The 50,710-nt window shown below is 38.3% G+C and overlaps 2 protein-coding genes and 1 long non-coding RNA gene across 3 annotated transcripts; 1 reads left to right on the forward strand and 2 right to left on the reverse strand.

Moving 5' to 3' along the window:
- Positions 1-1,956: 1,956 nt before the first annotated feature.
- On the reverse strand, positions 1,957-21,118 carry LOC140856338 (uncharacterized). Its single transcript, XM_073253446.1, has 7 exons — positions 20,476-21,118; positions 20,297-20,371; positions 19,725-19,816; positions 14,548-14,646; positions 2,743-2,768; positions 2,578-2,625; positions 1,957-2,053 (listed from the first exon to the last, which is right to left on the reverse strand). The coding sequence occupies exons 1-7, from the start codon at positions 21,116-21,118 to the stop codon at positions 1,957-1,959; spliced, it is 1,080 nt and encodes a 359-aa protein (XP_073109547.1).
- Positions 21,119-24,757: 3,639 nt separating this feature from the next.
- Positions 24,758-29,582, reverse strand: LOC105040551 (uncharacterized). Its single transcript, XR_012140158.1, has 4 exons — positions 29,543-29,582; positions 29,365-29,439; positions 26,569-29,258; positions 24,758-24,823 (listed from the first exon to the last, which is right to left on the reverse strand). It is a non-coding gene; the product is annotated as an uncharacterized lncRNA (long non-coding RNA).
- A 5,156-nt stretch (positions 29,583-34,738) lies between these two features.
- LOC105040550 (dehydration-responsive element-binding protein 3) lies at positions 34,739-36,564 on the forward strand. The gene has a single exon (XM_010917117.4). It carries the CDS (start codon positions 35,463-35,465, stop codon positions 36,207-36,209), a length of 747 nt encoding a protein of 248 aa, XP_010915419.2. The 5' UTR covers positions 34,739-35,462; the 3' UTR covers positions 36,210-36,564.
- Positions 36,565-50,710: the final 14,146 nt, after the last annotated feature.

The raw sequence follows: 50,710 nt of genomic DNA on the forward strand, positions 1-50,710 counted from the left end.
AGGTTCTGCAAGCATATGGAGAAGGGAAGAAAACTAGGGGGATTTTTTGTTTTATTAGAGGGATGCACAACAAGTCATAACTTAAATAAATGTTTAGCACGAAGTATATGAGAAAGAGAAGATAGCTTGCCCAAGGGAAGGTGAGGAAGGTGATGATACAGAAGATAAAAATATTTAAGAGTTAACCCCTACTTATGACTTGTTTCTGAATATCTATCTATCTAGTAGTTCATATTATTTCTAGTTGATTAAAGAATTTCTGGTTAATTCTCATATGGCTCAAAAATTTAAAGTAGCCACCAACAATATAGCTAAGTAGCAGAAATAGCAACTGTGAAAAGCATCAAACGTCACATATCATAAATAAATACTTACCGTGGAGGTGACTCCAACATGAGACCTTTAGTAAATTAAGAGTGCTGATACTATATTAGTTAATTAATTGATCCCAAAAGCTTAAATTGCTAAGGAAAAGGTCAAAAATGTATAATAAACTTGACAAATGCTTATAGTGTGCTGATTACGGCATTGTACCCTTCAGCCGACACATCAAATCATATCCATGGGATGAGAAGGAATGCCAAGAAGGCTGCAAATGAAAGGCTGCAATTCCAATGAAAGTCAAGATGTTTTTGTGGCTGACTACGAAGAATAAAATTCACAGGGAAATCAATTTTGCTAAAAAGAGATGAATGATCAGCACAGGACGTTCTTTTTATAATGTAAATGAAGAAACAGTCTCGCATCTCTCCTTCAAATGCCCGTTTGCAAGAAGCTTGATGAATGCTTTGAAAATTTAATTGAAAATCAGAAGATGGCCCTCTTCTTTTAATGAGCTCTGGACATCTTGAAGAAGAAAAAAATATTCTGCACCTTTGAGGAGATGCATTGACCAACTGATGGCTGCCTATTGTTAGAAGGTTTGGAAAGAAGGGAACAGCAAGATCTGCTTAAATAAACCTTCAAATATTTTCTCTGTCTTATAAAAAATTCTATCAAACTACTATTTATGGAAGAATCTATGTACCAAAGCCAATTTGACGGGGCATGAAATCTTTTGAAATTCTCTGAAAAGATTGCTATCCCGTGCTGTAGTCCTCAGAGCTGCACGTATCAGCTGAAGAGTGTCTATCAAAGTTATTACCGCAAGTGATCTCTACTATATTCTCTTTTTTTAATTTTTTATGGTTAGCTGTTGCTTTTATCATTTTACTCTGTTTTACTATTTTATGGATTTTGATTTTATTTTCTTATATTCTATTTTACTATATTCTCTCCTATGTAAAGTAATAAAAGGTGGGTGGCATATTTTTGCTTCCCTTTCACTCCAAAAAAAAAAAAAAAAAAGAGAAAGAATGCCAAGAAGAATCCTGGTGATCACTTTAGATTTAGTTGTTCTTCTCATAAGGATAAACAAGTAGCACCTTCAACTTTACATAAAAACATATAGGATGCATTTGGTTTGCGACTAAAAATTGAAATTGGAACTAGAATCCATATGAATTAGAGTAGGAGTCGGAATGGCCATATTTCTCAATGTGTTTAGCTCATAACTAGAATCAGAATTGGAATTAAAATAAAATTTGATTACCGGATGAGAGTTATGATTAGATTATGGGGTATTATGATATTTTCATTTTTCTCTGGAGTTAAAAATGAAACTCTCTCCAATCAAACAATTGAAATAAGAGTTACACATTCTTATTTCCATTCTAGAGCATAACTCCGTCCAACCAAACATGCCCAGAAATAACTTCTTAAACCAAAGCCATATTATATTCTAATACAAGTCCATTAAATATGAGAGGAAATAGACATTACTCTGCTGAGATAGCCGGACCTTAGCTAACTCCCAGACTTACAGGACCACCACATAAAACGACACACTTACATAACATACCACAACCAAACCCTTAATAAGATGTACCATTATTCCTTCCCTTTGTTACATAGATTTCATTTGCCACAGTTGCAACCAGCGCAGGTGCAGTTGGAGCTGCACTTGCAGTCAGGCTCGGTAGCTGCTGCGACCTCAATGACTTCCTCAAAGTAGCTGCAACAAAATGATGCGACTCAAAAACGTTAGGATTTGATCCAAACAAAAGCCTTTAGAACAGGTCAGGTGCATCGCTGGACACATGGCCTATTACGTTTTTTAGAATAAACTAGGTAAAAAATTTGGGTCTATTCATGAAGCCCAAGGGCTTAAGTTGGCTGTGTGTGAGTTATAGTCTTCAAACCGTTGAGCTCGGTTACACATATGCCGAATCAAATTCCTGTTATTTCTTTTTTAATGTCTGGCATGTAAACCAAGCACTGATAGGCATTGAGAGTGTGCGTGTATGGCACTGCAGGGTGCAATGTACTCGTGGTTGACATCCATCACAGGATGGATGGCTGCACACAGGTGCCAACTATTCACGCGCTGTTTAATAGCCGTCTATATTATGATGGGCACTATCCATGGGTGCACCACATCCTCCAGTGCCACATGCGCACCACAATGGATCTGTGCTCGATCATTGATGGGCATAGAGAGTCATGTGCCATTTATTTATCGATTCTGATTAATCATACCTCCTTTCAGTCTCAGTGATCACAATGCCGAAGCCATTTCCCTTCTTCCTGCAGTCACCAGATAGGTTAATTAGCTTAGTGCACTTTTCTTTTTGAGAACATCTGTAACAGAAGCTACTATCCTAGGTCAGTGGTGTTTATATGTGGGTTTATTTGCCAACGTACCAAACATTAAAGTTACGCCAGTTCCTCTGGACAAGTTAGATCAGAATGGGCAGTAAAGTCTAGTAAATTGCATAAAGGTTAAGGCATATGCAGCATAAAAATAGTATATATCAAATTCTGACATGGTCTGTGGTTTAAGATCTGTTGCATATCATTTTCAAAGAGAGCGAGGACCCTGACAGATAGAGATATGGAAGTTGTTTTCATCACTTTTACCGGCCAAATCGTTATGCTTGGCAAGAGGGCATGAGAACATCAATTAGGAGAGTTAACATGCAAAATTGAAGACTCTAGCTACTTATAAGCTAAAACTGAAAGCTTGAAACATTTGATTATTTTATGAAAAAGTCTTCTAGCTACTAAAATAGTGATGTTCAACATGCGAACATGTTCACCACAATAACCAAGAGTTCAACATGACTAGCAGTAATAAAGAGCACCAGTTCTGCAGCATGACCTCCTGCTCCTAAATATGTGTTATTAGCTAGAGCTTCAATTGTGAGAGACTACTCACGCGCACTGGCTCTTGTCAGCGCAGTCGCAGTTGCCGCAGGTCGACATGGTGAGTTGCTAAAATGGAGAGGGAGGAGAAGATGGCTGCCGACCGGAGAGAAGGTTGGATGAGCTCTGCCTGGGATGAAGGAGGCCTGGGCTCGAGCCATATTTATAGGCGTTTCAAGGATGAGTAACGCGACTTTTGGCTCTACGAATCGCTCGCACTATCGGGATTCGCGACGGGCTCACGTCTCAAGAAAACCATCCAAATGGAATCTCAAAAGGGCGGAGGTTTTCTACGAGCCTCTCATGTCCGCGTTGTTTAGCATATAAATATCCTCGCAATCACAACATACAAACCCTTGTGCAAAGAAACTTCCGTGCTGCCCCGGCTGTCAGACATAACAAAAATTATTGATTGGACCTGCCTCACAATGGACCATCAAAAATTTATTAATTAAAAAAATTAAATACATCATAATGCATTATATATATATATATATATATATGAAATAAAGAGAGAGAGAGAGAATGTATTTAATTTCTTTTCCTTCATTCCAAAAAATGCAGAATAATCAATCAGGTCCAACTAATAATTTTTTTATAAATAAATTACATAAAAAACATACATTGATCTTTTCAATATCAAATTAAACAGATATAAATAGCTATATAATCTCATGGGATGGAAATCATACTTTAACTTTTCATCCGAAAATAACCGATCCCATATGATAAAAATTATTTTTTGATTTTATTAAATATATATATTTTATATGAATTGTATTATTTTTTTGATGTAAAGATATTAATATTTTAAATTTAAAAATATTGATTTCATATCAAATGTATATAAACATGTTGTCATAATTTATGAAAATTAAATTTTTTTAAAATATCTTTTGACTATTTTTTTAAACATAAAATACATGATCACGGCACATGCTGTCACGCCCCGAACCCAACACCCGGGTCGGATACGTGATGGCCGCACACTCCTTAGAGCAAGCCCTAAAGAATATGCAAGGCCAAATTAAATCATTACAATCTCATCAACCATAATATTTAATTTCAATAATAATTCATAAAACTTTGTATAGGTACAAATTAAATTTCTTCAGTTCTCTGATCAGGTACTATAACACTCTATCTATCCATCTGCTCACCCATAAATCTAAGCCATGGCCAATCATGAACATCCTGTATCTCTGAAAGAAAAGAAAGATGAAGGGGTGTGAGCTTTACAGCCCAGTAAGAATTCCCATATCACACTGATATAGTAATATAGTCTGAAAATAAAGAATAGCAATAAAATATAAAATCTCATGTTCAATGTCCAGAATAATGCAAACATTCATAAATTTGCTGTCTTGTCAAAATAGATGCATCATCATATGTTAACAGGTGAAACACTTTTGTTCAACAATTGTTTCATATCTTATCTTTCATTTCTCCTTTCATAATCATATAATTTTAACATTTTCTTTCTGGCTCTGGACTATCCAAGTCTATACCTCAGTCATCATCCGGATCGAATCCACTTTAAAAAGTCTTTCAAGACTGTCCCAGGATGAGCTCCTGGCCGGCTGTCCCACGTACCAAAGCCCGTGAGAGGCTGTCCCAGGCATAAGCTTCTGGCGGGCTGTCCCAGGCATGAGCTCCTGGCCGGCTGATCCACCTGTAAGCCAGTGGGGGCTGTCCCAGGCATAAGCTCCTGGCGGGCTGTCCCAGGCATAAGCTCCTGGCGGGCTGTCCCAGACATAAGCTCCTGGCCCGCTGTTCCACATGACAAGGCTAGTCCATACCATATATCTCTTTCTTTTCATTTAATCATTATGTGTTGATTTCATCAATCAATTCTGTCTTGCATTATGATCAATTCAGATATGTCATATCCATATAATCATGCCATCAATCTCTGATACATATATATTGACATAACATACTCATGCTCAAAATCAAATAACAGTATCTCAGATATAATAAATTCATCGATCTCAAATCCGATAATGCAAAACCAACGATGCAAGACCAATAGTAAAATAGCATATATAATAGTGATCATGTACAGGGATTCTTACCTTTACCGGTGACTGATCCAAACACAGAAATTAATGTTCTTCTTTGATTTATGAATTTCTCTAACAAGATATTCCACTCGATATCATATGCAGACAATCATCTCTTCAAAACCCTGATCAATATAAAGATCACATATATGGAGAAAATTACCGATAATCGACCTGATAACACAAATCTAGGATCTCTCTTAGGATTAACCAAAATTAGGATTTATCTAAGTATCTGGATCCTCCACTGATCCATAAGACTTTTAGAGAGAGAAAATCCATGAAGAGAGAGAAAATTCTAAAGAGAGAAAGTAGAGAGATAAAGTGGAGAGAGAAATCTTCGTATCCTTCCGATGAGGCAATCATGGTCGAGACCATCAGAGGTCCTATCAGGGTGACTTAATATGAATCAAGTGTTACAAATTTTGAATAGGATCGAACTGGGATCAGATCTACCGCACGAATTTCGGAGCAGTCTCAAATCATCTTATTTTCATCCTCAAGTTTATTCTAGGGTTCATGATGCAATCAGAGAGGAAGAAAAGATCCTGGAGAGACAAAATCCGTAAAGAGAGAGAAAAGTCTAGAGAGAAAATATAGAGAGAGAAGATAGAGAGAGGAGAGAGAAAAAAGAGAGAAAGAAGAGAGAAAGGAGAGAGAGGAAAATTCTCTCCTTCTTCTTCTTTTTTTATTTTATTTTATTTTATTTTTATTTTTTTCTCTTTCTCTTTTTCCTTTTTTTTTCTTTTCTTTTTCTTTTTCCTTTTTCTTTTCTTTTTCTTTTTCCTTTTTCTTTTCTTTTTCTTTTCTTCTTCTTCTTCCTTTCTTCTTTTCTTCCCGCGGCCTCCCTTGGCTGAAACAGGGGAGGACCGTGAGGTCCCCCCCTCGGTGGCTCGGGCTCCGGTGGCTTGGCCGGAGATCCGACAACGGCCGACGATGGGGTTCGGCCGGCGGCGAAGAGGAGGACGGCGGCAAAAACAAAGAAAAAAAATCAGAAAACAGGGGATCCGTCCCCTTTCTTCGTGATTTCCGGCCATTGGCCGATCGCCGGCGGTCGAAATTTTCAGGGAAGGAAAAGAGGGAGATGGGGGTTCGGTCTCGGGAATGGGACGCCGCAACCGGCGGCGCCGGTGGCCGGAAAAGAGAGGGAAGAGTTCGGCCGAAACAGAGCAAAAACAGGGTCATTTTATTCATGAATTTTCCGGCGATCCTGACGGCCGGCGAGGGTGCACGAAGCCGTGGAAAAGATGGGAAGGAAGAGAGGAAAGAGGAGAAGGGCTTACCTCCGACTCCGGTGAGGTCTCCGGTGAGTATTTGAGATGAACACGATGAGGACATCCGCGGCTTCAATGAAAAAATTCGAGAAAAATAAAAGAAAAATTTGGTGCTCGTCGTGACCAACCTTAGAGGGAAGGAGAGGGGGTTTTATAGGGTGTAGGGGAGGTCGAATCCGCCTCGGATTCAACCTCTCCATCAGTGATTTGGGTGGAAGAAGACTCCCAGCGGGAGTCTTCTTCATTCTTTTTTTTTTTTTTTTTTTTTTTTTACTTTGGGCTTTTTGGGCTGATTTGGGTCGGGGTGTTACATTCTCCCCCCCTTCAAATAATTTCGTCCTCGAAATTAAGTTATATTGTTGAGATATATTTCAAGGTATACATTCTTCATATCATTCTCAAGCTTACAATAATGTCATATATATTATTAATTTCTCATGATCTTGTTATAACAAAATTATTTGAAATTTTAAACTCATCCCTTCTTATTGATTGCTCAACTTTTTTTTTTTTGAAGAACTGTAACATTTTGGACTTGTATTAATATACCACCTTATTTGTCTAATACATTCCACTCGAAATTCATAATTATCTCAGACTACTCTTGATAGAAAAATAAAGAAAAGTCGAACATTGGACACTCTTCACGACTATCGATTTCTTTCTTCACTTGATTTTCCAACAAATTTTATATATAGACTCTCATCTTAAGAAAAATCTCAATCTTCTATATCAGTTCAAGTAACAACATTAATTTAAAAAAAATATGAGATCTATGTCAGGACATTCTAAGTTTGAACTGATATCAGAACTATCAAGCTGTTAATAAACTTGAGATATCTAAGATTTCTTGACATTATCTACAATGAAGCAACCTACTAACAAAAATTATCCGACTATGATCAGATTAGATCAAAATTATAGTATCCTTTCATTATCAATAAAATCCTTCCTTATTTGCAACTAATATATTCCATCATATTATCTTTTGATTTAAAGGATCAATATTTCTAATCAATTCAGACCATCACGCTTTTGCTGCGCACTCTGATCTCAACTTACCAAATTATATAAGTCTATCAAAGATAAAGATATCCTTATATGTTAGATCAATCCAGGATAGATCTAACCTTCAAATTTCATATAAGACTTAGGGCAAAATTTTAAGTTTCTTTATCTTTACTACCTTCGGGTATAGCATATAAAAATTAAATCTTGATCCACTTTTTATGTTTGAAATCATTGCATAAGTTTCATCTTAATATCTATTGATTCGAAATCTGAATATTGAATCTTCTCTTTTATATCTATTATATTCCTCATGATTATAACCTAAGTTCAGATATCACTAGAATTATAATTCTGAATAATTATAACCTTAAACTCAAATACCACTTAAATCATATTTCCTAGTGATCATAACCTAAACTCTAATATCATTCTATCATACCTTTAATGATCAAAATCTTAAACTCCGATATTATCAATCATACTCTGGTGATTATAATCCCAAAGTTTTGATATCACTTATATGACAATCCCTAGTGACCTTAAACTAGGGCTCTAGTACTGTTCTATCATATCCTAATCACTTGTATCATTGTCTTCGAATAAACGTAACTTAAGTTCTAAGCTCAAATGCCACTCTATAATATTCTGATCACTTATATCATAATCCCTAATGATCATAACTTATGCTCTGATACCATTCTGTCACGCCCCGAACCCAACACCCGGGTCGGATACGTGATGGCCGCACACTCCTTAGAGCAAGCCCTAAAGAATATGCAAGGCCAAATTAAATCATTACAATCTCATCAACCATAATATTTAATTTCAATAATAATTCATAAAACTTTGTATAGGTACAAATTAAATTTCTTCAGTTCTCTGATCAGGTACTATAACACTCTATCTATCCATCTGCTCACCCATAAATCTAAGCCATGGCCAATCATGAACATCCTGTATCTCTGAAAAGAAAAAAAAGATGAAGGGGTGTGAGCTTTACAGCCCAGTAAAAATTCCCATATCACACTGATATAGTAATATAGTCTGAAAATAAAGAATAGCAATAAAATATAAAATCTCATGTTCAATGTCCAGAATAATGCAAACATTCATAAATTTGCTGTCTTGTCAAAATAGATGCATCATCATATGTTAACAGGTGAAACACTTTTGTTCAACAATTGTTTCATATCTTATCTTTCATTTCTCCTTTCATAATCATATGATTTTAACATTTTCTTTCTGGCTCTGGACTATCCAAGTCTATACCTCAGTCATCATCCGGATCGAATCCACTTTAAAAAGTCTTTCAAGACTGTCCCAGGATGAGCTCCTGGCCGGCTGTCCCACGTACCAAAGCCCGTGAGAGGCTGTCCCAGGCATAAGCTCCTGGCGGGCTGTCCCAGGCATGAGCTCCTGGCCGGCTGATCCACCTGTAAGCCAGTGGGGGCTGTCCCAGGCATAAGCTCCTGGCGGGCTGTCCCAGGCATAAGCTCCTGGCCGGCTGTTCCACATGACAAGGCTAGTCCATACCATATATCTCTTTCTTTTCATTTAATCATTATGTGTTGATTTCATCAATCAATTCTGTCTTGCATTATGATCAATTCAGATATGTCATATCCATATAATCATGCCATCAATCTCTGATACATATATATTGACATAACATACTCATGCTCAAAATCAAATAACAGTATCTCAGATATAATAAATTCATCGATCTCAAATCCGATAATGCAAAACCAACGATGCAAGACCAATAGTAAAATAGCATATATAATAGTGATCATGTACAGGGATTCTTACCTTTACCGGTGACTGATCCAAACACAGAAATTAATGTTCTTCTTTGATTTATGAATTTCTCTAACAAGATATTCCACTCGATATCATATGCAGACAATCATCTCTTCATAACCCTGATCAATATAAAGATCACATATATGGAGAAAATTACCGATAATCGACCTGATAACACAAATCTAGGATCTCTCTTAGGATTAACCAAAATTAGGATTTATCTAAGTATCTGGATCCTCCACTGATCCATAAGACTTTTAGAGAGAGAAAATCCATGAAGAAAGAGAAAATTCTAGAGAGAGAAAGTAGAGAGATAAAGTGGAGAGAGAAACCTTCGTATCCTTCCGATGAGGCAATCATGGTCGAGACCATCAGAGGTCCTATCAGGGTGACTTAATATGAATCAAGTGTTACAAATTTTGAATAAGATCGAACTGGGATCAGATCTACCACACGAATTTCGGAGCAATCTCAAATCATCTTATTTTCATCCTCAAGTTTATTCTAGGGTTCATGATGCAATCAGAGAGGAAGAAAAGATCCTGGAGAGACAAAATCCGTAAAGAGAGAGAAAAGTCTAGAGAGAGAAAATATAGAGAGAGAAGATAGAGAGAGGAGAGAGAAAAAAGAGAGAAAGAAGAGAGAAAGGAGAGAGAGGAAAATTCTCTCCTTCTTCTTCTTTTTTTATTTTATTTTATTTTATTTTTATTTTTTTTCTCTTTCTCTTTTTCCTTTTTTTTTCTTTTCTTTTTCTTTTTTCTTTTTCTTTTCTTTTTCTTTTTCCTTTTTCTTTTCTTTTTCTTTTCTTCTTCTTCTTCCTTTCTTCTTTTCTTCCCGCGGCCTCCCTTGGCTGAAACAGGGGAGGACCGTGAGGTCCCCCCCTCGGTGGCTCGGGCTCCGGTGGCTTGGCCGGAGATCCGACAACGGCCGACGATGGGGTTCGGCCGACGGCGAAGAGGAGGACGGCGGCAAAAACAAAGAAAAAAAATCAGAAAACAGGGGATCCGTCCTCTTTCTTCGTGATTTCCGGCCATTGGCCGATCACCGGCGGTCGAAATTTTCAGGGAAGGAAAAGAGGGAGATGGGGGTTCGGTCTCGGGAATGGGACGCCGCAACCGGCGGCGCCGGTGGCCGGAAAAGAGAGGGAAGAGTTCGGCCGAAACAGAGCAAAAACAGGGTCATTTTATTCATGAATTTTCCGGCGATCCTGACGGCCGGCGAGGGTGCACGAAGCCGTGGAAAAGATGGGAAGGAAGAGAGGAAAGAGGAGAAGGGCTTACCTCCGACTCCAGTGAGGTCTCCGGCGAGTATTTGAGATGAACACGATGAGGACATCCGCGGCTTCAATGGAAAAATTCGAGAAAAATAAAAGAAAAATTTGGTGCTCGTCGTGACCAACCTTAGAGGGAAGGAGAGGGGGTTTTATAGGATGTAGGGGAGGTCGAATCCGCCTCGGATTCAACCTCTCCATCAGTGATTTGGGTGGAAGAAGACTCCCAACGGAAGTCTTCTTCATTCTTTTTTTTTTTTTTTTTTTTTTTTTTTTTTTTTTTTTTTTTTTTTTTTTTTTTTTTTTTTACTTTGGGCTTTTTGGGCTGATTTGGGTCGGGGTGTTACACATGCCATTCTTTCATGTACGTACACAGTGATGGTGATTTATGATTTACGGCTAGATGCCCCTCGAGACCTTTTACTCTTTGCCACGCATACAGATTACTTCTGTCCTCGCTAGCCTCCAACATCCTTCTCAAAGAAGGCAAACTTTGTCTCCTTATTATTATTTTTTTATCCATGTAATCCTTCGGGTGGACCCACAACCACCTATGGTGGCCACCCGGCATTTATTCACACGCGCAGCTTTGCGTGTGCCTTTTTGTTTTGTTTTTTTTTTTTTTTAAGAAAAAGCAGGAGGAAAGGATGATTCCCCCCAGAAGTTTATCAAGATATAGAGTTTTTTTTTTTGGGGGGGGGTAAACTATGTATCTAAGAAAAAATGCGAGCCGCACTTCTCAGCGAGCGCGCCTAATGAGATGATAAAGCTCGAAGCAAGAAAGAAACGAGAAAAGGGTAATAAAAATTTTATACTTACATTCTGCTAGTAAAAATATTTTCATTAACCACATCATCTTCACCTTGAAAGATTCCTATTTGACGGCTTAAATTATAATCAAAGTTTTAGAATCTCAAAAGAACCCGCACTTCCACCAGTTGGGACTTTTTGGATTTAATTTACAAACTAGCGGTCAACTCAAAACTTCACGTAGCTGGAAAAGAAGGAATACCTGACCAGATCACTATCAGGGCTCCCTAAAATAGATGTTAGAATTAATTCAAAATAGGAAAATCTATTTGACATAAGTGTAGCCTTATATCTAATGGAAAATAGAAGTGGCTTTTACCTTCACTGCAAAGCGAACTGATGTTCAGACAAATTGCATGCATGCGGACGAAGTTGAACTACGAAAACGGATGATTTACCAGCGAGCGTCTTCAATCAAAGACAATGGTCAATGTCAGAAAGTAATTATTCTACTGATACCACAAGCATATTTTGATGGTGAAAAATCCCAAATGCTGGTTATTAATGTTGGAAATCAACTAAAAACAACTCGCGCTGCCATTCTTTGTTTTACTATTAAAAAAAAAAATGGTAGAAGAGGCCTGTAAAGGAATGGCAATAGATTGATTATGGATTGGACTGGCCAATATATGTAGTCACCCATAATTAAAAACCATATATCCATGCTCACTTCCGGTCAGTTGAGTTGAATCGTATACATGAGATGGATTGAATTGGAGTAATCCAAAATAAAAAATTAATCATATAAATATTATAAAATAATTATAATTTTGAAAGAGAAATTTAGATTAAAATTATATCAAGTTAGATTTGGAGAGGAGCATATCATTACGCATATCTAATTTGATCTCATTTTAAATATTTTATCTAGAATTCGTACACATCCTCGATTCCAAATAAAATCCATCTCAATCGAATCAAATCGAATATCCGATGAATCAGCTATAATTGCCATCTCTAACCTAAATGCATCATGCAATAGGCTACATAAAAGGATAGCCTTCCACCTTGTGTCCTCGCCTTCCAAACCCTATTGCAGACAGGTCTCAAATTCAAATATCCGCAGGCAGGCAGGTCTTCGGTACAAAATTTAACTAATGATTGGTGTTAGGATTTGACGTCTAGAGATTTGATCTACATTGAGCCCACAATAAGATCCACGATAATGAATAGAGTCCAACAAGCCTAAAATCACCTCAAACGGAGTCCGAATGAAGGAGATACGCTTGATTGAAATTGACACGAAGTTCGGAACGACGGAGGACCGACGGTGGGCTGATGGAGCAGCGGTGGCATGGCCGCATGCAGCAACGCGCTACCCGACAGAAGGAGCGCATCCCAGGCTCGGGCGTCAGCGCACGAAGTGCGGCTCAGACGTACGCACACGGGACGCGGCCCAGGCCCAAGCGCACGCGCATGAGCACGGCCCAGGCCCATGCACGCACGCGCGAGATCAGTCGCCCCTAGTATCCCGATCTATGGTGGACCAGGCAATCTACAAATGAGCGCATGGACCGCATGGACCGCATGGGCATTTTTCATGGGTTTCTCACGGTCCACTGTAGACTGAAAGACATTTCTCCTGTGTTTCTCACAGTCTACGGGTTATTCCGTGGATCGAAGGCATGATCGGACGGTGGATTGATCTCCCGATGATGATCCAATGATTGAGAGCTTTTATAATGCATTTTGGGCGTGATCCAACAGGTTGTTTTGATCATTTGATGCAGATCGGATGGCCAGAAGTCCGATCAGGAGTCTGTTTCTGATGTTCCTTGAGTTTTAAGCTTTTATAAGGCCTAGTTCACAAACAAAGAGGCTGTGTGTGCGGCTTTGTATGGGAAAAGATCCAGAGAAAAGAAGCAAAGTGCCAAGAGGAGGAGCAGAGGACTTCACGCAGATTGTTGGACAGCGGACAACGATTGCTTCAGGAATTCAGGAAGATCTTTCTAGAGAAAGTGCTTTTGTGAAGGAGAGTTTTCTGCAAAACAGAAATTGAATGTACGAAGATTAAAGGTGATCTCCTTTTATAATTTTTTCTCTTTTTTCATAGTAAAACTTGCATGCTCCATGGAGACGAGCTCTTTTTTGATTGATCCATGTATCTGATTGTTTCTATTTTATTTCTTCTTACTGCGATGCATCGTATCGAAAAGATCTTAAAAAATGGTGTCCTGATCAGATATCCATCAATGATTGGAGCCCTTGCCTGGAGTGGCTTTGAATAGCATGCTGCCCAACTAATAGCATTTAATGCCAACTTATTTTAAATGGGAAAATAAAACAGTGATATTATTTGATTAACATGGCTGGTCATTACTTAGAATTTTCTCATGCACATTCTAAGCCCATGATGCGCTGAACCCGATTATGTATGACAGGATGTGAGACTTTTTGTTTGGTTAATTTATAGGATTCCAACAACCTCAAGTTTCATTGTCTTTCCAGGCCTCAGACAACCATGATAATTGCTAAATGAGTAAAAACAGGCCTTAAAATCACAGGACACAAGGAGGTCATGGTATAATGATTTCTCATGTGAACATGTGGCATTTCACTAATCACAGAGAACATGTCGAACACCATGTTGAGCAGAATAGTACGACATGCATCATCACATATACTACATATTTGAAGCCCAGCCAGTTTTGCAGGACGTCTTGGGTTCAAATATCCTGATGGCACATATTGTCCACGGTGGTCTGTGCAGGATCAAATATGGACAGATGTAGAAGGCCATCCAGGTGTGCAGTTTGTGCCAGGAAATATGGCATGTCAGGGAGGGCTACCTCCCTTCCGTAGCCAACACTAGCCTGTGAATTGAACTATCCCAAACCAAAGTACCAAAAGGAGTAGATCGGATAGATTTATAATAATTAAACTCCGGCTAAAGCATAAAACAAAAGGGTGCAAAGAAAATTTCGAGAAAAGAAAAGTTCAAAGCATGAAAGAAGTAAGAAAAAAAAAGAAAAGACAAAAGGACCAATCATATTCGTTCCTATACACACAACTAGGTATATCTGTACATTGATATAATGTCACTCCAGATATCATAGCAATGGTTTATGTTGACCTTCCCTTTTCCAGAGCAGATAGCTTCAGAATACTGAATACCTCCTTTCTCTCCTTGGGAAGCCATTTTGACAAGTATATACAGCCTTTCCATGGAAAACTGAAACATCACACAGTGTTCAAGTATATATGATATCAACAAACAAATTGCTGATGCCACAAACTTCTGAGAGAATGTCTTTAACTATATTATGATGCATGTTTTTAAGGTGACTACCTTAGCATCAGACCATCATCCACACCATTATATTTGACAGTATAAATCAGCCCACCTTTACTAGTTGAACTCCTCGTAAGTCTAGCTGATTCTAAAAAAGAGAAATATGGGTGCAACGAAGGTTTGCTATCTTGGTACTAACCCCCTATGCTACCAATCAACAAGATACTTCTCGTACCAAGTATTAATAGAGTATGTACCTCGATGTCAACACTCAATACAAAAGGCATACCGAGTCTTGGTACCCTACCTGACAAGAGGTTCCTTGCTTGCTCTCCGAACATAGTTCTCTTCAATGGCTGATTTATTACTTCGTAAACCTGAGTTTAGGCTATTGTGTGAGTCTAAGGCAAGCATGCCAATGCGTGCTAGGAGAAGTGGTGAGCTAATGCGAATGTACTTGCTGCTATTAGAGGTGCGAAGCGGAGATGAAAGTCACAGTTGTTTGCTCGGCCGACTCATTCCTTTGGTCCTAATCTAGGCATGTGTAACCTTATTCACTCATTCCTAAGGCTTTCAAAGGACAGACGGAGGAAGAAATGACTCAAAAGAAGAAGGGGCAGCCCCAGTTTTGGTATCAGTCCTAGTCCGTCCTATCTAATTAAGTGCTTCGAGAAGGTTGTCTACGCCTTCCATCCAGTACGCACCTATCATTGACGGTCAAAATATCTTGTCTATCTTGGGGTTGTATGTGGAAGTAATGGCCTTGAGATTTGAAATTTTTCAGGTATGATGAAAGAAGTCGTAAAGCAAGGACTGCTTCATTCGCCCTGAAGGGGGTCTCGTCTGAAACAACGGGGGGCCATGTAGCTAAGCGGGCTAGGCAACAGCATACGAGTTAGTGTCTGCGGTTAGCTACTGAAAATCTTTTAACAAGCAAGTAGTGCTTATTGGTTGTTTGAAGACATACTCCGATAAGATAAAAGTGATTACCGAAATGCCTAGTCCTCTTTAAGCATGCAGATGAGTCTTTGGTCTCAACCTCGAAATCTGTTTCCGAATGATATCATTCACCAGACCTCCCGTAGGGACTAATACTCCTCTATGGATGGTAATCGGTAGATAAAAAGATCAACATTAGTCCAAGAGGAGATCACGGGATATGTGTGGAGCATCCTCGGAGTTAGGTGCGGTTCCTCCAATGATCGTAGCACCAAGTACTTCTTAACGAGCTCTAATATGAAAAGATTTATAAGTAAGCATCTCTTGTAAAATATGAGCAAGACCAAATCCCTCTAGAGCCTGTCTTAGTGTCCTAGCTAGCCCCGCCCCCACAAGGGTAGAATTCTTCTCAAACCTTTCATCCTCTTTCTTTGTATTGTTTCCTATCTATCTTTTTAGTGTTAGTGTTGTAAGCCTTGATTTTCAATCCTCTAATCAAGTATGGTACTGTATGTCCCGTACTAGGCAGCATGATCCCATTGGAAACCTTATGTGTGATAATAAAAGGTAAGGATGCATATACTCATCTATATGAATTAGAAAACTGTAAGGTGGCATTTGGTGACCCAAATTAGATCATTGATGATTCTCATCCCAAAGTAACCTAATATGCAATGATCTAAGATTACCGTATGCTATGCTATGTTCTAGTGATTAAAAATTTCTAAGTATCCATGACTAACCCATTTGGTATGCCACAAAAATTCAAGATTACTAACCATGTAATATCAAAAGTACATCTAATATATTTCATATATTTTGCAACTATTAAACTGAATTCTCAAATAAATCATCGAAAAAAAATACACATGAAGATAAATCAAATTGTCAAAACCTATAACTCTGGACCAATTCAACAAGACCAAAAATTAATCAAAACCTATCAAAGTAACTCCAAGGGATTATCAAGTCTTTCTAACTAGAAAAAATTTTGAGGCTAGCAAACTCTAGCTAGAAGAATTTCTTTCCACAAATCAGCATTTTGGAAATATTTTTTTTTTCTGCTGGATCGTGGGGTATTTTTATCCTAAAATTCAGCCCAACTCCACTGCCTTGGATGATCTTGAAAGCCTGTCCTCAAGGATGGGTTTAACATCACTAGGTTGGGTGATAGTGATTTTAATAGTTGGGGTGATTTGGATTAGTGCCATGTAGGATCATTGAGATCCAACTAAATACGGTGATCTCGTCACCTCCAACCATATCACCGTTGATCTTGGGTCATCACACAGTATCAAATGCCACCTAAAGGTTTCATTGACTGATGGGATCACATCCACCCATCATCTACTCCTTTCTCTCAATCTTGTCATGTACGTTGCACAAGCCAATGGTCTGTCTTCTTTACCGTATGATAATGCTAAAGCTTTAAGGGACCTGGACAATCGACTTCTCATCATTAGTAAATGCGAGAGTGCATTTTTAATAATCTATGTATAAATATATATTAAAGAGATCTCGAATTGGACAGAGTACAGCCCATCATCCTCATTTTCTCACGTGCATTGCACATGTTCAGTGCCCTTGTACGAGAAGGGCCAGTTTGGGTAATCATACAAGATACATGTACCACAAAGCTAAAGAGTCAGCAAGAGAACTTTCATGCTTTCGTAGATATAGATTAGTTCACCCATTAGAACCAAAACCTAAAATTCTGCACACTTGTACAACAATGGAATCATGCTGAACCACTGCATAGGATAAGGTACAAGTGTAACACCCGACCCAATTGGGCCTAGAATCAGCCCACGGTTCAAAAAAAAAAAAAAAAAAAAAAAGACTCCCGAAGGGAGTCTTCTTCTCCGATGAATTCCGATCGGAGCAGAGTTCTAAGACTCTTAAAACTCTAGGATCCTCTATGAATAAGCCTCCCCTCTCCCTCTCAAACCTCCACCGGCGATCTTCAAGCGTGATTCCTTCTTTTTTTTTTCCTTGAAAGCCACGGCACCCTCTTCTTGTGTTCGTCGGAAATCGAAGGTCGAAGAGGCCACCGGAGTTCAAGTGAGGGTTCAATCTTTCTTCCTCTCCCTCTTCTCTTTCTCTCCATGATTTTAGACTCCTCGCCGGCCGTCGAGATCGCCGAAAATTCCATGAAACAGGAAACCCCTGTTCGGCCGGAACCCTTTCCTCTCTTTTTCGGCCACCGGCGCCGCCGGTTGCGGCGTCTCATCCCCGAGATCGGACCCTCATCTCTCTATCCCTCTTCCCTGAAGGTCTTGGCCGCCGATGACCGGCCAATGACCGAAAAATAAAAAAAAAGGGGCGGATCCCCTGTTTTTCGAGAAAAAAAAAGGAAAGCTTGCCGGTCGAACTCCGTCGCCGGCCGGCTTCGCATGGTCGGCCATCGTTGCCTGACCTCCGACGAAGCCACCCACCTCGTCAGAGCCTGGGTCACTGGAGGGGGGGACCTCACGGTTTTCCCTTGTTTCAGCCCAAGGGAGGCCGCGGGAAGAAAAGGAAAAAGAAAGAAGAAGAAAGAAGAAAAAGAAAAGAAGAAGGAAAAAGAAAAAAGAAAAGAAAAGAAAAAGAAAAAGAAAAAAAAATAGAAAAAAAAGAAAAAGAGAATTTTCTCTCTCCTCTCTCCTCTCCCTCCTTTTCTCTCTTTCCTCTCTCTACCTTCTCTCTCTAATTTCTCTCTCTATTTTCTCTCTCTAGATTCTCTCTCTAGACCTTTCTCTCTTTTTATGGATTTTATCTCTCTAGAGTCTTTCTCTCTCTCTGATTTCATCATGGACCCTAGGATAAAATTGATATGAAAATAAGATGATCTGAGATTGCTCTGAAATTCGTGCGGTAGATCTGATCCCAGTCCGATCTTATTCGAAATTTGTAACACTTGATTCATATTGAGTCACCCTGATATGATCTCTGATGATCTCGACCATGATTGCCTCATCTGAAGGATACGAAGATTCTCTCGTCACTTTCTCTCTCTACTTTCTCTCTCTAAAATTTTCTCTCTCTTCATGAATTTTCTCTCTAGAAGTCTTATGGATCAGTGGAGGATCCTGATACATAGACAAGTCCTAATTTTGGTTAATCCTAAGAGAGGTCCTCGATCTATGTTATTAGGATCGATTATCGGTAATTTTCTTTATATATGATTTTTATATTTAATCAGAGTTATGAAGAGATGATTGTCTGCATATGATATCGAGTGGATAATTTTGTTAAAAAAATTCATAAATCAAAAAAGAACATTGATTTCTGTGCTTGGATCAGTCATCGGTAAAGGTAAGAATCTCTGTATATGATCATCATTATATATGTTATTTTATCGCTGGTTTTATCTCATTGATTTTGCATCGTTGGATTTGAGATCGATGAATTTGTTATATCTAAGATACTGTTATTTATTTATGTGATTTTGAGCATGAGTATGTTATATCAATACATATATATCAGCGATTGATGGCATGATTATATGGGTATGACATATTTATTACACTGCAAAATTTGAATTGATTAATGAAGTCAAATATTATAATTTCATGAAAATGAAAAGAAAGAGAAATATGCAAAGTTATTAAACCCGGCCCGGGCCTTGACCCGGATAAGGCACCGGGTTAGTGGGTCAGCAGTCTAATCGTCGGGTCAACGGTCGAACCAGCGGGTCAATGCACAAACTATAAAATCCAAAATTTAATAACCTGTTTATATCCAGAAATACAATAATAGTCCTGATAATATATATTCCAATGCTATAAGTATCAAAATACAAATGAAACAAAACTGAAATCCTATAAATACAAATAATTAGACTAAAATATTGATGAATATAAAGATTTAATGGCATAAAGTTATAAATGCATAATAACTAGTAGTTTAAAACATAACCATCCACATCTGCTAGCAAAATGAAAAGTTTTAACAAACAAGTACATAATAATGTACGACATTTCACTTCAATATCTTTTAAAAAAAAAAGTTAAAAGTGATAAACAAGTACACAACATAAAAATTCAAGCTAATGGACTGAAATTTATGTCAATATTTGCAAAAACATCTTCTTGAGTTACAATGTTCTCATCTCCTCCATCTTCTCTCCTATTCGCATCATTTCCATCATTTTCACCATCATCACCATCCAAATCTTCCAAGTTCAATATATCTACAAAATCACAAATTTAACAAAAAGTTAAAAAGAAAAATCATATGTAATAAAATTGTAATAATATTTTATTCATAAACTATATAATAAAATAATTCGCTCACCATTATTATTATTTTTTTGAATAGAACATGATGCCAATTCACGGTGAAAAGTTTCTAATTCCTCACTAGTTAACTCCGATGGCTCATCGACTAATATCCACGCATCATTATCACCAAACAATTCAAAGTCAATAGGATCATAGTTGCGACCCTTGAAATAAAATCTGTATTTAATATTTGTTAGTTTGAAAATTAAATAACAAGAAATAAATACAAGCAATTGGATATCATTCATAATAAAATTATCTTTGTTGTAGTCTCAAATTATAGTGCACAAATACTAGATCATTAAGCCTTTGATGCTCTAACATATTTCTCTTTTTAGAATGAATATGTTCGAAGATGCTCCAATTTCTCTCGCACCCGGACACACTACAAGTTTGGCTTAAAACACGAATAGCTAACTTTTGCAAATTAGGTACATAACTTCCATAGGTGACCCACCATTCATCTAGATACAAAATATTGTATTTGTTAAAATAGAATGTAATTGAAAAAACTTTATATCAATGAAACTAATGAAAGCATAAGAACATAACTAAGGAACAAGCTTACCTGGAGCCAAGCGACTTCGATCATTTATAGCCGATGAGCGTCCAAAGTCATTTTCTGCATTTCTAAATAACCTCATCTCATTAGTTAAGTTCCCCTGCAAGGTTGGATTACCAAATGAATATCTCTCTATGACATCTAAGAATCCAGAAACACTACGAGGATGTTTATCCATAAGTTCTGAGTCATATTGAAAACAGGGATTCAACCAAAACCCAGCTGCATGAAGATTTTGGTGTAATTGCAAATCCCACCGAGAATCAACTATTCTCAAATAAGGTTCAACTACAATCTTTCTCCTTCTAAATCTCTTGATCATTTCATCTCTAGCTTGATGCATAGCATGATACAAATAACCCATTGAAGGTCTATCATCACTGTCAACAATTCTCAAAACTCGAATTAAAGGCTCTATTAGTTTAACAATGATTGCACATTCATTCCAAAAAAGAGAATTAAGCACGTCATCGACGAGCTTTTTTCCTTTACTATCCTTAGCATAAGCTGAAGTTGTCCACTCTCTAGAAGTCACCATTGCTCTTAATGCATCTTTGTGGCCCAATATGCTTTGTAAAGCAATAAAATTGGTAGCAAAACATATAGGTGCCGGACGAATTATCTCCTTTCCATCAATAAATTTTCTCATCAAATATAAAGGATAACAATGAGTTATAAATATATTTTGTGATACCTGCAGCATGGGCTACGGTGTTCTTCACTGAAACTAACTTGCCAATGTCTTGCATGATGAGATTAAGACAATGAGCAGCACAAGGTAACCAAAAAAGTGTAGGAAAGTCTTGCTCCAACTTTTTACCGGCAGCAATATAGTTTGCAGCATTATCAGTCACTACATGAACCACATTTTCAAAACCAACGGACATGACAATTTTTTTGAACAACTTGTACAACATATCAATTGTCTTTGAGGTATCTGAAGCATCCACGCTTTTCAAAAATACGATCCCTCTAGGACAATAAACTAAAAAATTAATCAAAGTTCTCCTACACTGATCTGTCCATCCATCAGCCATGATTGTGCATCCTGTTTTTTTCCATGTGGCACGAAAGCTTTCAACATACTTTTTCACCTCATCAACATTTTTGGTTAATAAATAACCACGAACAGAATGAAAATTTGGAGCTTTGTAACCAGGCCACATACTAGCTATGGCATTTATCATGCACTAATAATACTTAGAGTTGACAGCATTAAATGGCACACATGCATCTATCATCCATTTTGCCACTGCAAGATCACACCTTTCAACTGCTTCTTTGTTTTGCAACAAGCTTTTTATAGTTGGTTGAGCACCAGGAATTGTTCTTGGCATGAAATAATTTCCAATTGTTCCTAGTTGTTTTTCTTTTCCACCTTCTATATTTTTACTTCTTATATTATCCGTAGACTTGTTTGATGAGGGAGGAATTTCTTGTATATCATCATCTTCACCTAATTGCCTATAATATACTTGTTCCTCATGTTCCTTATGCCTTGCACTAAAGGGATTGTAATCTTCACCCATTTCCTTTGTTCTTTTCTTCTTCTCACTAATAGCTTGAATATTTTGTATCATTTGATGGCGAATATCCGCCGGCACCTTGCGACATGGTTCGACTTCTCATTTTACTCCTGCAAGATATTGTTTGAAGCGATTGATCCCACCACCAGCAAATGACTTTCCACAATACAAGCATGCCAACTTCATCCTTTTGGTATTACCACTAAGTTCAGGAGCTTCTCTACAATGATTCCATGCAGGATCACTTTTACCTCTAACCCCAGTTATTTGAGTGGATGAAGTATTACTTGAATCATCCATGGATGGCATACTTCCCTCAACAGAGGCCATTTTGATAATCTGCAAAGAACATTAAATTAAGATATAATTTATAAGTAGAAGATAAAATAAATAAATAACAAGATCAAGTCATCGACATCTTCTTTCATTTCTATCCAAAATTTTTTTTTCCATGATCCTATAGAGTCAAACTCACGATGATCACAGATTACAGAAATAAAAAAAATAATATTTAATATTTACTGTATCAATCAGCATAGCATCATTAAAAAAAAAATTTCTTCATGTTCATGAGTGTTTACTGTACTGTGGTGTCTAGTGTTACTGTGACACTGCAGTCAGTCACACAGTATTTAAAAAAAAAAATTTCACCATGTCCGTAGACAGTCACACACTCACACTGTCACAGCATTTAAAAAAAAAAAATTTTTCGCCATGTCCGCAGTTGTATACGAAGGAGGAGGAGGCAGAAGGGGGAGGAAGGCGGACGGCCATATGGAGGAGGAGGAGGAGGAGGATGCGAAGGGGGGAGGGAGCCGAGCGGAGGAGGCAGAGGGGGGAGTGTACGGAGGAGGAGGAGGAGGCGGAGGGGGGAGGGAACGGAGCAGAGGAGGAGGCCAAGGGGGGAGGGGGTCGAGCGTATGGAGGAGGAGAAGGAGGCGGCGGAGGGGGGAGGGAGCCAAGGGAGGAGGAGGCAGAGGGGGAAGGGGGCAGAAGGGGGAGGGAGTCGAGCGTACGGAGGAAGAGGAGATGGCGGAGGGGGGAAGGAGCCGACGGAGGAGGAGGCAGAGGGGGGAGGGGGTCGAGCGGAGGAAGAGGCAGACGGCAGATTCCCGGACGGCGGAGGAGGAGGCAGAGGGGGAAGGCGGCCGAGCGGAGAAGAAAGAGGCAGAGGGAGGTCAAGAGGGGAGGGGGCGAGCAGAGGAGGGCGGTCGCGGACTCACGGTTGGAGCCTTGGAGGAAGCGGACGGAGGGGCTGATTCATGGGTCCTATTCGCTGCCGGACTCCGGAGATTTGGAAAAAAAAAAGAGTTAGATAACAGATTACTCACCGAAGACGGAGAAGACTCGGTTCTCCTCCTTCGCTGTCGCTGCTGATTTCGTCGCCGAGGGAAGATGGGCTGAGGCTGGGGTTTGAGCTCGGGAACAAAGACAGACGAAGGGACGATGGGAAGTCGAACTGTCGATCTCGAAGATCAGAAGATTTTAACTTTTAATTTTACGGCTCAACCGGGTTAGATCGGATCAGATGGTTCACGGTTCAACCGACCGGTTCATGCAGTTTTAATCGGATTTTAAGCATAAATGATTTAATTAGATAACCGCCCGAGTCTTCTGACCGGATCACCAGGTTTTCGATCCGACCGACCGGGCCGGGCCGGATTTAATAACACTGAAAATATGATTTGGACTGGCCTTATCATGTGGAATAGCTTGCCAGGAGCTTATGCCTGGGATAGCCCCCGCAGGCTTATGTGTGGAAGAATCTGATCCGAGAAAGATAATGAATGATTTGATCCGAGAAAGATCATGGCCACTTTAATCCAAGAAAGATCATGAATATTTCGATCCAAGGAAGATCACAGAAATCGATCCGAATAAAAGATCGTCGCATGATCCTGGTAGTCCAAAGCCAAAGCCAAAAAGAAAAGGATTAAAGATGATGTGATAATAGAAGAAAATGGAAAGATAAGACATGAAACAATCGTTGAATAAAATTATTTTATTTATTTAACATATGATGATGCATCTCTTTTGATAAAACAAATAATTTATAAATATTTGCAGTATTCTGAACAGTGAACATCGACTTTTATGTGTTATTGCTTATCTTTATTTTCAGATTTTATTATTATATTGGTGTGATATGAAAATTCTTACTGGACTGTAAAGCTCACACCCCTTCATCTTTCTTTTCTTCTCAGAGTTACAAGATGTCCATGGTTGGCTATAGTATGGATTTGTGAGTGAGCGGATGCATAGATAGAGTACCGTTGATACCTGATCAGAGGATTGAAGAAATGTTAATTGTAATTGTACAAGGATTTACAAATTATTGTTGAAATAAATTGTTATGGATGTTAAAGTTGTAATGATTTAATTTGGCCTTGCATATTCTTTAGGGCTTGCTCTAAGGAGTGTGCGGCCATCACGTATCCGATCCGGATATTGGATTCAGGGCGTGACAACAAGAGTCCAAGAACCTAAAATTCTGGTCTATATTCTATAAGAGTTCAAAAGAAACAGCAATATAACCTAACATCTGGATAACTAATCAGCAAGAATGCAACTTGAAAGATCTGGATGACAGATAGCATTGCTGTTATCATTTAAGATGGATTTCTGCTTAGTGCAAGAACTAGGAATGTGCTGCTAAATATATGGAAGTCCCTACAATGATGCGGTGTCAGTAATAAATTATGTCCATCCTCATGCAATTCTCACAGTCAGCGGTGCCTAGAGAGAGAGAGAGAAAGACCTACACTGTGAAATGTTTCAGCTGCAAAATCAATAGCATCTTCAGCAAACAAATTGAGCCCTTGCAACACCTGTGGAGGAAGATTATCTGGATAAATCTCACAAAGCATATAGTAGAATCAAGACTACCCATACATGAGAGATTATGGATGGGAGTATAATTTCTAATATTGAATTATTGAAACCACAAGAACAGAATATAGAAACATTAGCATGAAATTGCTAAAAATTATCCTTCCTACCATAATCCAGCATATTAACAGAATAATCTTGATGAGAAACCAATCACATCTTCTAATAACGATAAATTGTTTGACAACAAAAGAAAAGAGAATCCAACCTATAACAGCAATAAAGCCCAAAAAATCTAAAGTACCTATGCTACATACCACTTTCCCCCAAGTTTTGAAGCATGCAGAAAAAATGATGATTTTCATGCATTGGTTGAACATATACACACTGCTAGTTGAGCTCAAAGGCTTTTGGCTTCTTCTAAGAAAGTGCAGTTTTCAGGACATGTTACACAAGCTGAACTCCATGTCAGACAAAGCACCGATCTACATATATGCATACATCAGGAGACTTATAGGAACTTTATTTATTTATTATTGTAAAGTTAGTAACTTTAGTGCCCCACAATTTCAGCTAATGCAAGCTCAAAGACCGCCTTAAAAGATGGAAAAGGAAAAACAGAAAAACAATGATTGAAAAAGAGAAACAGAAACATGTCTGTGTTTTTGAGCATGCTATATTTGAATGCTTTTATGCAAGGTTCACCAAAATGATGCTAGGACCCATACTGGTCCGTGGGTGGCACATATGGTATGGGTCTGTACCATGCCATTCCGTGATATAAGTTTGAAGGATTCTCCCCATCAGAAAAATCTTTTACAACCGTCTTTTCCATTCTAATAAATGTAAATATTCTAAATGATTGAGAATGAACAGCAGCTTTGGGCAAAGGAACCTCCCCTAACATTCATTTAGAGAGGCATGTACTAGCTAGAATCTAAATAATTACTATACATGATTAGGCAGATGATGTTTTCATTTCATTCAAAAACATTTTTAGATAATGATTATAAGATGCTCTATGATATATAACAGAATGTGGGTCTGATGTTGAAGATGACAAAGAATTAAATTATCTCACATTTCAGTCATAAGGTAAAGAGGATAACTTCTATGAAGCTCTAGTACAAAGCAGAGGGATGTATACATTTAGAGATCATGTTAAAAGGCAGAGGTTTAAAATGGAACTTTTGGAAAATTCAACTCAGATTGCTAGACTGTAAAGTGTATTCATGAAGTAAGGTGGTCGGTTAGCATTTCTAGAAGATTGGACATGTGATAAATTTCAAGTGCATGATATTTCATGAAAAGGATTATCTAAAACTTCCCGGGACAAAAAATTTTGGTCATTGTAATTCATTTAGGACGATGCAGAAAAATATGCATTCTCCCCCTATCACCTCCACCACTACTATATAGCATGTGTAAAAAGAAATCTTTAAAAAAGAAGCATATCAAAAACCTAAAACTAGACCACTACTACAACAGTACACAACAGGTAGGAAAGAAACATTCTGTAGTGCTTTCTTTATTTTTTTTTTTCTTGACTAAAAATGGGTTTAATATTTAAAAAAAAGTGACTAGCTTCTTGTATAATTTGCATAATAGTTCTCCACTAGACCTACCACACAAAGACATCCATTGGATAATTATTTTAAAACATTCTGTGAAATGATTTGAAGTACAGAAAAAACTAAATAAAAACAGCACAATGAAACAGAAAACAAGTAAGAGTCACACTCACCTATAGACAAAAAACATGGGAGAGATCAGACTCCTGGGTTTGAGCAGTGGACTTTACCTTGGGACATGGATCATGAGCTTCCTGCAAAATCACAAGGTTGACCAAACTGAAGAGACTGCACCACAGAATGGCTGCAGATATTTTCTGAGAACCCAATTAGTGTCGAACAAATCAAAGAATTAAAGGTAATGAAGCATAATAGAAGAGAGATGGTGGGTGAGAGAGAGAGAGAAAGAGAGTTGTTTCTTGCCCTGGAAAGGATGGAGAAGGGTGAGATCGAGGATTTGAGAGAGGTCTGCTGTTGTTTGCAACAGGTCGATGCCAAGGAATTGAGCCCCGCAGTTTTAGACATATGATTAAGGGAAGAAAATAGAGCATGAAATAGTAAGGGTGAGGTTTGGGAACAACCACGAAAATAGTATCTTCTCAAAAATGCATCTTTATCACAGTAAAACTGCATTCCACTCCATAAGGCATCCTTTCTATTTCACTAGAGATCGAATTGTTCATCCTAAACCATGAGATGAGCGAGCAAGTCGTACCTCTTTCTTTTCTCCTCCCATCACCTCCCCAATTGAGTCACACAAAGGAGTGCATGTCAATAGTTTCACGCTTACCATTTTTTTTCCTTATCGAAGTGTGAAACAATCAACATGCAACCTGCGGTGATGGGAAGGAGAAAGAAGTAAGTTAGATGGGAAAATAACGATGGATGCAGCCATTGTACTAGCAGCTCATTGCTCCATATAGCTTGAAAGGTCCAAATTTGATTGATTCATCATTCATGTATGCTCTTTCTATAATACTGTCATGGGCAACTTCACACTGTCTATCGGCAAGAACCATTATGAAAGCATAAATCAATATTGTAATGCTGAGGGACCAATGGCTATTCACAAGACCCCTATTACTTTTATTTGCCATTGTTAACAAAAGTTTATCCAAAACCAATTTACTTTCTAAAAAAAACATAGAACTGAGAACAAAGAATAGGCAGGAAATAAGATGGGAAACAAAAAGGAGAAAAGTAGCCTTTCCCGAGTCTGAAGAAACATCAAATATGCTTACGCCACACCCCCCCAAACACAAACCCACACAAAAAAAAAAAAGCTCCAGGTAAGAATTACATATTATACTTCCTCCTTCCAGACTCTCAGGTCCTGGTCTTCTACCATCATCTCATTGACTGTAAAATAATCAAAAGGAAAAAAAAAACCTTTACCCTGTCATCATAACCAGAATGCCCCAGATCAGTAGCAGATATAAACTAAATCAAACAATACTTTGTCATGAGAACCACATGTTTTGTTACTAAATAGAAAAACTAGATAGATAGGCATATGATCCGATCAAATCCAATATGAAAATCGAGAAGCCATATAACTTCAAGCTCATGAATCTTGCTTAAATATGATACCAAATGATTTGTATTCCATGATGAGGTCGACATTTATACAGGTGTCTGGCACAACTCTCTATCTAGATGCTACAAGAATGATTTTGCATCCAATTATCTATTAACACCTACATGCATGATTTGTTCAGTATGTAATCGAAATGATTTGTTTCACAAAAAAGACATGCATATCAGTTTAGAAAAAATAAGCTAAATAAAATTTATTACTAACCATATAATAAAGTTACTGAACATACCTAAATAAATATCTTTAGAAAAAGCACAAGATGTTCCAACACTATTAGGTGAGCATTGCGGGGTGGCACTATAGGCTTAAGCACAAGATCATTGAGACAATTAAGTTAGTTCTATCAGCAATTCAGAATTTTCCGCTTTAAGTACTACATTCAACACATGAATAACATACTGCTAAGCAATTTCTTCTCCTTGATGACTTTCAGCCATGTCTTCTATAATTTTGGAGATATCTGCTGATGCCTGTGATATGGAAACACGTTAGATACACATATTTGACTCAACGATAAAGCCACACGTGCCCCACATATCGGTCTCTCATTTTTTTTAAAGCCAGACCTGAAATTCATGAATTGCTCAGTCTGAAAAATAACATTTTCAGAGGAAGAATATTCATTACCTATCACTAATTGATAGCCAAAAATTAATCTAAATGCATCTTACCAAGTAGATGAACCTTGATGCATCCAAATAGAGCATATGACACAACAAACAACAACATAACTAAGTTAAACATTAGCTACTAAAATAACAGAAAGAACCAAAGTCTTATATGAATTCAAAATTTCAAAGTGAATATTGTAACTAGTTATCAAGATGAAGCAGCTTATAAACTAGAATTTTAAGAATAAAATGTGGTTGTAAGCAACTATGACCCGGCATCTGATAAGTGCACTTGTATTGCAGCAGTACTTGACAAGGAGAAGATCAGAGGAATCTTATTTGGGCAAAAAATCTCTTTCAAAGTTGTAGAGCAAGAATCATGGCATCTAACAATATAGCAAATAGCATTTGGTCCAATCATTTAGCATTTCGATATCACAAAAGAAGGCAAGCATGCATTATAATTCATGCAGAGATTAGTACAAAGCAAAAGGAAATAAGGTAATGGAAAACTATTTTTTTTAGTATAATATAAAAGGACATAATTAGGGTGCAAACGATGAAAAACATACTTCGCCATTTCTATGACTCTTCTTCCTATAGGATTCAACTCCAACACAAGAAACGCCAGCTTAAATTATCAGGTGGGACAAATCTATATGCATGGTAAATAAGAAATAATTAGAATAATGCATGCAAATCAAGGATTCCAAAGTTAAGTAAAATAAATCAACATGTGAAGACATCAAAACTGATCAAACCTGTATGGAGATATAATGTCATTAGCAGAAGCTTATGTAATCCAACGCGGATGGGATCCAAAGCAATATGACCATCTGCAGAGTTGGAAGAAAACAGAGCTGGTAATTAAACAATTGCAACCAAATCCAAACAAATACAAGGCAACATTCAAGCAGAAGCATGTTAAATCTTATACACCTTAACATCTGAAGCTTTCCTTTACAAGCTCATATGGGCCTATAAAAAATACATATATGAAAAAAACGCTTCAAATTACTTGAAACTGAATAAAATCAAAAGGGTTTAAACAATTACTGTTCCTCATAACTCATAAGCCATTAAACCAAAGATCAGGGAAAAGAAAGAGAAGGACAGCGCAATAAATAATTCCATTCAAACACCCAACATTTTCACCAGAGACATGAATATAATGGGGCATAGAAATTTGCAAAGAACGGGAAAGAAAGAAAGAACACACAAAAAATAATTCCATTCAAGCATTCAAACATTTACATCACCAAATGCACAATCAAACAGATGATTGAATCTTTCATGTGAAATAAGAAAATTTTCAAGCACATAAAAGCACAAAAGGAAGAAAGAAATAAAGGAAACATAATACAATGGTTGTATTCAAACGTTCCAATGTCAAATTTCGTGCAACACACAAGTAAAGCAGCAGGACATCAAATCTTTCACAACAAATAAGAAATCTCTCAAACACATAAAAGAAACAAAGGAAGAAAGAAACAAAGTGACCGCAACAAAATAATTAAGCACACAGGTTAAATAGCAGACGACCAAATCTTTGATAAGAAATAAGAAAATCATCAAGTACAGAGAAGAAAGAAAGGAGGAAAGAAGCCCGAAAACACAAATTCTATATCTGTTTGAACTTTCTTTCTTCTTTCTTTTGTGCATGAAATATGTCTTCCAACAGTGAAATAGCTAAACACATCCGCGAAACAGAACAACATCCAATCTTTCACAAGAAAAAAACAATTCCAGTCAAGGTAACAAGACTGCTCATTCCAACACTGAAATCATCCAATACATATGCAAAACAGAACAAGAATATATGACTAGAACCAATAAATTTATCCGGCACGGAAAAGAAAGCTAAAGAAAGAAAGAAACTGCAACAAAATAATTTCATTCGAGCGTTCCAACATCAAAATCACCCAACAAATCGGTAAAAATAACCCAAAGACGGCATCTACCACAAGAAAAGAAAAAGAAGTATCAGCAAGAATGTCAAAGAGGGAGAACCATGAGTTCGCTCACTAATGCAAGAACGCGGCTCGATCCTGGATGCAAGAACATCCGAAAATCGCACGCGCAACTGTAGGAGAAGTTGGCGAGGCCGAGCGCCTGGTTGCGCGTGTTCACCGTGACCATCGCACCGGTCACCAACGAAAGGGACCGTACTCTAATCTCCGATCTCTCCGCCATCGGAGGTGGAGGAGGAGAAATGAGGCTAGGGTTCCGTTCAAGAAAGGGTGGAGGCGGGAAATGGGGAGAGCGGGAAAAAGAAAGTCGGTGGTGGCACGGCCGACGTTGGGCGGGTATAGAGAGAGAGACAGACAGGCAGAGAGAGAGAGAGGTTGCACAGGTGTCTTGCACGAAGGCCGCATACGAATAACGGTTTAGATAAAAGAGAGGTTAATTAATTTCCTAAAGCAAACAAAGGGTTTGGATTATGAAAATGATGGATAAGGTTAGCATCCAGGAACTGGTATTTTGATGGGTTTCATCATGCGTACACATTAAAACTACTCCAAAATAGGAAACAACTAATAAAAATTTTAGAAATTATTTCGTTCATTTATCACTTCAAGTCATCCAAAGGTTGATTTTGAAAAATTTAGCTAGCTCCCGGTGGAATCTTGACTAAATTCTGATTTTTTTTTTTTTTCCCTTTAAGTATAGTCCTACAGTTCCCTTAAAATCTATCGTAAACTCCGGAAAGCAGGCTTTTAATCTAAGTCTTTTGCCTGACTGGAAAAAATTTCTAGAAAACTGGTGGACATCTTTGATCATGAGACCCAGAACCAAATCCATGTGCGTGTGACATAATTGATAAGACTGTCTTCATTGACTTAAAATTCTATTATAACCAGTGCAATACTTAATAAATGGTTTACAAACTAATTACTCCGAAAACATCTTCTTCTATTATCATGGAACGGTATTCTTTATTTGGATGGTTGAATCGAAATCTTTTCCACTCTATATACTTGTAGACAATCCTATTTTCAACAGCATTCTCGAGTCAGTTCTTACTTTGAGATAAAAATGGAAAATAGAGATCTCTACCGGCCAGAAGCAAAAAATTTTGTCACTACATACAAATTATTAAACAAACAATCGGCAGGTGGGTACCACATCCATCCAGCCATGCTTTCTCTAAGCATGAGATGGACACAAAGAGGGAAAGTCCAGGGGAGCATAACCTCGATTGACTAACAAATTACATCAAGATCAAACTCAACATCCATATTGATTGCATCGTCAAAGAGCCCTGCACCCAAATAATTGCAGCCCACAGCCCACACTCCCTGGCCTGACTGCAATGCAAGGCTGTTTCCCAACATCTTTACTACCGTTGCACTCAGCTGAGTGCCCATGCCTGCACTCTTTCATGACCCTACCTGCGGTTTTGCATGGGAGAAATTATTTTCTACGCCACGTGGCCGCCACCAATCGCAATTGCAGCACGGAGATGTGCACTTGATGAATGGGGTCTACGAGTGGTTGTGATTGATGTTTATGCAAAGCCATGTGGTGAATGCAAGAGACCACGATACATGCTCCACATAGTCGGTGCACATTAGATGAATAAGGTCCATAGGAACATGCGGTTGTGATTGGTGTTATGTACGGTCATGCGGTGATCACAGCATTGTGCTCCACCTAGCTCCATCATGGTCGGGGCTAAGATTTTAAAGCCGATTTCGGAGGACATCTTAATGGGGACTGTTTCATCATTCATGGTTCCATTCACCAATATGTAGGCTGTGGGTAGGGTCCGCTGTATGGCAGCACGGTGCCATTCCCTGAGCCTTCTTAATTTCTGTAGCCGAGGTTAGAGAGGGGTGGGTTGGGCTCGTGCCCCTCGTGCAGCCCATAACCGGGTGTCCAGGCGCGAAGGGCGGTCCCCAGGTCTGCACCGAACTCAAGAGACCGTCCCACCTACCAATAACTCCCCACGGCAGCCTCTCTAACAACCAAATATGCCATCCCTTTCCTCCATTGACAATGCTGGGTGTGCTCTCTAACAACTCATTTGCAAACAGGAACGGCGCAATTGGTCAGTGCACAATAAATATGAATTGCCTGCCACGAATTGACCTTGATCTCAACTCCCTGCAGAGCTTATAAAACTACAAAGCTAGCGTTGTTTCAATGAAAAAGATTGAAGTTGGAATCGGCCAGTGAGCTCCAATTTTTTACCGCAGATTTCACAGGATCCTACAAGCTTCTTGTGAAGGAGATAAAGTACGTGCACTAGAGGGCATTGTTCTAGATTTGGCCTCCTCATGACTCATCGGTAGATTCAGTGGAGTGGAGGCCACTGATACTTTTGGTGAGTGGCCAAGATCACGGAAAAGCTTTCGCATTAATTCTCTCGATGTCACCAAAAAAAAAAAAAAAAAAAGAGTCCTTGTTAGGAGGATGTTGGTGGCATCGCAAGGGCCAAAACCATGACTTAGGAAGGCTTTAGGTGCGGTTGCAGTGACCTTAGGGACTGTACAATTTTAACAGGGCATGATAGTGAATCAAAAATGGTCCCCCTACTGCTTTCAGTCCGTGAAAATACACAGTTAGCTTTGTGGAACTTCATCAGGACATGACCCAATTCGCCAACGTTATGCGCATGACTTTGGCCCCCCTGAGGTCGAATCGCCATCCAAGAAGATGATTGAAGATGACCACTGTACCTTTCCCTTCATTAAAAAACAAGAATTGAATCAATGCAAAATAAGTAACCCAAGATAGTGGACTTGATTTAGCACATTGTCAAATAAAATACTTATGGGACCCTAATTATCTAGAAATGCGTAGAGAAGATCGTTCCCTCCATATGCAAAGAGTATTTGAATACTTCAACGCTAAACAAATCTTTTTTTGATGGAAATTGGAGGGAGCAAGGAGCTTCCCCCTTATTTATTAATTTAATAGGAAAGAATAATTTACATGAACGAAGGAGAGAAGGGAGTAGTAGTACAACCAAGAGAGAGAGAAGAACATTATCACAAAAGTGCATAGTAGGAGCTCAGTGGGGTGCCGGTGGCATCAAAGATTTAAGCTTGCTCCAGAGTGCAGATGGCAGTCTTTCCCTTTTCTAAAATAGAACAGCTCCAACAATTGGCAAATATGAAGAATTTTTTTGGTAAGTCATAGAAAAACTTTGATTTTTTTCAAGAATTGCCGCTCTCCAAATGACTTTATGGTGAGAGCATCTAAGCCCACCATTATTAAAAAATCCACAAAAAGAGTCGGCAAGGAAAGAACCATTTGGGATGAATTTTCATGCCGACACATCAGCAAGATGAGATGGTCTAAAGAGATCGAGGATGCCCTCCAGCTAATTTTTCTCATGCCAAGACAATGGACCTCTCTGACTTGCCAAGAAAGAGATCTCCAACGATGTCATTGGTATATTCGGCTAGAAGGTGCTAACATATGAGTCTTCAAATCCATAAATCTTCTTAAAATTGGATGTTCTTCCCACTCCCTAGCTCGAAGGCGACGTAGTTTCAGAAGGCCGGCCCCAGCTTGCTTGCTAATGCCCTTCCAACATTGCACAAGTCTTCAGTCCAAGAAGACGATTGAAGATGACAACCGTACCAAAAAACAAAAATTGAATAGATGCGAAGTCCCTAAACCAAGATAATGGACTTGTTAGCAAATCATCGCATAAAATCCTTATGGGCCCCTAATTAGCTGGAAACGTATAGACAAGATGGCTCTCTCCTTACGTAAAGAGTATTTGAATTCTCCAGCGCGGTTATATTTATTTAATTGGTACAAAGATCAGCGAAATTAGAAGGAATTAGAATATCAGAATGAACTAAGTCAGAGGAAGCCAAATGAGCTCTCTGTCTAGAAAAGACATGGGGTCCTCTATCTATCAACTTAGGTGTAGGAAGAATAAGGAAAAGGTGATGATGCTTAATCGTCCATCCCCAATCCATCATAAGGTTCGGTTCTCCAAATAATTGAGACAATTAAGTCCCCTTTGGTCTGGGTGGGTAAAGGGGTAATTGTGGGGTCAAAATATAAAGAGAGATCATGAGCATGGTTGTGGGGAGCAAAAGGTGAAAAATGCCAAAAGGTAAATTTAATGAAGAGGAAAAGGGGGCCTCATTGTACCAGGGTCCAGGGGAAGGGGTGGGCCTGGGCAAAAGCTGGTTTTATTGGGAAATGATGGGAGGACTGGCCGGTTGCGGGTCGCTTTGATGGCGCACGCTTCCACCCCTCTCGCTACTAAAACCCTCCCTCCTCTGTACCTTCTCCTCCCACCTCCACTCCTCTCCTCTTCCTGATTGCCTTTCCCTCTCTTCCTCCAGGGATTTTTCTCTTTCTCTCGTCACCAACCAGAGAAAAGCTTATATCTTACCGAAAAAGAGAGAAGCTTATAGCAACTCATGTGTGCTCCTCCCTAAAGGCAAATTGGATCCCTCATTGCCTTCTTTTTCTTCTTTTCTTTCTTTTGTGAATACAAGCTCCACTTCCTATCAGCCCAGCTGATAAATGAGCCCTTTCTGTTTCCTCCCCCCAATAAAATAAACACACCCATGTAGCCACTCTTCTTCTCTCCTCCACTGAAAGAAATTAGCATCTCTCTCTCTCTCTCTCTCACATATGCACAAGCTATCTATCCATGCACTCAAGCCTCCAATGTCCTCTACTTCCAAAACAAGAAATATCCACCAACCAAGGCAAGAAGCACCGAAGCTTTCATCTCTAAGACAAATGAATATCCTTCATTTACCTAATTGCTAGCTTCTTCCCCACCCCGTTCAACACCAACACCAAAAGGTTCCCGATTTTATCCGAACTTCTCCCACTAGATAACATACAAACCCACAAAAGAGCTCGCTTTTTGACACCAATGGCCGATCACCACAACACCTCGGAGCCCGAAAGCAGTGCCAATTCCATGTCATCCCTCTCCTCTCCTTACTCCTCCTCCTCCTCCTCCCTCTCCCACACCACTCAGAATCCACTGCCGGAGACTTTGAAGGGCATTCCCAACCCCTCTCCCGAGTCCAACAAGGGCGGTGGCGGGAAGCGCGTGCGGGACAGTAGCAGGCATCCGGTGTACCGCGGGGTCCGCATGCGTAACTGGGGGAAGTGGGTGTCCGAGATTCGGGAGCCCCGCAAGAAGTCGCGCATCTGGCTGGGGACCTTCCCGACGCCGGAAATGGCGGCGCGAGCCCACGACGTCGCCGCCCTCAGCATCAAGGGCGCTTCCGCCATCCTCAACTTCCCCGAGCTCGCCGGCTCCCTCCCCCGCCCGGCCACCCTCTCCCCGCGCGACGTCCAGGCGGCCGCAGCCAAGGCGGCCGCCATGGACCCCACCGTCATGACGGAGGAGGCGACCGAGGCCCTGGCTTCGCCGGCGACCCCCGAGGAGCTGGGGGAGATCGTGGAGCTGCCCCGCCTCGATGGTTCCTTCCTCGACTCGGCCGACTCGGGGGGCGAGTTCGTGTACCACGACTCGGTCAACTCGTGGGCCGACCCGCTCCCGTGGGCGGCGGAGGGCGCCGACGAGTATGGGTTCTCCTTGGATCAGACGTGGGGGCCGTCGGACGGATTGGTTCCGACCAGCTTTGAAGCTCTATTGTGGAATTACTAGATGGTAGAGAGCCAGCTCCAAGAGCTTTGCAATCTCTCTCTCTCTCTTCCGGCATATTATACCGTATGTTTTATGTACCATATGGCCGTACATCATACCAATCATTTCCTCTCCTTCCCATGGGCTACATTGGTGCGGTGTACAGCCACATTGGCGCACTCGGTTAGGATATAATTTCTCCGTTCTTTCCTTGCAATGACCCTTTTATTTTTAATGGGGATGAGAGGGTTTTTTATACATAATTCACTCTTCTCCTCTTTTATGTTTCTTTTTTTTTCTTTTTTTTTTGTAATTTTTCCTTTTAGTTTTTCATCTTAATCAAATTGGGCCTGATGTGGTAAATACCGCTGTCTCTCACGATTGCAATCAATTGTATAGCATCTTGCTAAGGAGTGGCATGGTAATTGAGGTATTTGATTTGTGTGATTATGCGTATTCTTCCTCTTATTTATTTTTTTTTCTTATTTAGATCTCATCATGAATTGACTCCTTCCTCTCCACCCCTTCTCTCTCTGTGGCACCGTCCTGATGCAACTTTCCAAATTCTGTCAATAATTTTAATCAATTTTGTAAATTTTAGAAAACATGTGTTCATTATTGTAGACAGCATGTGTTAAAAATATTTGCAAGAAAACAACAGCAACATCTAATCATGCTATCGAGATCATGTACACGTATTCTCATGTATCTAGCAATCCATTTTAGACAACACGAATGTACAAAGTATCAATCAAAATTTCATTTTTCTTGAAACAATGGATTTTATACTTTCAGGATTCGGCTAATCTATGTGTAATCTCAGATCCATACCTTCTCATCGTAATGAAATTCTTGTTGAAGTATCCTTTAGGACAAAATGACCATGAATTTGATTTTTATTTTAGTCTCTCCTGGCTGTGCAGGAGAGAATCTTGAGGCAGCTTTCTCATAGTTATTGAAGGAATTCTCGAGAAAGCACAAGGCCAAAATGTTTTAGACGTATCAAATGACAGTTGTTGGGTTAATAAGATAGATTAGCACGGTACAAAGCGTGGAGTGATATCAGACAACAACTCCATTGACCTTTCAAGCATAAATGCTTTATGGTATCGCTGCAATTAACTGCAATACCTTAAATACTTCATGGGTTTGTATCAACTTCAAAGGGCTTGTGGATTTTTTTTTCTTTTTTCTTTTTTGGTATAGAAGGAGGGTTAGCCCATAGAAAATTACATTCTCACAAAGCAAATCCTTTGGACATTAGCTACAAAAAAAACTACTGCAGTGACCAAAGAATTTAATCACCAGCCTGCAAGTTGACATCAAACTCCTATACATGCTTAGATATCCAATCAACCACAAGGTTAGCTTCGCGATGTATACGAGTTCCTATAAAAATGGTAAAAGTCCCTTTTTACTGCTGGGTATCCATGAGAAATTGCTTTCTTGCACATTTAGAAGAAGAAAGATTATTAATCTAGCCTATGACTTTGCTTGAAGAAAGATTATTAATCTAGCCAATGACTTTGCTTTCTTGCACATTTAGAAGAAGAAAGATTATTAATTTAGCCTATGACTTTGTTGAATCATCTTCAAGCCAAACCTGCTCTGCATGAAAATGGAGTACAGCCTCTTGAAGACCGACCTAAACCCTCACAAGCTCAGCCATTGGCACTGTGCACGCATTCAGCCTTACTCTAATTACTTTCAACAAGATACCCTATGTATCTCTCAAAATAAAAGCAAATGTGCCCTGATTGATGATTGGATAAAGAGTCATCAAAATTAACATTTATGACACATAGAGGATGAGATATCCAATGAACAAATATGGGAAATGACAATGAGAAAAACTGTTAGAAAACATACATACCTCAATTTCCTAACCATGGTAAAAGGATTGGATGTGGTAACAGTGAAAGAAGATCAGTAGAATAACATAAAATAGACCTAGCCACCTAAACCAGGCTAAGACCGTCCCGTTCAAACAACCTTTAATGCCTGCCCTTCCACATCAACTAGAGAGCATACAAGATTAATGCGTTGGTACCCCTCTCTACCATAGCATTGGTTAACAAATTAACCAGCGTCGGCAAAAGATGTAGGCACTGGTACATGTTGCAAAGATGTTGGCTTGTCGATTTTTATTGACTAACGGAAGAATACCATAATTGAAGGTACACAAAGTTCCAAGGAGACGGGATCGACATATTTTCTTTACAATTTAACTTTCTTTTTGAACTTGTTTTTCTTAGGCCTAGTTTGAAAATGAGATAGTTAATTTAGAGATAAGTTGCAAATATTCTCTATGACATATAAGTTCGAGAAGGATGAGATGGGATAATCTTTTTCCCAATAAATCATGTTGTTCTCCATTTCATGATTACATTTTCTATCATAGTACAAGTGATATAAGAAGGAGCATTGTTCCATTAAAATAAGAAAGTTCCCATCCTTCTATGGCTATTTTTTGCTAACTAGCTATTTTGGTCATTCATAATTCTACATGCATGGTATTTTAGATAACACAAGTACTGGGTTATCTTTAAATTAGCCAGTCCATCAAGGATCGGTGGTTCTAGATTATTATTACTATTATTTATTTATTTATCTTTTATATTATAATAATAAAACATAATGAGTGCCTTATTTCAAACTTTTTTTGTGTACTTTGTTGTTGTTCACTATATTTCATCTCTATACTTCCTGATCTATACCTTCTTATATAGCAGTTTTCAGTGTCCAGTGTTGTAATGAGAGTCTGGTGTATGCTTTGGGGTAATTTTGTATGCTGCTGTTATGTTATATTTAAGCAGCATCAGGGTTTCTTAGGGTTGTATTTACTTCTGTTAATTATCAATAGTGCCTATTTCTATCCCCCCCCCCCCCCCAAAAAAAAAAAAAAAAAAAAACTTGCCCTCTGCTAATTGTTGTCAAAAAGGAAAAAGATTTTAAAAAATTAAAATCTCGAGCCAATCGCTCGCCAGCCACCCATGCGAACAATTTCTATTGCAAAATGACAAAACCACCCTTGAATGGCTCCACCGCTGTGCCTCGAGCGGCTTTCAAGAGTACGGCGCTGCTGCAATCGTCAAACGAATGAGACGCGAGGGGGTATATCGGTCATTTGGCGTCGCCGGGGGCCCTGCCCACCAGCGGCAGCTTTCCCGTCGTTGTCGACTCGGTGTCCCAGGGCTCGAACGAAAAAACAAAGTGGGAGGAATTCCCCCCTCCCTCCTCTTTTTAACCCCACGGGACAAAACAACAGTTCCCTTTTATCAACACTTCAACAGTCCCCTCCTTGCCTCACGTGCCTTTGTGTTGCCACTTTGTATTGCCACTCGTGTGCAGAGCGTAAACAAATTGATGGTCAGTATTTGCATCATGACATCTGATAGCTAGTGTTCATCAATTTTGCCGTTCCAAAGATGTGAATTGTTTCTCTCATCACAAACACCTCCTGATAGAAACAAATTTGTCTCTTATTTATTCCCACATAGTCAATTATTTGGAAAAACCCAACTAATTGACATGGGTGACTGAAGAAAGATCGAACTTACGACAACATTCACCTACGATACCGTCTCATCTAATCTGGATCCATCCTGGTCCATACAAGTGGCTAATTGAACAGGATATGAATAAGGCATAACATGTACTAGAAGTAGCTGGGTCTTATGACAGTCCACGTTCCTATTTGATGGTTCACCATTATTTAATGCATCTCACCTGTATGGATGGTCGGAAAATTGCCAAGATTGTCAACAGAGATGAACATATAAAAGGAGCTGCTAAAGTGAAACAAAGGACAGCCACTCCCCTAATTTCTTTTTCCCACTATAGCAAGAGTTTAGGTTGTATCTCTCTCGTGAAAGAATGATTGATCCTACTTCACGATGTCAGCAGTTGAATCGTACTTTGTACAGTCTTCAAAGCACGACAGACTTCTTTCATCCATAGGATAAATCACAAAACTGACATCATACTTGAAAGCGATGCAAAATGCGATCTAATAATTGAGGTCACAAAAAAAAAAAACCAATCATTCTTTCTCACGAAAGATACAACCCAAACCCATCTAGCAATGCCTATACCTGCACTAGTCTGAGATAAAGGGGTTCTAATAAGCACCATGCATGGCAGTATGGGGATGGTAATGTGGCAGCTATAACCATGTATGTGTTTGTAGATGGAAGCATGATTTCTTGATTTGTTTAGTGTTTCTGGCAGGAACGAGCATGCACAGGACAAGGCTTTCTGCTATCCAGAGAATCTCTGGATCAATTTGGTTTTGTTTGCTTCCTTGTGGATGAAAGCAACAGGATGGTGCTGATGAACCATGGGTTCCACGTTTCATGATTTAGGGGACCGTAGATGTGTTTATGCATATTTTTTTGATCAAGTCACTCAAGAATCAGCCGGAAAAATAGGAAGGTCACAAAGGATTTGTCAGTTAGACAAATACAACCTGCATGATATTAAATGAATATATACTGGCCATCGCTGTACGTTAAAAATGACTTTACCATATTTAGCATGATATGTTACCTACTAATTGTGGGTTAGGCATTTCACAATGAGAACTGTGGGAAGTAAATTAGGCCTTGAAGAGTGAACTCGTCACGATATCGTTGTATGAGATATATATTTAAAACTTCATTAGGGATAAATAATTCTTTTCTATTTCATGGTAGTGATATATTCTTTTGGATTTTTCATCATTGGTCAGACCACCTCAGTACCATCGAGATTTGACGGACCAAAAATCACTTCCAATATCCGCATCCAAACCGTCAAGATCAGACATCCATCGTAATTCAAACTCAGGTCATTTGCATGGAAGCCAATTCCGCCAAACCACTCCCTCAGTGGTAGTTCGCTTCTTCTATAATATGGATCCACTAACTCCAACTAATTGATTATTTTTGTTCACATGATCCATAACATTATTTCAAATAAAAAAAAAAAACTCTTTTTCCCCGACAAATATAGTGGAAGCATTCCATGTTTCTTTGCACACCACAAATTCTAATTCAGATTCATGCATCATATGAGAAATCAAACTCTGTCGCCATCTTATAACTGCTCTACTACAAGGAAATGCACCCACCTCCAATCTTTTTATAAGTTTTTTTCCTTTCCAATAATGATCCTAGCCAACTGTTGTATAAATACTGGGCATTCGCTCAGGACGGTGTAAGATATAAAAGTTTACCCCTCAGAAGAACTGTTATATCTGATGTAGACTCCAAAGAGACTGCCCTACCAAAGTTCTGTGGAAGAAAATGAAAGCCATAAGCTCGAGTGCTATTATTTCAATGAAACGTGACATGGAAATTGATTTCCAACGTCTCAAAAACGAAAGACCAACAGAAGTACGGAATTCCAAAAGCCAATAACACGTTAGTGATGCAAACAAATATCATCTCAAGTACGTACGGGATCATAAAGTCTACTGAAATTATATAGATCCATCTCAAGTCCATTGCAACCCAAGTTAAAAAGACATGTTCATTGGTTTCAACTTTCTAGTGTCAACCTGTCATGTTAGACTACAAATCAGGGCATTTGCAAATGGTTTACGTAAGACGACCATTTTTCTTCTGAGAAAATTCTTTCTTTTGTGATGGTTTCTAAGGCGATATATCACTGTATTTTAAACTAATATTTACGTATCAGTGGTGGAAGGTCAAATCGTGGATGCCCAGTAGCAATCATTGGACACGCCTTGTCCAGTTGTTTGGCCTATCACGTACCAGCCGATCAAAATCACAGTGATGCCGGCTGGCAAAGCATTAACAATAGATATATCTGGACTGCATCAACATAGCTGGGTAGGAGTATATTTAGACAACTATATATTAGGATTGAAATGATCGAAACGTCCTTGCCCTAAATGGTCAGGAATTATTTATTTCATATCAACCTGACGTTTTAGATGTATTCGTTTCCTTATCGGCTATCTTTTAAGTTTTAATATTCTTTCAGTTATATCATGGCAATTTGAAAAGGGAATTCAACTGGATTTCTTGCATCTTCAGGAGCTACTCTCTCGGATATTGTTGTATCAGTACACAAGAGTATACGTTGTTTTGCTCCACACAGGGAAAATGAGAAAAAGTTCAAAGATATATGTCATATTATTCTAATAAATTGATTAGAGCATAAAATAGAAAAAATTATTTCCTACAGCATGTGCACCAATAACCATATGCCCATCACTTATCTTGTCTCATTTCATGGGTCCTATTTATTATATGTTCATCTCAATGATTGGACCACAAAAACAAAACGAGGTGGTTGGCATAACTGATGGTCATATGTATGCGGTGTTGCAGGATATTATGTTTCACAATCATGGATCAGGGGCTGTTACACTTCTTTTTTGGGTATGATAGAGCATTGATGCAAATTTAATATAAATATAATAAAAAAAATTAAAAAAATATATCACAAAATAGCATAGAAGAATTTACTGTATTGGTTCACAAAAATCTTCTGATATACTCCATTACATAAGAGGGCACCTAGCCCATAGCACTATCAGCTTTCTAATAGATGGTGTAGGTTCCCATCAATTGTTATATATCAAAAAGTGTTCGTCAAATCGATGGTCAGATAAAGTTAGGTCGGAAAAACGGTAGAAGAAGGCATGAAAGAAAAAAACGAGCTCAGAGTCCAAATGTAAGGCAACCCTGTCTTTGATTCTTCACTCTTGGATGCACCGCCATTTCTCTAGAATATCCCCACATCCAATCAATCACAGTAATTGAGTTCTCCTCGGTCACAAATCTATCTACTCTTAATCTTATTTTGACAACAATAATATCGTTCAGATCATCTGTAGCTCCACTCTTGAAATAGTATCGCTGAAGAAGTTGCTCCTATCTACTGCAATAAATTTAAAATTAGGACCTTGAATCATAAATTCCGGTCCACCTCTGTTACTTCTCACGTACTGTTATCTATGTTGACCTTGAAAAAATTCATGGCGCTCCTAACTAATAAACACCAAATGAATTGCTAGACGAGCGGCCAGGGTGCAGCTACACTATTCATCAGTGCTATATGTCACATCAAAAGTACTGTGTACAAACAAATGCTATATGTTTTCCTGACATCACCGTCGAAAAGCACCCAGAAGTCGTGTTTGCCATCCGGAGCTGCGGTGTCTGGATGCATCGTCCATTTTTTTGAGTGGATGCATAGTCCTTAACTGTGGTTCCAGCCACCAACGCATTCAAGGGACGTCAGAGATGACGAATGCTAAACCTAGTCTTGATAAATTATTAGAAATTTTGGTTGCATTTGAGAGCTTCACCAGTCTCCGTCACCTTGGAAGCATACATATACTTTCATGCAAGAGCTGTAAAGAGCAACATGGACCCCATTCCCCAACTCCAACCGGCTAACTTTAATAAGAGCCTTGAAAGTAGAGAGGAAGGGTGGCTCACGTGTTACAGTAGTTTTCTCTGTTTTTTCTAAAGAAAAATCACATGCTACATTGTCTGTCTCTCAGAGGAAGGTGAGGTATGGTTCCGGAACAAGTGACGATATATATTGCCAGACATCAAAACAATAAGATTGTATCATGGCGGAAGATATTTCTTGATACCATTTGCCAAGTCGACAAAATTGTACCATTTATTTGAAGTCTATTCAGGCATGTTTTTTATCAGTATATATTCAGTCTTTAATGAAACACTCTCGATTTGGCCGTATATCTTTGATCGATCTTATGTGATGTCTATTCGGCTTCAGCTCTTAATTACCGGAGCAAGAATTGTGGTGTAAATATAGGGTATAATACTTGATACCAACAATTTGAAACAATTCTCTTTGTAGCGCTTAAAAAAAGGATAATTTCCACCAATCCAAGTAAAAATTTCTCTAGTAGTTGGGTATATATTATAATTTGGCTAATACAAGAATCAACCTCTTCTCATCATCTATGTGGCCAAGAATAAGCATGTGTGAGTAGTGCATCCATCAGCCCCACTCGAAGAGCATCAAATTTCATTCATAAACGACTACAAACCAAATCGTACTTCTTGAGAAACTAATAAAATTTTCCAATACCGGACAACTCAACCTCATCACCTTAATTTGCATGACTGGATGCAGGCATTCATAGTCCCTGATAGCTACCACAAGTTGCACCATATCCAGCATCCGGTTGCATTGCTGACGACAAACTCAATTGTAGTCTTGATGGCACGATTGTACCCCAAAACTATGAGAAATCGTCCCACCACCTGCGTCGTTATAACGTCCAAAACTTTCCAACACCAAGACATGGGAGGTCACGCTGAGACACACAAATCGTGGAGGTCGGTGGCAGGACAACTCACACACCACTGGCCGGAGGCCAGCTAGGGGTCGTCTTGACCAGTTACTGAGAAGCTAGCCGACAAGGGAGGGGTCGGAACTTGGGAGGGACTTCCGGCTCGGGTACGACCCCTGCAGAGTTGGACGTCAATAAAGCGGGTTCGTGCAATTAATGCAATCCAGGCGCATTCCCAGCAACATCCACGGTGCCCTTCGTCCGTGGTCCTCTCGTCCGATTGGACAACTCATCTAGGTGCCCCTCTTTTCCTTTCCCCAAAGGGCCTTGGCTCAGGAAAAGGTCGCACGGCTTAGGGCCCCCCCCTGAAGGAACTTTTGGCAGAAAGCTAGCCATGCCGGTGCATTATCACCTGCTACTACGACTGTTAATTTTTACAGACCCAACTCCGCTTGCATGTTTGTTTTTGTTTGTTGCTATCCCATCCCTAAATAGCTCCACCAATTAAAGATAGTTGTTTGAGATATATTTGATAATTCTCATCATTTGAGCCATTGGGGAAGCTTGTTGATGATCATGATTCAATATTTTAATAAAATTAATGGTACAACAATCGATCGGTTGCTAATGATCATCTTTTTTGGCTTCGCTGGTATGTCACCGCTTGTCTGAGATTGTTATCGAAAATAATGAGATTGATGTTGTTGGTAGAGTCTTGCCCATGCTAAGCAAGTCACCGTTGTCAACATCTCTTCATGAAGTGATGAGAATTAATAGATGATCTATGCCTTTTTCTTCCCCTTTCATATTGTCACTTGGATTTGTGGGGCAATTCATTATTGTCCAAATGCTTGTCACATTGATAAATAATATTTTTTTTTCTTAGGTACACTTTTAACAATTTTGAAATGTTAGCATATTAAGATTTTTTTTTGTCTCGAGGGGTGGGGGTGCAATAACCTACCCATTTGTGAGACAAACCCTAGCCACAATATATTTTATTTTAATTTGAACCAAAATTAGACGAACTAGGTTTGTTGGATTGTGATAACTTACACTTTGGAGCCAAACCCTAGCCCCAAATATTTTATTTTAATTTGAACTAAAATTAAATGGATTAGGCTCGCATTGAAAAATATGAGTCCTTTCAAATAAAAGCTTGGATACAGATCTAGAAGTACTTTGATATAACCCTAAAATATTTTAAAATTAGTGCATTATATATGTTAGTTTTTAATATATAATTTAATTCAAAATTTTGAGATTTTAGAATTCCTCATTTAATATTTATCTAAACATAAATCTACTAACTAGATATAAAACCTTGTCTTACAATCCCAAATAACTTGATTTCCTAAACAGATATAATTTAATTTTTTTATTGATATCTCTTTAATTCTCTTCACTTATAATTCTACAAAAACTGTATAGATACATCTTTAAATGTTTCTCATGCAGCATTTTAAAAAGAAGCATAGAGATATTTTCTCTTCTCATAAGACATCCCTAAAGGATACTTTATAAATGACTATATATTTAGGAGACTCCTATAAATGAAAAGATTCATTCTCATGAAAAGACACATCCGGACCTAATGCTCGATGAATAAATGAATTATGTGAAGGAATGCATCCAACAAAATGATGCTTAAGCATCTAATCATGCTCGCTTTTTTATATCTACAAATAGCAAAAAATATCGTACTTAATTTTCATTCATTGGAACAACATCCCTTCTATCTAAATAAGATCATGTAGAAGAGATTGAGAGTAAACTCAAATAAAACTATTAAGCATTTGAGAAGAAGATTGAGAGAGATTGCTTCAATCAATTTTGCCGATTTTCAATGTATCCGGATTTTTCTTTCTTAGAGTGCACTTCAAGTTAAAGAAAAATATAAAGTGATTCATTGTTTCTTGAAAATAGATTGCCAGCAATTGTTTATATTTCGGTGTATAGAATTCTACTCTAAAGAAAGTATTTTCTTTAGCATGCCTCCAACTGGATAACATCAAAACTTAATTTATTTATTAATCACTATATGCAGAAAGTCATTAATTAAATATTAAAGATAAAATAATAAAATTTTATAAAAAAAGATTTATAACATTTAGGAGAAAGATCTCCAACAGTATATTTCATAATCATCTTATAGTTCTAAAAGTTTAGTTTAATACTAACTTTACTAAATCAAAATTAATTATTTCAGATATTGGTTATATAATGCATTGTAGTTCACCAAATGTTTTGTGGAATTGTTTGTTAATAATTTTTATGTGCTGTTTAATCGTTATTTCCTTGTATGTCCTTTCTTTCTTTTTTTTTTTTTATTTTCCAAGAGAAGCTTTGGCAAAGTCCCATCAGATTTATCAGGATAATGCAATTGGGTAACCATTCCATACATGTTTGTTATTGTTCTTTTAGGATAACTTTTGACTAGATTTGACTCAAAAATCCTATGGATATTTCAGCACACACATATAGGATACGCTCAATCTGAATAGAAATAAATCAGGTCTTCATTCATAGGATACGCTCAATCTGAATAGAAATAAATCAGGTCTTCATTCCTTTTCTTTTAGATTTTACTATAGACATACCAATCTCCTATCCAATCAATTACCTGCTCCTAACCTCAACCATGCATCTATCTTACAACTACGGACCGTTCAAAAGTTACAAGGTACCGAAGCTAATTAAGCCCTACACACCAATGTATATTCACATCAACCTGCCAATCAGATGCTCCGAAACTAACCTATATATCATCCATTAAATTTTTAAAATGGACACAAAACCAAGTTTTCCTACGTGAATTTCTGGCAGATGGAAATCCGGGGATGCTAATCGAGTGTATTAAATTTCTGAATAATTTATGTATGATTGTAGAGGTGTAATGACTATGGTTCTCCATAATCATTCGGTGCATGGTGGTAGTCATTCATCTCCATGATGATAATAATGAGCATCAACGAGGATACACTTGAAATGTAAAGTTGATGGTAAATTTATGAATTTGAATTAGATAATTCTCTAAAATTTATCGGAGATGGTATTATCTGTGGGATAGACCATACACATTCTTATCCAGTCAAGGAATAATCAAAGAAGAAGAATTTGAATGGAGTTCAAAAAATAGACCATATTGTAGGCCTGGCACAAGGTAGATCAAGAACCTTCAAATGAAAAAACTTTTTTTTTGGTGCATCAAATGAAAAAAACTTGATCTGTCAATGATAATTGCGGCAAGTGGTAGCCTTCTCCACCATTTTGTTAAGGAAAAGTTTATAATTATCATAGCCAGGAATGTTTTCCAAGACATGGTACTTCTGTGGTTTGGTACACCTCATGATGCCAATCCAAAGGCAATGGCTATAACTCATACCGGCCGAGTGACCTTTGGGGTGATATTTTTGAGTTTTTTAAGGATTTTTCAACCACTTAGACAAAAGGGAGCCATGACTAAAATGTAATCTTGATTCCTCTTTTTGCGGGTAGATGACCAAATATCAATCCCAGATTCCCATGCCCTAATCTCATGAAAGCTACAATTTTGCAAGAAAATTGTTTAAGAATATACCATTAATTTCCTCCCCCTTGGAGGATCGCATTTATCCCGACATGGAAACGCTTTCTTTAGCCTCGGCATGTGGTATCGCCGAGAAAACTTTAATGGCGATAGAATATGATAAGTCCACCATTTCTACTCTTTGTAATCCATGATCATCACTAACCACAGACAACTTTCGCCTCCCCCGGCTTCAGTGCTGTCCCCTGATGTTGCTTGTCTCCCTCTCAACGTCCTCACGCAAAGACCAAGAGTTAAAAACTTTTACTAGGAGATATATATACGCCAGCCATTTCTTCGTGAGAAAGTGCAAAAACAAGGGATTCCCTTCCCACAAGCTAAAGATTGACCACTTCTCCACCCACAAGAAAGCGTATGCATGCACATATATATATATAATTCCACCCAAATCTTCGTTGGTCCCCAAAGATCTTGCATCACCATCTCATAAGCCGTCAACTCGGTTGGTGATGCTAAGAAGATAAGCAGAGCCCACATGTTCCCCAGCAGCTCTCTCTCTCTCTCTCTCTCTCTCACACACACACACACACACACGCACGCACGCACGCTCACACACGCTCACTCTCTCTCTTAGTCTCTCGGTCAAGGCAACTTTACATGGATATCCAAGAGTTTGCCCACATCATTGGACTAATGACGTACAGACCTTTCCCCAGTCCTAGGAAAAATTGGAAAGAGAAGGTGATGTGCGGGTTATAAGAAGGGTGATGGCCGTAGGAATGCTTCTGAAAACCCACGTCTTTTAACTTTGATTGCTATTTCGTGTTTAGTCCCAATTGTTAAATTTTTAAAAAAAATTTTCTCCTGCATTGCACGTAGGTAGGCCCTTTTTGTGTACAATTACACATCTTTCTATACAAACCAAATTTATTTTGTATACTCTTATGCAAAGGATAGAGGTTAATCATAAAAACGCCATTGAAATCAATGGTTGGAAATAAATTTTTTTTTTTTTTTTGGTTAGGAGAGACCAAATATAAAATTAGAAAGATGACATCAAATTCCTTATTTTTTTTCTACATTCTTCATTTTTTTGTTTCCTCTTTTCTAACAAAATGAAAATTGTAAAAGATTGAGAAAGAGGTATGTACAAACAAAGTTGCATGCAATACATATAAATTTTCATGCAAGTTTTGCAGATGACAAAATTAGCCATATTGCACAAAGACAACTCCATGAGAGTTAATTAGTGAATTAGACCCACTTATTTAGTGCATGGCAACGGAAAGAGGTTCTCAACTTAGGAGTTAATGTCTTCAAATATTACAACAAAGATAGATGCATACAAAAATTAATCAATAGTCAAAAATATTCCGGCATTCTGCGTCTAATCATGCAAATCTCAGCTTTCCTTTATCAATCTATGCATAGTTTCTTCTGCAAATCACAATCATTCTAATAAAAAAAATGCTTTCCGATGCTAATGATATCATTCCAAGTGCATTGGTGGACCTCATCCGTCTAATAATTTCTTCTACGATCTAATTCATGCTTGCAGTGCTCACTGCTTTGGTGGCGGTGATGGGATCTCCCGGCTGTCCTTCCTTACGGTTTGAGTGGACGTCAAGGGTCGCTATCTCGGTGGGGACAGATCGGTACCAAGCATGGCGCTCTTTTTTTTTTTTTTTTTCGAAAAAAAAAAAAACATCGCGCTCCCGAAAGCGACTGTCGGCATCCCATTCTCCTCACACGTGTCCATCTGATCCTGCTATTCCGCTTTTGGCAACCTTTGAAGATTTCAAGCTGTAAAAGTAATTGGAAAGGGACAGCCACCCCTGACACGTGTTGGTATCCCCAGGAGAAACGTTTTAACAAATTAGTTCCTGTGGGTTCAACTTACGGCGGCCGTTTTGACGGAAAGTATTCTTTTATTCTTGCAACAATATATACAATATAATTTTTAAATATACATTAGCTTGCACCGCGCATTCTTATTAATGCAATCGTGGGACTTGATAATCGTAATTCAAAATAATTTTTTTTAAAAAAAATAAAAAAATTTAAATAAATTCTTCATTTTTAAATTAAAAGTAATTTTTTATTTAAAATAAATTAAAAATAATTCTTCATTTCTAATTGAAATGATCATTGTATCCTTATATTCTTGTACGGTTTTACAACAAGATAGTATTATTTTACAATAATACAGTACTGATTTATAATAAAACAGTACTGTCTTCTAATATCGCAGTATTATTTTATAATACGTAATGCAGTACTGATTTATAATAAGACAGTACTGTTTTATAATATCTTAATATTATTTTATAATACGACAGTACTGTTTTATAATAAAACAGTACTATTTTATAATAGTATTATATAATAATAAAATAATATTATTTTATAATAAAGCAATATTGTATTATAATAAGGAAGTACTGTTTTGTAATATCCTTATATCATAATAAGGTAGTATTGTTTTACACTAAGACAATATACTTTATAATAAGACAGTACTATTTTCTAATATCACAATGTTGTTTTAGTGCTGATTTATAACTGTCGAAGTAATTTGATCATTTATGTCAATTAGAGAGTTGCTTTTAAGTGAAATTCAACTGGAGAAATACTTTTAAGTTTAAATTCAAACAGAGAGTTTTCACTAGTTTATCCTTAAAAGAACATGGCACATATAATGTCATATAC

This window comes from Elaeis guineensis, chromosome 3 (genome assembly GCF_000442705.2).
Source record: "Elaeis guineensis isolate ETL-2024a chromosome 3, EG11, whole genome shotgun sequence".
Lineage (NCBI taxonomy): Eukaryota > Viridiplantae > Streptophyta > Magnoliopsida > Arecales > Arecaceae > Elaeis > Elaeis guineensis.

Bases quoted from the DNA above. Each gene is read 5' to 3' on its own strand.
- LOC140856338 (XM_073253446.1), bottom strand. From the start codon at position 21,118: ATGAGAAAATTTATTGATGGAAAGGAGATAATTCGTCCGGCACCTATA. The intron at 14,647-19,724 runs GTAACTCAAGAA...GTGATGTTTCAG, and splicing joins ATGGAGGAGATGAGAACATT to TTTTCCATGGAAAGGCTGTA. The intron at 2,769-14,547 runs GTCAACATAAAC...TAACTTGTCCAG, and splicing joins TCTGCTCTGGAAAAGGGAAG to AGGAACTGGCGTAACTTTAA.
- LOC105040550 (XM_010917117.4), top strand. From the start codon at position 35,463: ATGGCCGATCACCACAACACCTCGGAGCCCGAAAGCAGTGCCAATTCC.